The sequence below is a fragment of the Ictidomys tridecemlineatus genome, chromosome X (assembly GCF_052094955.1).
Source record: "Ictidomys tridecemlineatus isolate mIctTri1 chromosome X, mIctTri1.hap1, whole genome shotgun sequence".
NCBI classification, from domain to species: Eukaryota; Metazoa; Chordata; class Mammalia; order Rodentia; family Sciuridae; genus Ictidomys; species Ictidomys tridecemlineatus.
The window spans coordinates 85272634-85344722 of NC_135493.1; the positions used below are offsets into that span (position 1 = coordinate 85272634).

General features: G+C 38.7%; 3 protein-coding genes across 22 annotated transcripts; 1 reads left to right on the plus strand and 2 right to left on the minus strand.

Moving 5' to 3' along the window:
• Positions 1-16420: 16420 nt before the first annotated feature.
• LOC120883658 (uncharacterized) lies at positions 16421-52739 on the minus strand. 15 transcript variants are annotated; one of them, XM_078034815.1, is made up of 7 exons: positions 52619-52692; positions 52173-52318; positions 51279-51337; positions 43319-43395; positions 31811-31937; positions 31469-31561; positions 16421-19266 (listed from the first exon to the last, which is right to left on the minus strand). In XM_078034815.1, exons 4-7 carry the CDS (start codon positions 43364-43366, stop codon positions 17639-17641), a joined length of 1896 nt encoding a protein of 631 aa, XP_077890941.1. In that variant the 5' UTR covers positions 43367-43395; positions 51279-51337; positions 52173-52318; positions 52619-52692; the 3' UTR covers positions 16421-17638. The 15 variants fall into 15 exon arrangements, with proteins under 15 accessions (XP_077890941.1, XP_077890943.1, XP_040135409.1 ...); XM_078034817.1 differs by having other exon boundaries at positions 52583-52660; XM_040279475.2 differs by lacking the exon at positions 52173-52318 and having other exon boundaries at positions 52619-52637.
• A 4940-nt stretch (positions 52740-57679) lies between these two features.
• On the plus strand, positions 57680-60406 carry LOC110599505 (sperm acrosome-associated protein 5). Its single transcript, XM_021735504.3, has 4 exons — positions 57680-57906; positions 58323-58481; positions 60038-60116; positions 60217-60406. Exons 1-4 carry the CDS (start codon positions 57762-57764, stop codon positions 60314-60316), a joined length of 483 nt encoding a protein of 160 aa, XP_021591179.2. The 5' UTR covers positions 57680-57761; the 3' UTR covers positions 60317-60406.
• A 564-nt stretch (positions 60407-60970) lies between these two features.
• On the minus strand, positions 60971-70586 carry LOC101954588 (uncharacterized). 6 transcript variants are annotated; one of them, XM_078034822.1, is made up of 5 exons: positions 70039-70586; positions 69490-69548; positions 65078-65204; positions 64735-64827; positions 60971-64153 (listed from the first exon to the last, which is right to left on the minus strand). In XM_078034822.1, the coding sequence occupies exons 2-5, from the start codon at positions 69502-69504 to the stop codon at positions 62451-62453; spliced, it is 1938 nt and encodes a 645-aa protein (XP_077890948.1). In that variant the 5' UTR covers positions 69505-69548; positions 70039-70586; the 3' UTR covers positions 60971-62450. The 6 variants fall into 6 exon arrangements, with proteins under 6 accessions (XP_077890948.1, XP_013219876.2, XP_040135797.1 ...); XM_013364422.4 differs by having other exon boundaries at positions 60971-64156; positions 70039-70580; XM_040279863.2 differs by lacking the exon at positions 70039-70586 and adding an exon at positions 69913-70003 and having other exon boundaries at positions 60971-64156.
• Between the last annotated feature and the right edge of the window lie 1503 nt (positions 70587-72089).

Below are 72089 nucleotides of genomic sequence, written 5' to 3' on the forward strand. Positions count from 1 at the left end.
TGGACAGTCCACCCAGGAGGTAATGAGGCCTCATGGATTGTGGGAGCTCTGCAAGCCATAGGATCTGCACCAGTGAGGGAAATGCAGGCAGACTTCAGTCCAAAGCCTCCTGGAGTGGAGAGCTGTGCCCACTTTCCATACTTATTTTCAGAGTCATTTATTAGGGATGCTACTGTTCAAAGTTATGGTAGACAAGGATATAATGTCAGCCCTGTCTTCTGGTTTCCAGGTACTAGGTTCCCACCCCATTACTGGGTGGACACCTGATGAGAAGTACCATTGAAGCGGGACCAACATGGATTTCCTGGTTGGATTCAATAGGACTGCCACTTCCTTCAGTGTTCCAGAATTGACAGGAAGATGAACTTCCTGCCTTTGTCTCTTCTTACTCTTTAGTTGTGTTGTTACTGAAAACTCAGTCCTTGTCCCTGATGGCAATCCAATAACACAATTTTGAACAAAGGGAAAAAGAAATTTTATTTCTTTTCTAGCAAAGGAGAAACAAGGGGATTCCTGTCCCTGACGTTGTGATTCTCCCCATAAGGGGAACAGAGGTTTTTCATAAAGGTGATCCAAAGACTCCTGTTTCCTCCTGAATATTTGGGAGGAGAGATGATGTGAAATTCTTTACAAGTTTTACTTTCTTTTAAAATTCTTTTACAAACCTAAATACTTTTTAGAGTTTACCAAAACCTTTACTTAAGTTTTGTATTATATCCCATTCATTTTGAGAGCATAGTAATCTTTTTAGATGTACATGGACACAATATATTTGTTAATTTATTTTTATGTGGTGCTGAGGATAGAACCTCATACATGTGAGGCAAGTGCTCTACTGCTGAGCTCCATCTCCAGCCTGAGATCATAGTTATCTTTACAACTATATATATATATATATATATATATATATATATATATATATATATGCATATATATATATCTTTTGGAAAAATATCTATCCTTTGAACAAAAATTTGAAAAAGCTTAATTTTAGCCTACTTTGAAACCATCCTAATGTGGAGAAGGACAAGAGACAGAACTTTAATTCACATGAGGCTGACTGCTTGATAAATATTAATATTTTCCTCTTTTTTGGTATAGGGACTGAACTCAGGAGCACTTGACCACTGAGCCACGTTTCCAGCCCTATTTTTATTTTTATTTAGAGACACGGTCTCACTGATTTGCTTAGTGCCTTGCTTTTGCTGAGGCTGGCTTTGAACTCACGATCCTACCTTAGCCCCTCAAGCCTCTGTGATTACAGGTTTGCACAGTGCACCTGGCTGCCTCTTTGTTTTTAACAGTATCATTCTACAGAGTTCTCATGTATTGTTTCTTGAATATATAAATATCAGTTAACATACGACAACATTACATCTGATATATGAATCAAACAGAAAGGCTTAGAATGCTCTTAACTTCTTTTTGTGAAAACAGTAGCAAAATGTTCTCAAGTTCCACATTGTCAGCCTTTAAACAAATCAGGTTCTCCTTATTACCTTCCAAAAATTCTTTTAAATTCCCACTTCAGTGTAAAGAGTAACACAAAATTTATATACAATTTATTGACAAGTTACCTTTATCTAGTTACAAATCATTAAATGATATAAATGCTAACCAAATTTATTATTTCTATATAAAGCTGAAGGAAACTATTGCTACAGACAGTTTTAATTGGGAAGCACCAACTTGGTAAATTGCTTTCGTAAGCTTTACATTTTAAAAAGCTTGTATACATGAAAAACATGACTGTCTCTAACACACAAAAGAAGCCAGTGATGGTTAGTGTCACAATTACACAGATGTTTTACATTAACTTTGTTCAACTTTTAAAGTAAAATTTAGAATCTATAGTGTACAGTAACCATGGTCACAGGTCTCCATGGGTTAGCTATACTAGCAAAAATCAAAGGATAGATTTAAATCTCTCAAAACGTTTAGGAAACAATGTTAATTATCAGAAATATACTTAGTAAAAGCAACAGATATAAGACAGGTCTTCAAATGACAGCATGGTCCTTCCATATCATATACAACATATAAAAGAGCACTTATTGATTACCTTTCTGGTAAACCTACATTAACTTTCATTTTACAAATTTTTACATAACACTTAAACAAGGCTCAGACAAACATAGTTCTCAGATGTATACAAATCTCTAATCACATATATTTAAAGTATCAACTATATTGTTATATATAACCTGAAATAATTGTTGTTTGTTTAACAAGTTATAAAGTAATCATTTAAAAGACTTTAAAACAGGAACAAACCCTAATTTCTTTAAGACTTAATTTCCCTAAGTAATAAAACCTAACAGATACAGAAAATTATTTTCATAGATAAGAGCAGATCAATATTTCAGACTTTGCTTTGTATCAGTACATTAAAATTTGAATAACTTTGTAAACTTAACTAATTTAATCACATAATATATTTTTTAAATTTATTTAATTTTATTATTTTTTTTCTTTTTTTACCCCTATACAGATTGCAGAATCACATCAGTTACACTTCCATTGATTTACATATTGCCATACTAGTGTCTGTTGTATTCTGCTGCCTTTCCTATCCTCTACTATCCCCCCCTCCTCCCCTTCCCTCCCCTCTTCTCTCTCTACCCCCTCTACTGTAATTCATTTCTCCCCCTTGTATTTTTTTCCCTTTCCTCTCACTTCCTCTTGTATGTAATTTTGTATAACCCTCAGGGTCTCCTTCCATTTCCATGCAATTTCCCTTCTCTCTCCCTTTCCCTCCCACCTCTCATCCCTGTTTAATGTTAATCTTCTTCTCATGCTCTTCGTCCCTACTCTGTTCTTAGTTACTCTCCTTATATCAAAGAAGACATTTGGCATTTGTTTTTTAGGGATTGGCTAGCTTCACTTAGCATAATCTGCTCTAATGCCACCCATTTCCCTCCAAATTCTATGATTTTGTCATTTTTGAATGCAGAGTAATACTCCATTCACACAATATTTTTTTAAGATTTACCTTCCACAAACTTTTTTGCAACACACTTAGACATTCTATAGCTTGTTTATATCCTTAATTTTGTCTTCTCTTTAATCTTGGACAAGAATATTACTTTACCATACAAAACATTTTCTCATCCAGAAACTTTTCTTTTACCTTCTATCCAAACTTTTCTATACATATAACTTTCTTACATCTCCTTTCTAGTTTCAGACCTTTTCTTAAATTCATATGAATATTATCTGTGCATTTAATTTACAAAACAAATTTCATCCCAAGAGAGGGATCAGATAATCTACATATAGAAAAACTGTACCTCAATCTTCTTTTTTCCTCCTAGGTTGCATTCAAGGGGTTGGAGCACAGGATATTTTTGCACCTGACCTATCTCCCATATCATCACAATGCCATCAACTTTAAGTGAATTTCCCAAAATCAAGTGTACCCAGAGTCTCCTTTTAGGCCTTTTTCTTTTTTAATATTTTGTTTTACTTGTATTTGGACACAATGCCTTTATTTTATTTTTATGTGGTGCTAAGGATCGAACCCAGTGCCCCACATGTGCTAGGTGAGCACTCTACCACTGAGCTACAACCCCAGCCACTGGACCTTTTTCTTATACTAGGCACATTGATGTGTATTGGAAAAGGCCCTTTCCATCATTTTCTTTAGGTTTCCTTGAAGATCCCTTTGCAGAGGCTGCCAACGAAACAGGGTTGTCCTTAGTTTCTGGGTTGTTTTTTTTTTTTTTTCTTTTCTGGGTACAGTCGGGTATCTTGCCAGTTTCCCCAGGCATTTCATTTGATGGGATACTGTCTTAGCAAGAATTGCTCTGCCCCAGTGATAGATATTCCCTAGTCAAATAGGGTGTCCTGTTACATCTTAAAAGAGGAGACTATTCCTGTCCCTGGGTCATAAACTAAAAGGGCTAGAACCTACTGTCAAGTTCTTTATGGCCACCAGCTTCCACCTATTATGGGCAAAGGGGGATGGAAGGCAAGGCAGAGGCCAGGTTCTCTTTGGCCATTTTTCTACAGTTCTGGCAGTTTTCCTGGCATTTTTTCCATCCTACTGCTGGTGTCCTTGACCCACAGGGAGATGATCTGCAGCTGCCTGGAGTCAGTCTGAAAAATAGTGCTGAGAGTGCCAGCACTTGGTTGAAAGGATTTAAATCTTATTTAGCCCTTTCTTCTGGTGTACTTCTGTGCTTGTATATCAGATTCAGTGCCTTTTTTGCATCCTCAAATTAGTTTCTAGCTAGTCAACTCCTTATCATGCAACTGCAAAATGCCTACACCTACAGACCTTCTTCCATTTATTAACCTCTGACAAATCAACTCCAGCTGTAAGATTTTATAATAATTCAGGAATCCATTAAAAGGCCAGATTGTTAGTCAAACATCATTAATTTCTTAGACAGGCTTTTACCTACAGGTGGCCCAGACAACCAAGTTGTTTCCCAAGAGACTACCTATAGGATCAATGTTGTATTGCCCGGGTCTTAAAAGGCCAGTAACAGATACAATCAAAAAATACACAGAGGGACAGACAACCAGAGGGAATTCCCAAGCCCAAGGCCAACAAAAAGATGAGAACCTAGAACAGTCGGAAGAAATTAAGTTCCACTTAACTGTGACTCCTACACCATTGTTGCCACAGGTATCCCTACAAAGGAGAACCAGATGTGTGGAATCAAGATCTTAATGTGCACACTGGGAGACTTACCAGATGGCCAAGGGTCTCACAAATTTACTGTATTCAGTTTCCTTTTTCTCAAAGTAGACTGTCTGATATAGCAACCTATATAGTTCAGAGAGAGAAAGAGTTCCCCACAGTAAAAGGAGCTTTGGCAGCTGCTGAGACAGTCCCTCAGTCCCTCTCTTTAACAGGAAAAGCTTTTTTAGGTCGACCAGAGGCAAACTCACTTATCTCCTAACTCTATAGCAGTTGACTCTCAATAAGCTCACCAGCTACCTTGCATCCTCAGCATGGAAATGGGTTTGCTTGGAGTGACAGGCCTTTCCAGGAAAGCCAGAGCAGGAGCTGCTTTGGGTCCCATTTGTTACCAAATCCTCAGTCCTTGTCCTCAAAGCCAATCCAATAATGAGAACATGGTTTTGAAAAAAAAAAGGAATAAGAAATTTTTGTTTTGCCTATAAAGGAGAAACACAGGAGACTCCTATCCAAAGGCTGTGGTTCTGCCCATCAGGGGGAACAGGGAAGAGGTAGTCCAAAGGCATCCTGTTTCCTCTGAGATAAGAGAGGGGATGATTAGAAGGAATAGATCACTGAGGGGAAGATTAGCTAGAAGAGGGAAAAAATGTCTGATTTAGAGTAGCAAAGGCTTTATTCAAAGCATGAAGTGGACCATTGTTACATTGTCAACCCAAGGTTTGGACTCTTCACATCCCCCCGGGAAAGAGCTACAACAGTGATTATCCACAACAGTATAAATGAATGTCACTTTTGATGTTGCATATTAGCTACTTGTAAAGGCAGCTCCCCTCAATATGTGGCGGAATCTGATCTGGGCCCAATGCCTCTCTTTTCATCTTGTTTACCTGCCATAGTGGTCCCTAGGATAAGGATATCCTGTCCTCTCAGAGTTCCCCAAGTCAGTGACCCACTGAAGTTCCTCCCACTATAGTCTGTTTGAGGGTCAGTGTAGCCCACCCCTGGTCCAGAGGCATGTGTGGCTCTTCATTTTGTGTTCAGGCCCACAGGTCTCACAGTGTCCAGCACCTGCATAGTGGAGACCCCAGTGGTTGATTCACTTCCTTCCTTGGGCAGCTAGGCACCTCTGACCCCCAGAAGTTAGTGCTAGCAAGTTGGATTCACTCAAGTACTGGTAGTACCACTTGGTCAGGTTTGTAAGGCACAGAGGGAGGGAGACCACAAAAAATAGAGTGTAATGCCAGGTCCGGCTATTTCGAGGTGGGATTACATATTCTGAGTCCTACCACATGAAGCCTTCCAGGATCAATTAGCCAATTGATTGTCCTACTGGCTGGGTAGACCCCATTCTACTTCCTTGATCATCACCAAATCCCCTTCCTTGTCACATTGTGTAGTATGTTTGAGGATTTCAAATTGCTCAAAGAAAAGACTTGAGAACATGATGTTAGTGTGAAAGCTGTCATTTTGTCAGTGCTAGGACAGGTTGCATGAGAGAGCAAGCCCTCACAGCTGTGCCTCATGAGACAATGGCATGGGGCCACTACCCAGGAAGTAAAGGAGGGAATGGAAACTGCAGAGGAGAGGGGGGGTTAGAGAAGGGGTTAAAGTCTAGGTGATCAGTTGCTCAGCAGCAAGATGACAAATTTGTGTCAGCATTTTGGGGTCTTATGTAGCCCCAAGGGTTTGTGTTTTTTTTCTGTCGATGGCAGATGTTGGGCACAGTTTTGCAGGGTATGCAAAACAGACAAGCTCTAAATAGCTAAAACTAGTATTTGGGTATATTTAAACAGTTGCAAGTGTAAAGGCTGAGTTTGGCACCAGCAGATTTTGAGTTACTTGTTCCAGCCTGCCATTAAAATACAGGACCAGGGCTGGGGCTGGGGCTCAGTGGTAAATGCTTGCCTGGCACACGAGAGGCACTGGGTTTGATCCTTAGCACCACGTAAAAATAAGGTAAAGGTATTGTGTCCACCTATAACTAAAAAAATACATATTAAAAAATACAGGACCATCTTTGGCTTGTTAATCTAATAGTCTTTAATTTTTATAATGTGAAGAAGATACCAAGATTATTTTTTCCTGGTGGATATATATTCCAAAACACTGTCTTTCCCCCACTGAATTCTGGTCTTTGTGGTTAATCAACTGACAATCTTTGTGAGGATCTGTTTATAATTTTTTTTACTTTGTTCTGCTTATTTCCTTGTCTTTCCTGTGCCAGTACTTCACTGTCTTATTTAGGTCTTTACATTTACATTATTTACTAGCATTTGTAATTTTCTCTACAGAAGTGTTACACATATTTTAAGCTTGACCCTTAGTTTTTGACTTATTACATTTATTGATGCTATAGTAAGTAGCATTATTCTAAAGTTTCATTTTTTAGAGTCCCTGATATATATAAATACAGTTGTACATATAGTTTCATGTATTGACATTTTATCTAGTAATTTGCTAAGTTTACTTATAAATTCTAATAGGTCATCTGAAGAGACCTTAAATGTTTTTACATTCATAAAAACATCATCTGCAAATTATGACCCTTTTATTTTTTCTATCCTTTACACTTTATATTTTTCATAGTTTTTTTAAATTAATTTGTTGTGGATGTATATGATGGTGAGATTCACTGTGGTATATTCATATATGTTCATAGGAAAGTTACATCAAATTCATTCCCATGCCTTTCTTTTTCCCATCCCCCCTCCGTTTCCTTCATTCCCCTTTACCTACTTCACTGAATATGTTATATTTTTTTTCTTTCATTATTGTACTGGCTTTGCTCTTGATCTAAGGAGAGCCTTGCTCATTTGCCATTAACTGTGATATCTGCTGTAGGGTTTATGTAGAAGTCCTTTGTTAGACTACAAAAATCCTTCCCTGTTTTTAGTTTGCTAAGGTTTTAACATGAATAAAACATTCTTCCCATTCTCTTCATTCTGGTGGGTATGTGCTTTTTAAAAAACTATTATTTTAAGTTTAGTGTTTTTATGTCTCAGGAGAGAGAGGGCTAAGAATTGCTTGTAGCAAATATATTTTAGCTGAAAAACTTAGATGTATTCTTATTTCTTTAAAATCTTTCCTGTATGTGTAATAATGTTCCCATTCTAAAAATTCCTAATGCTGTTTTTTGTTTAATTAGATGCCTTTCATCTGTATATAATTTAACATATTCTACTTATTTTGTTCATGAAACCGTACATTTCTTTCAAAAATTTTTTTGTATGTGGGATGATGGGAATTCATTCCAGGAATTCCAGGGGTGCTTTACCACTGAGTTATATCCCCAGTCCTTTTTATTTATTTATTATTCATTTATTTATTTTTTAGTACTTGGAATTGAGCTCAGAGGGACTTCATCACTGAGTCACATCCCTAGCACTTTTTTTAATATTTATTTTTTTAATTGTAGTTGGACATAATACCACATTGCTGGTGGGACTGAAAATTGATGTAACCAATCTGGAAACCAGTATGGAAATTCCTTGGAAAACTGGGAAAGGAGCCACCATTTGACCCAACTATCTCACTCCTCAGTTTATACCCAAAGGACTTAAAAACAGCATACTACAGGGACACCGCCATATCAATGTTTATAGCAGCACAATTCACAATAGCTAAATTGTGGATGCAACCTAGATGCCCTTCAGTAGAAGAATGGATAAAGAAAATGTGGTATATATACACAATGGAATATTACTCAGCATTAAAAGCAAATAAAGGGACTGGCGTTATAGCTCAGCGGTAGAGCGCTCAGCGGTAGAGCGCTCACCTCGCATGTGCAAGACTTGGGTTTGATCCTCAGCACTATATATAAATAAATAAAAATAAAGTTTAAAAAAGTGAATAAAATCATGGCATTTGAGGTAAATGCATGGAGTTGGAGAATATAATGCTAACTGAAGTTAGCCAATCCCAAAAAAACTAATGCCGAATGTCTTTTCTAAGGATGCTGATTCATAATGGGGATGGGTGGGAGCATGAGAGGAACAGATGAGCTTTAAATAGGGCAAAGGAGGGGGAGGAGAAGGTGTACAAGGGGGTAGGAAAGACAGTGGAATGAGATGGACATCATTATCGTAAGTACATGCATGAAAACACAAATGGTGTGACTCTACTTTGTGTTCAACCAGAGACATGAAAAATTGTGCTCTATTTGTGTACTATGAATTGAATTGCATTCTGCTGTCATATATAACTAATAAGAATTAAAAAACTAAAATTATTTTTTAGTTGTAGTTGGACATAATACCTTTATTTATTTATTTGTTTGTTTAATGTGGTGCTTAGGATTGAACCCAGGGCCTTGCACATGCTAGGCGAGCACTCTACTGCTAAGCCACAACCCAGCCCCCCCCACCCCCGCTAGCTCTTTTTATTTTTCATTTTGAAACAGGGTCTTAATAAGTTGATTAGAACTTCACTAAGTTACTGAGGCTGGCCTCGAACTTGCCATCCTCCTGATGCAGTCGCTGGAATTACAGGTGTGTGCCACTGTGGCCAGCCCAATTTGATAATGTTTTTATTTATTACTACTTTTTACATTATTGAGACTTATTTTACCACCTTTATGTTAATAAATATTTGGTTTGTTTCTTTCTAAATTCCACTTGTAATTTATACAGTAAATATGTGCATTTTCCTTTTAATTTTTGCTACATTCTACTGTTTTCATATTTAATGTGTACTTATTGTTCACTTCTAATATGTTCATGACTTCAATATTTTTCTTTAATACAGTAATAATTTAAGAGTGCAGAATTTTTGTGTTTCTAATTTTATTGCATTGTGCCTAGACAAAATGTTCCTATGATCATTGGGGACTTTCTTTTTGACCTTCTATTTAGTCATGTATGTTTGTAAATATTCCTTTTGTATATGCATTATTGGATTTAAATATGTGCATGTTCACTTACATCCACATATCACATATATATCAAACTTAATAATTGTGTTATTCTGTGGAGAGCCACTCTGAATGATTTGCGTCTTCCGTCTTGGAGCGGAGAGGCTTTGATGGTCACTACATCTCGTAGTGACTTGGACATTGGCCAGGTCCCAGAAGTTTGAGGACAGTTTTCAGACATCACCCTACAGCCCAGCCCTTAGGTCTTACACTCACATGTCCTTTGTAACTCCGCCCCTTCTTACCTTTTTTGGATGGAACTTTCTAAGAAAGAGTGTCCTCCCAATAAAAGCCCACTTCCAAAGTTCTCTCTCTCCCTTCCCCCTCCAGCCTCTTGTGACTATCCCTCGCTCTCACATTTGGGGAGCTTGAGGCTGAGAGCAGAGCCGTCCTGAAGCTTGTTTAAAGGTAAAGTGTTTCTGTGTTTTATTTGGTGTCCTTGGAAATTCACATGAGCGACCTTAAGTTCAGCTGTCCTCCGTGGGCAGGGTCTGGGCAACATTATTCAAGTGAGTCATTGCACTTTATTCATTTGCTCTGAGAGGAGTGTTAATTTCTGTCTGTAATTGCAGATTCATCACTATTTTAACAGCTTTATGGCCTTTAAGTATTTTATTTCTTAGAAGTAGTTGGACACAATACCTTTATTTTATTTATTTTTATGTGGTGCTGAGGATTGAACCCAGGGCCTTGCATGTGCTAGGTGAGTGCTCTACCACTGAGCCACAACCACAGCCCCTGACCTTTAAATCTATGCTAGTGGGTGCATAAACATGCATTACCATCATGTCTTTTGATGAATGTTACCTTTTGTTAATATAAAATATCCTTTTTTGTGCTGCTTAATGTTTTTGTCTTCAAGCAACACAGTAGCCAAACTATGGAACCAGCCTAGGTGTCCATCAGTGGAAGAATAAACCACGAACGTGTTGTATATATACACAATGGAGTTTTACTCTGCCATAAAGAAAAATGAAATGATGGCATTTGCAGGAAGATGGATGGAACTAGAGACCATTATGTTAAGTGCAATAAATCAAACTCAGAATGTCAAGGGTCATGTTTTCTCTCATGCAGAAGCTAGAGAGGAAAAAGGAAGACAAATGTTGTCGTAGATATCCTAAAAGGGAGATTGGTAGAGGAAATGGACCAAGGGATAGGAGACAAGGAGGAAGAGAAGAAATGCTGAAGAGAGATATTAGCCAAATTATATTATTATATTGTGTGCATATATGAATATGTAACAACAAATCCCATCAATATGTATAACTATAATGGACCAATAAATAATGAGGAAAATGTTATGACAATTTCTCATTATTTTGTTAACATTTGCCTAAATTTTTAGTTTATTTTTTAAATTATTTTTCAATATTATTAATACTTTGAACAGTCCAAAATGTATAGAGAAAAATACTTGGGTATTGTTGTGAACTGCAAGTTTGCTTCACCTCCTTCCATTTATATGGAACCCCTGCCCCCTAATGGGATGGTGTTAGAGGGACATCCTAATGGTGGAGTCCTCATGATGGGATTAATATCTTTATAAGAAACGAAAAAGACTAGAACTGGTTCCTTCAGCCATGTGAAGACACAAGAAGATGCCATCTGCCAACCAATCTGCCATCGATAGCTTTCAGATCTGCTGGTGCCCTGATTTTAGACTTCCAAGTCTCCAGAACTGTGAGCAATAAATGTTTGTTGTTTAGGTCCCAAGCCTATGGTACAAGAGTCCTTTCCTTCTCTGCAGGGGATAAGTTCCAAGACTCCCCAGTGGATGCCTGAAACCACAAAATGTACTGAGGCATTTTAATTTGATGCCTTTTTACCCTTTAACTAAGTACTTTCATATACTGTGGCCATAGCTTTTGCAGTTTGAGATGTAACAGCAAAACTAGCAGATTTCTTTTTCCTTCTTCACAATTTCTGAGAGAAGATTCATTCTTTTTGTAATTTTTAGCAACCTCAACATACAATTATTTTCTTATTAAAGGAGCCACTTCTGTCACTTCAGATGGAGCCAGCATGTGTTGTTGCAGGATCAGTGGCATTGAAGGATGAGGGAGGAAGGTGGCTTTCAAAACCTAGACACAATTTCATCAAATTCCCTATTTAGGCCTGCCTTCCCCAGAGATTAGGTGGCTAATTCTCCATAGCACTTCTCCATACACAGTCCTCTGAGCAGGGTCCAGGTGCTACCACTCCTGTCAAATCAAGTCTTCAGTGTCATCCTCCAGTGTCACTTGTCCTGCAGCAACATGATGGCCCCACCCACAAGGTTAGCCTGGGTGCTGAGGAAAAGTTATATGGGAACTTCCTGTTTCTGAAGTACTAGCAATGATCAAGGATGGTAGATTCCTCTTTGTCGCCTCCCCAGTAGAATGATCAGACCTGGCCAACATGGAAGTGGGCAGCTATAGTGTAGTCCCTGAAGCTGCCCCTTTCTCAGCATCAGAGGCCCCTACCCTAAGCAGGTGACCTGAAATCTTGAAACTTATCTTCTTTCAGGTTGTTAAAATCCCATATCAGACCTGATCTTCATGTGTGAGAACGAGGAGCTTTGGATGCAGGGAGGAAAATCTCAAGTCACTTAGGTAAGTGGGCACTGTTAAGAGGAAGAAGTAGAAGATTTCAGTTGGTGAGTGGGAGGTCAGCTCTTTTGCCATGTCTTCCATTAAGGATGTGGGCCTCTGGTGGTTATTACATGAGATGAGAATTTCTCCCATAAAAGGACTTTTCCACAGCTGCTTTTCATGGCCTACTTTTGAGAACTAGCCCTGTCTCACTTCCTTTTCCTCAGGAACTGATTGCTGCCCGCTTCAGCTGGAATGAGCATTCTAGGATGCCCTCTCCTTCCCAGGCCTTTCAACTTTCCCTCTATCCAGTTGTCATCAACTCCCCTCCTTAGGCATTCAAACATTTATAGATGGATGCTTTTTCAATCTATGACTTCTGTTTCTACTACATCCTTGTTTCATCTTGAGAAAACCCCCAAACTATTTTTGCCTTGTGTTTTACAATCTGATACCACCTTCCCCAAATTTCAACTTCTTTCAAGGCTAACCTTTAAATGGCCCCATCATTTTCTTCTCTTTGTTCTTCCTTGTCAAAGGGATAGAGTATTTGTTCTGATTGTTGTTAGAGGAAAAACAATTTATATAGTTTGAGCTGTATTTAACAACCTTGATAAATTATTCTAATAATTTATCTATGGATCCTTTGGATTTGCTATGTATGTCCTATCTACAGAGATTGAAAGTTATTCATTCATTTCCAGCCATCGCTCCTTTTGCTTTTTCTTGCTTTATCACACTGCCTCACATGTTCAGTATTATGTTGAACAGATGTGGGCTTAACAAGCATGCTTGTCTCTTTCATAGTCACAGCAGTGAAGATTTTCCCATGTCACCATTAAGGTTTTTTAAAATATTTTTTAGTTATACATGGACACAATATCTTTATTTTGTTTATTTATTTTTATGTGGTGCTGAGGATCAAACCCAGTGTCTCTCACATGTGAGGTGAGTGCTCTACCTCTGAGCCACAACCCCAGCCCCACCATTAAGTTTTACTATAGTTTTTTGATTGTTTGCATTGGAGTTTGAACCCAGGGTGTTCTACCAGTGTGCTATATCCCCAGCCCTTTTTATTTTTTATTTTGAGACAGGGTCTCACTAAGTTGATGAAGCTGGCCCACAAATTGTGATCCCTCTGTCTCATCTTCCCAAGTAGCTAGGATTACAGGCATATGCCACCACACCTAGGCGTGACTACATTTTTTTAAAAAATACTCTTTATGTATGAAAGAGGAGCTTTGGATGAAGGGAAGAAAATATTAAGTTACTTAGGTGGCATATGTATTATGTATAATTGTAATGCACCAGTAAAAATATTTTTGGGGTGTAGTGAGGATTGAACTCAGGGGCACTGAACCACTGAACCCCATCCCAGCCCTATTTTGTATTTTATTTAGAGACAGGGTCTCACTGAGTTGCTTAGTGCCTCACTTTTTGCTGAGACTGGCTTTGAACTCATGATCCTCTAGCCTTAGCCTCCCGAGATGCTGGGATTACAGGTGTGCACCACCCCATGCCTGGCAAAACATAAAATATTTTTAAAACTGAAAAATACTACCACCAGACTAATTATGTTCCTAGTTTGCTAAATGTTTATATTGTGAATGGATTTCAAATTTTATGAAATCCCTTTTTTTCTTTATGGATCTTTACATTGACTATGTTATCAAATTTATTGTCATAAATCTTTTTTCATAATTCCAATATTATCCCTTTTTTGGAGGGCATACTAGGGATTGAACCTAGGAGTGCTTTACCACTGAGTTATATCCCCAGCCCTTCGTATGTTTGTGTGTGTAGTGCTAGGGATTGAACCCAGGGCCTTGTGCATGCGAGGCAAGCACTCTTATCAACTGAGCTATATTCCCAACCCTCCCCATCCCTTTTTAAGTTTTTATTTTATAACAGGATCTCACTCAGTTGCTTAGGGCCTCACAATTTTGCTGAGGCTGGCTTTGAACTTGCAATCATTCTTTCTCAGCCTCTTGAATCCCTTTAAATGTTTATACTATACTGAAGTCCACTGTATCAAGGACATTTGAAAATTTGTTTACTTTTTTTTTCCTGACTGGAATTTGGGATTTTATTAATCTCTTCAAAGAACTAGCTTTGATTTTTCTCTATTATTTATCTACTAGGGGGAATGAAAACAAATAAGATGAACTGGGTATGGTGGCACACACCTGTAATTCCAGCAACTCAGGAGGCTGAGGCAGGAGGATCATAAGTTTGAGGCCAGCCTCAGCAACTCAGCAAGACCCTCATAACTTAGCAACACCCTGTCTCAAAATAAAAGTGGCTGGAGTATATCTCAGTAGTAAAGCACCTTTATGTTCACAATACCCTCAGTACAAATAAACAAAAGAAAGAAAAGAAAATGAAACCAATATGTTGGAAGAGACTCATAAGAAGTGCTATACATAGGTAGTGTCACACCCATTTTGTCACTTACCTTAACTGCCTTTCACTCCACTATATCCACCACCCTCTCTCACACAGTGCCTCACACCACTCCACTTATTCCACTTTGTTTGCATCACCAACATTCATTCTGTCCACTCAGTCTTATCTCCAAAACATGACCCGTATGCACTGGAACTTGCTGTTCCTTCTCCAGTACCTCCCTCCACTGGGTATTCCCCCCCCCCCGGCCCCATTATTTCATATTGACCAAGACCAAGCCCCTCATTATACCCCATTCAACCACACTTGGCTTATTATCCTTCTCTCTCTCTTTCCCCTCATTTCAGCCCATTTATTCACATACTGCAGTCCATCCCCATCGCTTTCCCTCTAGGCCTGTGTCTCATTTACCTTGATTCATCAGTTATCGGGTTGTTATTTGTATCCCAGGAGGCAGGAATCCAATATTCATGGGAAATGGTGAGATCCAACTCTCCTCCATCTCTTTAGTAAAACCCCAGGAAGATACTCCACCATTAGGAAGATGCCTTTGTTTCCAGGGCCTTAGGGAATCTTCTAGCAGACTTCATCAGGCGCAAGCCAGTCAGCCCTATATTTCCTCTCCCTGCAAGGCACTGAATGGGTTATGTCTAACTTAGAGTTCAATGGGGAAAAAAATGTGGGGGAGTCCAAGGTTTATTTTCTTACAACATACTTCATGGGAAAAAGAAGACCAGGAGGGCATAGACTGTCTCAAGTCTAACTTATCCACCTATATTAACAAACTCAAACCTTGCCCATCCCCAGATTTTACATACCTTAGCTCGCCCACTTCCACCAAAGATGGCCCTTGTGAGTAACTACATTGTCATGAGGACACAACTACTGTAATTCACAAGCAGGACCTCTTGTTCTAGAGCAAACATCCTGTGATGTGGGTTTGGGTCATGGTCATTCAGACCGTGGGACTCAATCTATCTTTCACCCCAGGAAATATGTGCCATTAGCAGCAGTGTGACCATAGGAGCAGTTACACAACGTCTCTGTGGATTTTTTTTAAATTTTTTTTTAGTTGCAGATGGACAGCATGCCTTTATTTATTTTTATATGGTGCTGAGTATTGAACCCAGTGCCTCACGCATGCTAGGCAAGTACTCTGCCACTGAGCTACAGCCCAAGCCCTCTGTAGATCTTTTATACCTCTTGTTAAAGTAGTGTGTGTGTGTGTGTGTGTGTATATGTGTGTGTGTGTGTGTGTGTGTGTGTGTGTCAGGAATGGGGGTGCTTGTCTGTAATCCCAGCGGCTCAGGATGCTGAGGCAGGAGGGTCACAAGTTCAAAGCCAGCCTCAGCAAAAAGTGAGGCGCTAAGCTAAATAAAATAAAAAATAGGACTTGGGATGTGGCTCAGTGGTTGAGTGCCCCTCAGTTTTATCCCTGGTACCCCAAAATTTTAAAAAAGTATGTGTGGGAGGCAATTTAAATCATTTCAAGATATGGAAAGACTGTGGTGAGCATTAACACAGAACCTTTTCACAGATGTCACTGTGCATACTAAAGAAGAAATGTGTTCCAATCTCAATTACTTTAGGTTTAGGTAGTATGGTCTCAGCTGGCCTGAGAATCAATTATTTGGCACCCTCAGGAAAATAATGCTTATGTGCTTTAGGAATTTAATATTGTTCTGTCTGATTATTCTGTTTATCCACTCAAAACAACTGAATTTCACGGCTGGGAGCATAGATCAGTTAGAGCACTTGTCACATCATGCTTGTGGCCCTAGGTTTCACCTGCAATGTCACAAAAAGAAATTCCACATTGAGCTTATCGATATTAAATGTCAATAAGCTATGTCTTGACTCCAACTTCATTACAACAGAGCAAAATTATGCTTTTTAAAATTTTATTTGTTCATTGAAAAGGCAGTACATCCACATAATACAATTTTCTAAAACTATGAAAGGATACACAGCTATCTCCCTCCCAGTTCCCTGCCCTCAGCACCCACTGCCCCTTCCCCAAGGGAATCAAGGTTATCAGCATCTTGTATCTCTTTTCAGAAATGGTTTGTGTATATACAATTATGTACTTACCATTTTCCCTCTTTATATACACATCGTGACATACTATGCTGCACCTTGCTTTTCTTCCCTAATAATTTGGAGGTTACTCCACATCGGTACATAAATGATATCCAAGTTTCTTTATCATTTTTTTTCTACTTAGGAATCTGTTGTACAAATACATCACAATTTCAGGAAGCAGAATCTGGGGATTTCATTTGGACAGCTTCCAATATTTTCACAAACAGTGCATCAACAAACACCTCTGTGTGTTCATCATTTTGACAATCTTGAAGTTGAGTTGATGTCTTGGAAAACATTTGTGGTTTTGATTTTCTGTGAAATATTCTCTTTGAATGAAAAGTTTTTCCTGGACTTGCTATTCTCTGGAGGTTCATGTTGGGAAGATACCAGGAATATATTCTAGGAAGATTAATTTTTCTAACAAATGAGCTCCACACACACACATTTGTTAGTTCTTTCACTTTACTTTTCCCAAGTCACTAAACAGAAGATACTATGGGTTCTTCACAAGGAAAAGTCCCTTCTTTTCTCCAAGGTGCCCACAACTATTCCTCCTATCAGTACAGGCTACTTCCTGTAAATAAGGCTTGTCTGAGTATCTCCTTGTTGAGGCCCCTGCCTGTTTCTCCTCAGATGCCAAATAGTCTAGGAAGCCTCCTACCTGCTCATGAACTCTGTTACCATGGTTACAGCTGCCTGTGGTGCTGTACCTTGGAGTGTATCACGACCCTCTGCTAAGAGTCCTAACCAATGCTGCCTCTCATCTGTGGCCCTGCACTGGGTCTTGGTTTTCTCTGCCTCTGGAGGCCTCTGGTAGCAGTTGTCTCCTAATTTTATCACATATGGAGCTCACACTTTTGCTTCTTTTTCTCCTGTTGCTCTTGGGTGAAAACTGAGACGAAAAGAAGAAAGGCCATCTTTACTCCCTGTGTTTAAACCAGAAGTCAGAAGTACATTTAAAATATTAAATTAATACAACTTTCCTTTGGGGTACCTAACAGACACTCACTTTACTCCTTAGTGTGCCATGAGCTTTGACTTCCGGGTCTGGCCTCTTCCGTGGGCCTTTTTTCCTGTATGGGTTCTCTGATGTACAATAAGGTTAGATTTTTGGGTAAAGGCTTTCCCACACTCTGTACACTTATAGGGCTTCTCTCCAGTGTGAGTCCTTTGATGGACAGTGAATGTTGACTTTTCCCTGAAGGCTTTGCCGCACTCTGTGCATGCATAGGGTTTCTCTCCTGTGTGTGTTCGCTGATGGATTATGAGCTGGGACTTCTGGCTAAAAGCTTTCCAACATACAGGACATTCATAGGGTTTTTCTCCTGTATGAATTCTTTGATGTATAATGAGCTTTGACTTTTCTCGAAAGGCTTTGCCACACTCATTACATTTATAGGGTTTTTCTTCTGTATGAGTTCGTTGGTGTATAATAAGATAGGACTTCTGGGAAAATGCCTTTTCACATTCATTGCATTCATAGGGCTTTTCCCCTGTGTGACCTCTCTGATGTAGCATGAGATAGGACTTCTGGGAGAAGGCTTTCTCACATTCATTACACTCAAAGGGTTTCTCTCCAGAGTGAGTTCTCTGATGCACACCCAGATTTGACTTTTGGGTAAAGGTTTTTCCACACACGTCACATTCATAGGGCTTCTCTCCTGTATGTGTCCTCTGATGTACAATGAGGGTCGACTTCTCATTGAAAGACTTCCCACATTCAGTACATTTATGGGGCTTCTCTCCTGTGTGAGTTCTCTGGTGCGTAATGAGGGTGGACTTGTCACTGAATGTTTTCTTGCATTCATGGCATTCATGGGGTTTTTTCCCTGTGTGAGTGCTGTGGTGTATAATCAGATCAAGCTTCTGGATGAAAGATTCCCCACATTTAGTGCATTCATAGGTTTTCTCTCCTGTGTGGGTTTTCTGATGAACGATAAGGTTTGACTTCTGAGTGAAGGCTTTTCCACATTCATTGCATTCATAAGGTTTCTCTCCTGTATGAGTCCTGTAATGTATAATGACAGTTGACTTTTCTCTGAAGGCTTTCCCACACTCAGGACACTCAAAGGGTCTCTCTCCTGTATGAGTTCTGAGGTGTATAATTAGCTGAGATTTTTGGCTAAAAGCTTTTCCACATTCGGTGCATGCAAATGGTTTCTCCCCTGTATGAGTCCTCCAGTGGACAATGAGGTGTGACTTCTTGCTGAAGGTTTTCCGACATGCAGTACATTCAAATGGTTTCTCTCCATTTTTAATTCTCTGATGAAGACTAAGACCTTTCTTTCGCCTGAGGACTTTCCCGCATTCTTTATATCCATAGGGCTTCACTACAGGATTTGATTTCTCAAACTCGGTATGGAAGAATAATTTTGCACCCCCATTATCATGTTTCTTTTCCACAGCACTTCTAAATAAGTCTACATTATCTATCATATCATTTCCAAATGTTTCAAGTTTATGAGGTCTTTGTATTGGAATACCAAGACTTGTACTCAGATGAAGAGTATTTCCAAATTCATTACAGTCATGGCCATTCTTGGTAGTCATTATTTTCTTGTCAGGGAATCCAACTTGCATCAAGAGACATTGATCTTGGTCATCCTGATGCTGGCTCTCAATCTTTTCAACAACTTGGCAGACTTCTAGAAAGAAGTACAATAAATCATCTTGATACTCTGAAATTAGGGAATGGACCTTCTTTAGAAATACCCTGCTATATGACACTCTTACCTCATTTTAGCAAAGTCCCTAGCCTAGGAAAAAATCTTTTACTAAACTTCCACCTACTATCTTTTTTGTTGCCAATATCCATCTTAACCCTGACACCTCAGTTTCTTGCCTCAACTTTTACATCAGCTCTCGGGACATTATGGTCATGTGGACTGTACCTGACTTATCCTGTTTCCACCTAGGAAGAAATGCAACAGTGCAATTCCTAGACTCAAGTCTTACAACAACACCAAATTCACATTCTCAGTGAATGACAGAAAAATCTTGAATAATTAGCCTGAAAAAAAAGCAAAACTCTAAAAAATCATTGCCCAATTTGGGTTTGCCAGTATATCCATTCAAGCTTGTATTCACAGTCCTTCAACACAATTATCTCTACTCCTGTGTGAGCTACTGCCTCTTAAAATACTTACTATTAATGCCAAATCCTTTCTCATGTTCCATACCCACACAACCCTGCTGTCCTCCATATTTTGCTATATTCAGAATCTAGATAACTTTCAAGAGGCAATTCTGTCTTTTCAAAAATTTTACTCCGATTCTTCTATATAACATAAATTTTTAATAATTTCTAATGTATTTGGTTATCTGTACCACTCATTTAGGTAGTTAAAACTTCAAAGCCTTGCCTATATTTTCATATTTCATCAACTGCAAGATGCACAGTATTTCATATTTTAACGTGTCTAAACTCAGATAACCCAAGCTTGCAAGCAATAATTAATTACTGGCAATGTTTCTTTCTTAGTCATGTGTCTTAACATTAGTGGTATCTTGAAATCACTAAAATATTGTGATTTTTGCATACCTATATATTTTTAAATCATGTTTTGTAACTTACTTTTTTCTTTACACTTTTCCCAAAAAACATGAAAATTTTCAAGCATGGAAAAAAGCTGAAAGAGTACTATAACTGCTCATATTACTGCTCAGATTCTATAATGCTAACACTTTGTCATAATAGTCATGGATTTTAAAATGGTTCATGTAGCTGTGGTTCTCCTTCCTATGACTTCCTTTCTTTGGATAGCAAAGCACTAGTTTTTAGCCAGGGATTAATATAAAATCACAGAAGAGCCCTTTGTAAAATGTACTCACAAGGACCCAAGCTTCACCCAAGGTCTGCAGCATCTGAACCTCCTTATGCGTTCAGAAGCAGAATGCCATCATGGGCTTAAAACAGACTTTCTCTGAAGGGCTGGGGTTGTGGCTCAGTGGTGGAGCCCTTGGCTAGCATGCATGAGGCACTGGGTTCAATCTTCAGCACCACATAAAAATAAATAAATAAAAACAAAAGTGTTTAAAAAAACAGATTTCCTCTGAAATTAAAGGCAACTTCCTGATAACTTGTTTGTCTCTAAGATTCAAAACAGTCTCCTTTGATATTAAAGCTCCAAATTGTTATAACTTCTGAACTTCCTCATACATAAAATAAAAACTCCCTCCAGCTGATGTCAGATTCTCTGGCTAACTAAATCTGCAGATATATGTTTCCTGCCTTTTGTCCCACTTTGCCTCTTATAAAAGCTTTCCTTACCCTTGAGTTTTCTGAAAATGGAGATTTGAGATAGAAAATGTCTCTTCCTTCAATGTTGGCTATTTACTCGCCAGCATGACTCTAAGCATTTGTGGAGCAGTGAACTGACAACAAGGATCATCCCTTGAGCAACATAGCTCAAGCTTGCAGTGATCCATAAGGATCCATAAGGAGGAGGGAGCTCGACCACTCAAGACTTGCCAAACCTACAGTAAGAATTTCAAGGAAAATCCCAGAAGCCACCTAGAGACACTTTTATATCCTGGGATTCATGCCCCCCACAACCCCCCAACTCACATTCTCCCACATATCTTGCTATAGCCTCAAGCACTAAAAATTATTTGTTGGTAAGGGAAAAAAAGGTTAGTTTGGCAAATGCCAGGTTCCCATTGGTTGTCCTCATCAGGGTGCACACAGAGAACTTTATTTTCGCTCTTTGAGTCTTTGGACCTTGAGTGAGTCATTTTGTGTTGACGCTTAGATAAGCCATTTGGTTGCAGGGTATTGGTTGACAAGGTTAAATTTGAAAGATGAAAATTTCCCAGCAATTCTATTGGTTTGTTTGGAGAGCTCTTTTAGGTTGGGTTTTGATTTGGAAAAAGATTATAGCATTGCTTATATATCTAAAAATGCATGCTGAGTTAATGTAACTGTTTTATATATTGGTTACTTGGTGATTGGCTTAACAGGCTAACACTGATGTCTGCAGCAACATATTAATCTACTAAAATAGGGAATTCCATTTCAGAAGAGCATATGCAATTCCTGGGTTGGAAGGAATTATGGGCAGCTCTTTTGGAAGGTGCATATAACGAAGATCCTGATCACCTTGAGGGATGTGTAGAAGGGCATAGGCAGCCAGAGCAAGATGGTGAGTGAGAAGACTGGGGGCAGGGCCAGAACAAAAGAGCAGGAAGAGAGTCTTCCAATGAGATCAACTTCCTGCTTGACGAAAGTGCTCCTGGACACAAGTGGGGGATCCATTCAGACAGATACTTCTGTAATCATGTTCCTAAGCAGGAGATCCAAAAGAAAAAAATAAAGCAGACATGTGGACAGAGGGGGCAGTAATCAGAAATAGTGAGGGGTGCATGGATAGAGGAAGAGACAGGGAAAGGAGGAAATTCGAGAGACCATAAAAAGAACTGGCCAAAACTCCCCCACCAGATTCCCAGTTCTGGGGCCACTTTTCTTCAGAGAAGTCTATCTGTATCTCTGTCTCCTCTACTTCTTGCTTGCTTCTTCTGTGTCCTTTTCTTTGCTGAATGGAGACAATGAACCCAGCACCCCTAGACAGCAAGAACATCTATACCTTTAACGGCCCCATTCACCCCTAGGTGTTTAGGAGCTTTTTTCCAAGTACACTTTACTGACCCAAAACATTTCCCAAGCTCCTTGTATCATTCACCAGATAAGCCTCTATCAAAATCTATCCAAACCGGGCATGGTGGCACATGCCTGTAATCCCAGCAGCTGGAGAAGCTGAGGCAGGAGGATCACAAGTTCAAAGCCAGCCTCAGCAGAAGCAAGGTGCTAAACAACTCGATGAGACCCTGTCTCTAAATACAAAGTAGAGCTGGGGATGTGGCTCATTGGTCTAGTGCCCAGAATTCAATCCCTGGTACCCCCATCCAAAAAAAGATCCACTTTAATTTGAACTCATGAGTTTACTTTTTAAAATTCTGCATGCTTAAGTTATAAATTTTGTTTTGATTAAAGGTTTTTTAATTTTATCTAAGGGTCCCTCCACCCCAGTAAGAAATTGGTTATTCCAGTTTGTTGGTCTGAGTCTTTGAGATGTAAATTTTCTACCTGGCCTCAACTGAAAATGCAAAATTAAGATTTGCAGACTGCTTAAAGCTATATCAGATAACAGTCAGACTTTTAAAATGGCAAATATAAATTTTAAATTTTGAGATTTTCTTGTGTGCACCTGCTTATATATTATTTATTTGCATGGTACTGAAGTGGCTTATAGATAAGTAACATAATTTATAACCTATAAGTTACCCCAAATCCTTTTGATTCACACTTTAGTAAATCTGTGACAAGTTAATTTGAACTTATTGATAGTAAGGCTTTTGTTAAGATTTGGATATGAGTTGTCTTCCAAAAGGTCCTCTGTTAATGCAGGAATATTCATAGAAGAAATGTTTAGATTAGAATAGCTGTAACCTAATTTGAATGGACTAACTTCCTGGTAACCATGGGAAAGCGGGGCATGGCTGGAGTGGGTGCATTAGTTAGGGCATGCCCTGGAAGAGTTCATCTTCCCTTAAGCCCCTTCCTTTGCTCTCTCTGTATTCTGGCCATCATGAGAAGAGCAGTATTCCTCAACCAATCTCTTCAACCATGCCTCATCATGGTCCCAGAGCAATGGAGTCAGTCCACTATGAACTGAACCTCTGATACTATGAGCCAGGTATTTTGGTTATAGCAATGAAAACCTAACACACACAGAAGTACATACCAAAAACTGGGGTTGTTGCTGTAAGTAACATGACCATGTGATTCAAAAGCCTTTGGAACTTGTTTGTAGAATAAATTTAGAAACATTTGAAGATGCAGGCTTGAGAATGTTTACTCTAACATTATATATTAGTCATATGTAACTTGCTTTTGCTTTTTACAGAGGCTCACAGCTAAGAGCTTTTGAATGGACCAATTGCTTGGAAACTGTGGGCAGATGGTGTGTGGCTGGGATGGGGTGGTCAGTGGGGGTATGCCCTGGAAGAGTTTATCTTCCCTGAAGCCTCATCCCCTTGCTCTCTCTGCTTCCTAGCTGCCATGAGCCAAACAGCTTTCCTCTGGCTGGCCCCTTCTGCCATGACGTTCTGCCTCACATCGCCCAGATCATGGAGTGGACTGACCATGAAACTGTGAACCAAAATAAAAGTTGTTACTGACAAGTATTTAAGTCACAGTGACAAAAAGCTAACTAACATAGATGTCTTTAAAATCTGATAAATCATTTTTTTCTGGCCTCCTAATCAGTTGGGATATTTGTCTAAGGTTTTTTTTTAATCCTTTGTTTTGCTGTAAATCCATTAATGAAAGCTTTTCTAAGTAGAAGTGATGATTGACCAAAAATGTTTATGTGACCTAATGTCAACACTCCGACAAAAACTGGAAGAGCTTATCTGCTTCTTTGTAATAAATGAGCTATGCTATTTTCCTATCCTTTGCTTAGATTGAATTCTTTTAAAATGCAGATTTTTAAATAGTTTTCTTTTTATAAGGAAACCCTGAATTAAGAATTTGAAATCTTAGGGTTTTCATACCTCAGAAATTTTGTTTTCTTTTGCTAAATATGGAACCCCTTTATCTCTGTATGATATCCATGGTTTATCTAAAATATTGATCAATAGATTTGAAACTTCACAAGTGAACCTAAGCATTAAAAATATCTAGATAGAGTTTGAACAGAGACCTAAAAGGTTTAAAATTAAGCATAAATAATTTTAAATAAAAATATATTGACAGAATTCTTAAAATTAAGGAATTTAATTTTATTTGGTAACACATGACTTAAAATGCTAAGTATCTATGCATGGTTTCTAATTTCTGGAATAATATCATTTTATAAGGATAAATAAATCACGAGTATTTATAAATCATGGAATATTTGTTGTAAATTGATCATAAATTTTAGCAACGCTCCTTAAAAAGTTTCTTCCTAGTTGTAGATGAACAGGATGTCTTTATTTTAATTGTTTATTTTTATGCTGTGCTAAGGATTGAACCTAGAGCTTTACTCATACTAGGCAAGCACTCTTCCACAGCCCTTTAGCAGTAGTCTTAAAAATTAACTATTGGTCTGTCTGTACCTTCATTCAGTAACCTAAATGTTGTATACATTTCCATAATTTATTATATTATTTATATTGGATATGAAACATTTAATGTTTATCAGTTTTTAGACATTTGCTTTTAAAACCTGTTTGTCTCTTTTCAGTTTCTTTTTACAACTTCCTCCTAAAGATTCATGTTGATATCCAGGCCCTAAATTCAAGATTATTAAAAATAAAACTGATGTTAATTAGCCTTCAGTAAAAACAGACTAAAAGCCTGTTTACAATTCTCTGAACTAACATTAGTCTCTTCGCTAACCTAGAGTAAAAAAATGAATTTGTATGGTATTGCATATAGAACACCTCAGGTAATTTCCATTTGTGTTTCTGTATTTTCTGTACAAATTGCCGGGGTTTTATAGTTCTCATCAGCAAGATTTTTTTTTACTGCCTTCTTCAAAAGTGTCCCTCAAAGCTGTGAAGTGGATTTTACACCATATTTTATGTTGAAAATCTAGTTTGTATTATTAAATGTTTCAGAAATTTTTACTAAAAAGATATAACAATAAATGTAGATCTATATTTCTAATATGTCATCATACCTCTTTTCTTCAGGATCTCCATTATTTTGAATGTATTTTATTTTCTCCACTATTAATTATCTAAAGACACAGGATAATAATTTTACTTTTTAAGTCAGAATTTTAGCTTGGAAGATGTTTTAGGTTTGATGTGTATCTCTTCTATCAGTTACAAGATTTTTGAAACAATAAATAGCTGGATGAAGTGGCGCATGCCTGTAATCCCAATGGTTCATGAGACTGAAGCAGGAGGATTATGAGTTCAAAGCTAGCCTCAGCATCAAGCAAGGCCCTATGGCTGGGATGGGGTGGTCAATGGGGGACCCTATCTCTAAATAAAATGTAAAAAGGGCTGGGGATATACCTTAGTGGCTAAGCACCCCTGGGCTCATCCCTGGTACTCAAAACAAAACAAAAACAAAATGAATATTAGATTAAAATGTCTGCTATTTTTTCCAAAGTAATGTTCACTAGATGAAAACTTGTACTCTATTAGATAGTACCAGCAGTCAGAGCACACCTATTTTGTTACAAATGAGAATATTTGATATGAAAAATTTTTTAAAAATATTGTTCACTTTCTTGTTTGCTTGATTAATGTTTAAATTCTAGAGGAACTTCAAGTATTTCTTAGAATAATAGTCCACTCTTAGCAAAGTTTACAAAGAACTGGCTTAAAGAACAAATATCCAAATAATCTTGGATAATTTCCAAGGTTTTCAGCTGATTTTATTAGATTTCTGATTGCTTATAAGAAAAAAAAATTAAGTCTTATAAGAATTTGAGTTTAATCAAATCTCTTTTTCCTAGTTGAGTTTTTTGTTATTGCTGTTGTTTTGTTTTTCGTACCAGAAATTGAACCCAGGGGCATGTAACCACTGAGCCACATCCCCATCCCTTTTTATTATTTTTATTTTGAGACAATTTTGCTAATTTGCTTAGGGCCTCATTAAGTTGCTGAAGCTGGCTTTGAACTTGCCATCCTCCTGCCTCAGCCTCCTGAGCCACTGAGATTATAGGCATGCACCACTTTGCCTGGCTCCCAGTCTCTTCTTGCTTAAATGAACTAGTATTTTTATAATGATGGGATGTTATAAATCATGATATATTTACATGTTATAAATAAAACTAAATTATTTTGCTAAGTACTCTAATAACACCTTATAGATTGCCTGTAGTCATAGTGAGCCATGATCTCTAAAGTTGATAAGGGGCAATCCTGCTTTATTCATCCTTCATTTTAAGACAAATTTAAGGTTGAATATTTTGATACAGGGTAAGTATGACTTCTGATTATTTTAATTTTCAGTTGTACTGTTCACATTGTGAATTATTTTGCAAATAACATTTGAACATATATGTATTTTGAAATAATGACATGAATTCTTGTAGACTGTATTCAACATTCCTAGGGTTCTATGGAATGTATCTAAATTCTAGAGTTGTTATGAAATGTAATGTTAAATTTTACCTAGATAATGATTATCCTTTATTTAGATAAGAAAGACTATCTAATAGGCATTTTTCAGTGCAGATATGACTGAACTGCTTTTGTTTTTCTACAGACAAGTTGGTTTTCTTTGGAGAAAAAGTTTAGAACTAAAGAAATTGTGTTTATTAGTCCAAATTATATAAACTGGATTATTAATGTTTGGTATTTTTCCAGCCTAAGAGCTAATCTTTCCAAAAACCTTCCATTGCTTAAAATTGGCAAAAAGGGGTCTTGTGACACTGACTCATAAACTGTCATTTCCCCTCCTACATGAGACCACTCAGATCAAATGAGACAAGGCTCCTGCAGCGTAGGACAAAGATGCTTTGCAAGTAATCCACAATGTCTTCAGAGAAAATTTTTCAGAGATGGTGGCAGGGGGCGGGTAGATCACATGGAGCTACTTGTCAAACCCTACCAAAAATAAATGGGGGAGGTTATGGAAAGGGAGTTCTTACACTCTTATGTGAGCTAACACTAAAGCCCTTCCCCCAAGTAGAACTATTAAATATTTCAGACTATTTCAGAAATAAGCATCTAACTCCTTATGTTCAAGTCCCTTGATGTGATTTGCACACCAATCCAACAATGGACTGCCAGCCAGATAGCATGGAGCCCCAATTCTCTCAAGATTAAGGGGATGAACTTAATGGGAGATTTGAAATAGACTCCTTCTGAAATTAAGGGAAACTTCCTGATAACTTGCTTTGCCTGCAGGAATTCAAATAGCCTCCCCCTTTGGCAGGGTACTGGGGATTGAACTCAGGGGCACTCGACCACGGAGCAATATCCCCAGCCTTATTTTGTATTTTATTTAGAGACAGGGTCTCACTGAGTTGTTCAGCACCTTATTGTTGCTGAGGCTAGCTTTGAACTCTTGATCCTCCTACCTCAGCTTCCAGCACCTGGGATTGCAGGCATGTGCCACCACACCCAGCTGAAACAGCCCCCTGAAAATAGCTGTTAAAACAGCTACAAACTTTTTTAACTTCTGAACTTCCTCCCACAGAGAAAAGATGCCAAGGAAGTTGAGACTGACAGGTTCTATGGCTAACTAAATCTGCTTATATACATTTCCTGCCTTTTTCTTTGCCTCTTCTTATAAGAGCTTCCCTCGCCCTTGAGCTTTCTGAACATGGAGATTTGAGATGGGAAGTCTCCTCTAACTTCCTTGAGAGCTGGCCTATTTTCCTGCCAACTTAACTCTGCATGTTAAGCCTCGCTTCTTATCCCTGATAGTAATAAGCTCTCTAGTCAATGAACAAATCCTAGCTCAGACTTTCACTTAATGAGTGGCCTTAGGCAAGTGACCTAATCTATTTCTATCACTTTTCCACCTATTACAAATTGTAACAGTACGTACTCAAATGAATAATGGGAGGATCCAATTACATGTGAAATCTTACACTGCACAAAGGAACTGTTTTAAAAGTTTTACTCCAGCCGGGCACGGTGGCACATGCCTGTAATCCCAGCAGCTGGGGGGCTGAGGCAGGAGGATCCCAAGTTCAAAGCCAGCCTCAGCAAAAGCAAGGCACTAAGCAACTCAGTGAGACCCTGTCTCTAAATAAAATAGAAAACAGGGCTTGGGATGTGGGTCAGTGGTTGAGTGCCCTTGAGTTCAATCTCTGGTACCGAAAAAAAAAAATATATATATATATATATATATAAAGAGCCATTACATTACTATAAAAAGAAATAAGGAGTATCTTTATATATTTATCATGTTCCTGAATGTGTGAAAAAGAAGGTAGACAAAACTACATAGTATGCTACCATTTTTTTAAAGAGAGAGAGAGAAAAAAAAATTTTAATATTTATTTTTTAGTTTTCAGCAGACACAACATCTTTCTTTGTATGTGGTGCTGAGGATTGAGCCCAGGCTGCACACATGCCAGGCGAGCGCACTACTGCTTGAGCCACATCCCCAGCCCAGTATGCTACCATTTTTTAAGGAAAGAAATGAATATGAATGTATATTAATATATGCTCATATTGTTAAAAATGATGGAAGGATAACCCTTTAAATTTCACTAAAGGAAATGGAAGGAGGAAGGGAGGACGTAAGATGAAGAAAGAAGCTAGATTACTCTGAATATACTGTGTTTTCTAGATTTGACCTTGGAACTAAGTAAATATTTTTAAATGTTTTATAGAATCTTAAAGAAAAACAATATAAAATAATTCCTAATAACAGTAAACATCCTTTTTGTCTGCCTTTCCTAAAGACCAGACAGAAATGTCTTGATTCTCAGTTCATCAACATGAATTAATTTGACTCAGTATACACATACAACAGTCTCAGATTAATACTACAATATTAACCATCAGATATAAAATGAATAAATTAAAAACTTAAGTCCAGAATTTCATTTGGAAGTATCATTTTTGAATACATGAGGTATTTTTTTCTTTAAAAAAATCTTATAAATAGTTCTTAACTCTGTCAGTGAAAAGGCCTAGAAATGATTCCCTAACATCCATGCTGTGGTATTAAAAACTAAAAAGATCTAGGGCTCCCTAGAAGAAATGGTCAATTCCAAATCAGAGACAGGGAATATACAGAATGAGCCATGAACTTGTAGCACCAGAAAGGAAGGACAATACCAAAGGCTTGGGGGCCAAGTTGAAAGAGTTTCTACCAGCCAAACACAGGATAGTTTTGACTCCTAATAAGGATAATAAGGCAATTGATTAAGAAATAAAAAAATATTTAAATCCTTAAGTCTGAGAATGATACATTAAAAAGGGCAAATTTACCTTTGAATTAAGCTATAAAATCAACTCATTTCAAACTTTAAAAAAGTCACTTAGCCCATCTTTTCTGAATAATATGTAGCTCGTGGTATACAAATAATATATGCAGGGCAAAATCTCTATATAAGCATTCCATCAAGAAAATGACAGAATGAAAACATCACCATTTTGCAGCCATTAATGAACTAATGGGTCTGAGCAGTAATCACCAATAACTGGTAGTTACAGATAACCATGCATAACATGCCTCCTAGCAGAAATTTTTAAATCTTCCAAATATGATCCAGCTTCTAGATCTACCAACTGAAAGGAATAACTGGGGAGAGTAGATTATGTCAAATACCACCATGGGGTATTTAACAGAAAAATCCAGAATCCATAATACTAAAGAACAAATCACCTAGTTGCTTAAAACAACAAATGGAAAAAAGAGATGAAGGGGAATCTATAGGTAAGAGAATGAATAACTATAAGCACACCCAGCTCCTGGTGCAGATTTTTAAGTACCAATCCCATTAAGAGGAACAAAAGATCCTTGCAGAAGTTGCTGATTTCAGGACTAAAACAGAAAGGTGATGTAGAATGTGTATTTGTGCTAGAATGTAAGCAAGTGCTCCAAGAATGATAAGGACATGGGGAAAGGACAGGGGAACTACCCTGAAAAGAATTCTGCTAGCCAAACTGAACACAGTTTGAACACAAAAATGAATAATGACAGTAATGGATGGTAATAGTGAAAAAAATAAACATTAATAACTGCTTCAGGCAAGAATCATCAGTGAATATTAAAGCTAATGGGCAAAAGTTTTGAGGAAACATACTATTATCACAGGGTACAACAGTTCCATTGCTATGTATCTGCTCAAATGAGAACATACGTCACCACAAAAAAAAGTGCAAATAAATGTTATAAGCAAAAAGTAGAAACCACAAAAATGTTCAACAAATGAATAAATAATGTGGTCCATACATACAATGGAATATTATTCTTGTGTAAAAAATAAAGTGCTGGTTCATGCTGTAATGTGAATGAACCTTAAAAACAGGTCACATGAAAGAAACCAGACATAAAAGGCCATATTTTATATGATTCCATTTATATGAAATATCCAGAGTAGGCAAAACCATAGAGGCAGAAAGTAGATTAGAGGTTACCAGCAAATGGGGAAAAGAGGGAATGGAGAGTGAGTGTTAAGAATAGGGGTTTCATGGGCTGAGGATATAGCTCAGTTGGTAGAGCGCTTGCCTCACATGCACAAGGCCCTGGGGATCAATCCCCATGTACCACACATGAAAAAAGAAAGAAAAGGGGTTTTTTAGAGACAATGAAAATGTTCTAGCATTACTAGTGATGGTTGCACAATTCTGAATATACTAAAAACCACTGAACATTTGAAAAGGCTAAATTTTGTAATAGTGAATTATATCTTATTATTTTAACAAACAGATAATCAAGGAGCTCAGTGGTAAAGCACTTATCTAGCATGCACAAAGCCCTTGGTTCAAACCCTAAATACCAAAAAAAAAAAAAAAATCAAGATATTTTAGAATATCAAGTCTGACAGGAAATACCTAAGTCAAACAACAAGTATGAACTGGAGAATCCAATATGGAATTAGCATTAGTATCCAGGCCTGTGACTAATGTGGGCCTGGCAGATAAGTCAGTGATGCGTGAGTATCATAGAAAAGGTAGTGCCAGGGAGTGACAGCATTTAAAAGATACTTACATATAAAAGGAATTGTGCAGAAACTTGCTGGGGAGTACCAACTTAACAAGAGCAATGTGGCGTGTGGGGACAGGGTTAGGGCTATCAATCTTATATCTGTGGTGTTCCTATCCCCATCCAACAGCATCAAATGGTCACAATTTTATCCTAGGACATTCTTGGAAGCCCTTTCATGAGAATTTATAGGCTAGGGCCTCGTGTTCAGAGCCTTAGTCAATCCTATTTACCTGGAAAGCTCCAAATTGGAATTCTGTCTTCTGCTGGGCATAGCTCTTCCACCTCCAACTTGAGGATGAGGTCTGGTTTACAAACCTGTTGCCCTGTTAATGACAAATGACAGATAGCTTCTTGGTATAATTCTTCAGAGCCAAGACAAAAGAAGTTTCAGTTTGGTGACAGCACAAGGGAACCTGTTGCTTGACATAATGGTAATGTCAAACCATTTAACCTGGATTTTTAGTTCTCAAATACCTTTTCAGGAAAGAAAAGTGGGAAATTGAGAAACAAAATGTCCTCCATTTGATGCAGTAATCATAAACAGCAAAATTACCTGAGGAAGCCATTCTTACCCACGGAGACCAGGTTGCTGTAGGTCTCTAGCATCACATCTCGGTATAAGGTCCTCTGCAGAGGGTTCAGGTACTGCCACTCCTCCTGAGTGAAATCCACAGCCACATCCTCAAATTTCACTAGTCCCTGTAATGGCACATTCCTTTTATTCTAAAATGCTGACCACCAGGTGATAAGAACACAGGAGAACTTCTAACTGGGTTCCCCAGTCCTCATGATGACAATACACAATATCTATTTCATATCAAGTTAGTGACCTACTTTGTATGAAAATCACAAATCATGAGAGCAAAACTATTCCACTAAGAAATAGAGGGCTTTTTGTTTGTTTTTGTACTAGGGATTTGGCACCAGGAATGTAGCTTAACCACTGAGCTACATCCCCAGCCCCTTTTCTTTATTTTGAGATAGTCTCATTAAGTTGGTTAAGGCCTTGCTTAGCTAAGGCTGGCTGTGAACGTGAGATCCTCCTGCCTCAGCCTCCTGAGCCACTGAGATTACAGGCATGCACTACCACATCTGGCAATAGAGTATTTAAAATGATGCAATATTAGCACAAGGATAGACAGTCTGGTGGGAAAAAAAAAGAATCCAAACATGTACAGACAGCTGACTTATGACAGTTGGCATAGCAAAACAATGGAGAGAGTATGATCTTTTCTTTTTTTAATATTTAATTTTTTTAATTGTAAGTGGACACAACACCTTTATTTTATTTTTATGTGGTGTTGAGGATGGAACCCAGGGCCTCATGCATGCTAGCTGAGCACTCTACCTCTGAACAACAACCCCAGCCCAAGAGTATGATCTTTTCAATAAATGTAAATGGATTATTAGATGTCTATATGGGGTAAAATGAAATTTATCCCCTAATACATGCAGGTAAAATATAAATCTAATGTAAAAAGTGACACAATAAAGTGTCCATATAACTGTAGGGTCACCTAATCACCCCTCCCCTTTCTGTGTCTTGACTACTCTGTAACCCAGACAGCTGTAGGTATTTTCCTGCAAGTTTGAGCCCAAACTGGTGCCTTGAACATTCCCAGGCACTGATAAACTGGTTTATGTGGTGGCCCAAATCCTTAAATCCTCATGTCCCCCTCACTGCAGACAAATCAAGCTAGGTAGGACATCCCTGTCTCTCATTGTCATGATGCTGAAGCCCACTCTGTAAGTTTTAATAGATGCTCAGGAATGATCATCTGGCTTTTTAGTGCTTCTTTCATTACAATCCCAACAGGCCCCATAGCAAGACAATTGGGGCACTCCCTTTGTAGGAATTCCCCTGCTGCCTTTTTTTTTTGTGGTGCTGAACATTGAACCCCCTTCCTTGCACATGCTAAGCAAGCACTCTGCTACTGAGCCACATCCCAGCACATGCTGTCTCTTTGGGGGCAACATCAGACTGGATTCAGCAAAATAAAACAATAATATAGAAAATGTGTTCATAAGTCTAAATTGAAAAGCACTCATAAAAGGAGAGACTTGGAGTGTTACAAGATTGAAAGGGTAACAGTGAAAAGGCAAGCCATTAAGGGAGATCACCTGCAATATTCATGAAGAGAACAACCACTGTCCTATCTGTAAGAAATACACAACACAAAAGAGCAGACAAGAGAAGTGAGTAGGTACTTCCTTAAAAATGAGAACCAAGTGATCTATGAACAGAAGAAAATGTACTTGTCCTTGGCACTCAGATACATTGCAATGTATTCAATCTTATTAGCACTCGGGAAATGAAAATTTAAGCTACACTGAGACACCTGTATGTACTTGCCAGAAAAGGTATAATTAAGCAGACTAATGCACCATAATGTTGCATTGAAATGGGAATTCTCATGTCCCATTAGTAGGAATGTAACCTGGTATAATCACTTGAAAAACACATGGCATGATTTACTAAAGTTAATGATTTGTATACACTATGACCCAGAAGCTCCTTCCCTAGGTACTCACAGAAAATTGTGCACATGTGCTCTAGGAAACAAGTCCAGGGATACTCAAAGAAGCACTGTTTCTAATACTAATTCATGGAAAAAATCCAAATGTCCATTACCAGTAGAATGAGTAAACTGTGGCACAGTCATTCAATGAAATGCTGTATGGTGACCAAAAGTAATGAAATACACCTGCTTGTTGTAATGCAGGTTCACTCTTCACTTGTTACCAATTTGAATCATGTGCAATTGTTCACAAAAGTTATATGGAGTGGGATTATTCTTTAGATAGGCATCAGGGGACAACAGAATCCTAGGATTCATTGTGAGTTGGTACCCCAAGTCTCAGGAAAGCTGATCAGGGCAGATGGAGTTTTCTGAATATGCCTCACTTGCACCATAGTGAACTGACCTCAGAAAACAGCCAGTCCTGTGTTTTCTATGTTGGGGGCAAATGAACCATTGAAAGACATCCTGTTTCTAGGAGGGGACTGGATCAGGGTTCAGGTTATTCTGACTAGCTCCCCACTTATCTCAGATATTACATTCCCAGCACATTCTACAGTTATTCTTAAGAAATATAAATAAGAGTCAGTGTGATGGTGCACACCCATAATCCCAGTGGCTCAGAAGGCTGAGACAGGATAACTGCAAGTTGGAGGTCAGCCTCAGCAACATAGTGAGACCCTGCCTCAAAAAATATGAAAGGCTGGGGATGCGACTCAGTGGTTAAGTACCCCTGGGTTCAATTCCCAGTACAAGGGGAAAAAAAGAACTACAAATAACAAAGAGGTGAAAACTAGTCCATGGCCACCCAGAGGACCTTCCTGCACATATCCAACAAAGATTAATATAATAAATGTACTAATGAGAAAAAGAAGCCCCGAATATACTCCATATTTCTATTTATAAATTGTAAGAGAACAAATTAGGCTAGTTAATCCATGATGTTAGCAGTGAGGATAATAATTATTTCTACATATGGCAAAAATTTAGGGAAGGGAATGAGAAGGGTGCTGAGGTCCTAATTATGTTCTTTCTACATCTTAGCCTAGGTGGTAGCTACAGAGTGTGTTTTCATGCTTGTGATAATACATCCAACTGTATACTTAAAAACTGTGCACTTTATATGCACTTTATATCTTTATTCATAAGAATTATTTGCAGGGTTGGGGTTGTGGCTTAGTGGTAGAACACTGGCCCTGGGTTCAATCCTCAGCACCACATAAAAAATAAATAAATAAAGGTATTGTGTCCATCTACAACTAAAAATATTTTTTAAAAGAATTACTTGTAATAGAGCTGGGAATGTGACTCAGTGGTAGAGCATTTTGTCTAGCATGTCTGAGGTCCTGGGTTCAATCCCTAGCATCAGATACAAAAAATATTTTCAACAAAAAGAGGCAAATCAATGGGAAAATGGGACGACTTTCTATGTCAACAAATTATTCTGAAACAACCGGATATTCTTCTTTTTTAAAAAAATCTTTATTTTTGAGTTGTAGTTGGACACAATACCTTTATTTCACTTATTTACTTTTATGTGGTACTGAGGATTGAACCCAGATCTCACACATGCGAGGCGAGTGCTCTACCACTGAGCCACAATCCCAACCACCGGATATTCTTTAAAAACCTCAATAACTCCAACATAAAATTAACTCAAAGTGCATTATAGATGTCAATGTAAAAACTAAACCTATAATATTTCTTAGAAGAAAATACAAGAGAAATTCTTTTGAACCTTCAGTTAGCCAAAAATTTCTTAGATGTGACAACAAAATTCAAAAGACATTGTTAGAGATTGAAAAGTCAGAGAATGAAAGAAAGTATTTATAGATCAAACATCTGGCAAAAAACTTGTATTGAGAATACAAACAAGAACTATCAAAATGTGAGGGGAGGGCTGGGGTTGTGGCTCAGCAGTGGCACGCTCACCTAGCACGTGCGAGGCCCTAGGTTTGATCCTCAGCACCACATAAAAATAAGTAAACAAAATAAAGGTATTGTGTCCAACTACAACTAAAAAATAAATATTTTTTTAAAGTAAGGGGGGTTACTGGGGAATTTGTCAAATTACATTATGTGCATGTATAAATATGACACAATGAATCCCACCATTATGAATAATCATAATGCACCAATAAAATGGGGGAAAAACCTAAAAAGTGAAGCAAAAGCTAGATACCTCACCAAAGAAGAAATATAGTTAGCAAATAAATACATAAAAATTTTCTCAACACCATTAATCATAAGGGAACTGCAAATTAAAACAACCATGATACACCACTGTACACTTATTATAATGTGGGGGATGACAATACGTAGGACTGGTAAGGATATGGAGCAACCAGACTTCTACTGGCAGGAATGTAAAATGGCATAGCCCCTTTGGAAATGGTTTTCCAGTTGTTCATGAAGTTAAGCGTGTACTACTACATAATCTGGCAATCCCACTCCCAGGTATATTTACCTGGGTGAAATGAAAACTATATAAATCTCAAACCCTATAAAGGAACATATATATGTACACATGTATGTGTATATATACGTGTGTGTGTGTGTGTGTGTGTGTGTGTGTGTATAGATAGATAGATAGAGAGAGAGAGATTGAACTCAGGGCCTTGTGCATGCTAGGCAAGTGCTCTACCACTGAGCTATACCTGCTAGCCCCTAGCAGCTATATTTTTTATTTTCAATCACCAAAACATGGAAATAACCTAAATGTTTTTCAACCAATTGATAAACAGCCTGGATTACACACAATATAATATTACTCAGCAATAAAAATGAAAGAACTACCAGGCATGGTGGTACACACCTGTAATCCCAGCACCTCAGGAGGCTGAGGCAGGAGGATCCCATGTTTGAGGCTAGTCTGGGCAGCTTAGCAAAACCCTGCCCAAAATAAAAAATAAAAAGGGCTGGGGACATAGCTCAGTGGTAGAGTGCTCCTGGGTTCAATCTTCAGTACCACACACAAACACACAAAAGAACTAATAACAGTCAACACATGGATGAACCTCAATGTATTCTTCTACATCAAAGAAGCCAAACTCAAAATGACACTTTGAATGATTCCATTTATATATGGGGTAAAAGCAAAAGTGCAGAATGGAAATACATTATTGACTAGGAGACAGGGTGCAGGAAGGGGCTGACTACAAAGATGATACATTGGGAGGTGACAGAACTCTTCTGTCTTCAGTCTACCACTGATGGTGTTGGTAACATAACTATGGGTTTTTAAAAATTCATAGAACTGTATACTTTTTTAAAGGGCTCATTTTATTATACATAAGTCATACCTTAATTTTTTAATTTTAAAAATAAGGAACCTCCAGGTAATCTAGAATAACACCTCTGTATAAATCCAAATCTCTCTATATATCCTTCAAAAGACTATATAAATCAACCCAAAGAGTATATAAAATCACACATAATCAATACCTTTAGTATAACTTATAGTACAAAATAGAGACTACTACAGAGTTTTCATTGCCTATAAGTAAAAAAAAAAAATCAGAAAAACAAGTATCAAACCATTCCTGTAGTGTGAGGAGGATCTGAACAAAATGGAACAGAGGAAGGGAATGGAGAGATTTAAGAGTGAGCTGAAATTGTGCTTAGAGAAAATCCACTGTAAGTAGGAAAATGCAGAAAAGCTGGCCAGAGATATGAGAGTACCAGCTACAGAAAAGGTAGGTGGGACCCAAGGAGGCAGTCACAGAGCGTGCATCTAAGGGAGAAAAGGATAAAAAGGAATAAGGAAATATTATTCCGAGATTGGGTGGTGATCTAAAAAAAAAAAGAGAGAGGGAAATTTAGGTTCATGTAAGACAAAAAATGGCTAAAACAAAATCAGACCACACACAATCCTTCTCCACAGTGCCAAAAGAAAAAGTCATCCATTGGGGGTGCTGTACTCCATCTCACTGTGAAAACATAAGTGCTCTTGAACTAAAAATCTCAAGCAACCTCAACCCCTAAACCTGTCCTCAGAACAAATAGACGAAACAGTCTGCATCAATTCAAAGCTTCTTTAAGAACAAAGGAAAATGAGAAAACATTTCAGGTGACTGGGACTGGGGGGCAGCTTAGTAACAGAGCACTAGACTAGCATGTGTGAGGCCCAGAGCTGTCCCCAGTGCAACAAAACCAAAAAATTCAGGTGACAAAAAATTCACTCCACAATGAGAACACAGGGAGGCTAAGCAGCTTCAAGCTCTCATCCACTCACGGAAATATAAAAACAAAAAGAATCTATCAGAATCATCTTTGCCAGAACTCTGGAAAACAGCCAAAGATTTGTAGTAACCAAGCAAAGATGGAATAAAGAAAAAGGCAATTTGAAGACGGTAAAAAAGCTTTGTGGCACTTTTATTTGCCCTTCTCTTCCAATAACAGTGTGATGAAACAAGAAATTAGTAACAGAAATGGATAATTTCTGTTATAATTTCTGTTATAATTGAACACAACTTACCCCAGCAAAGACAGTAAGCTTAAGCAGCTCTGATTACATTCAAAGTAATCAAAGAACTAATCTCTAAAAGTTTCACATAGAAATTTTATTAAACCATCAAGGAGCAGACAATCCGAACACTACAAAAATTCTTCTGGGCTGGGTTGTGGCTCAGAGGTAGAGCACTTGCTTTGCATGTGTGAGGCACTGGGTTTGATCCTCACCACCACATAAAAATAAAATAAAGATATTGTACCCACCTATAACTAAAAAATAAATATTTTTTTTAAAAAAAATCTTCTTGAAGACACAAAATGAAAAACTTCCAAATTCTCTACATAAATCTGTTAGAGTAGGTAGATAGGTAGGTAGATGTGAGCAGGGGGTGGGGGAGGAAGAGGGACAACAAGGCTCATTCCATCTTAAGTGATGAAAATTCATTCCACCTTAGATAACAGAAACACTGTCCATAAACTCACTTCCCTCACAGTCAGATACTACCTTCTTAAATTAAAAGAATTGGGTGTAACCAGCTTAAGAAACTTTCCAACTTCTAAGCATGCACAGAGCACTGAGGCACTGTCATTTAAGTGACTCCAATTCATTGTAACTATTACATCAAAGCTTAAAACCCCCATCCCCTGTATTTTTCCCTTAGATATTGATGGGAAATTTTCAACATATTGAAACCAGTCATCTATCTATGGTTTGTTGAATCCACAGATATGAAATCCATGCATACCAAAGGCTGACTATATTCAGACACTGATATTCTGTTGCACTCTCGATGAGAAGGTGACCTTGTTAACATTTTTAGAAGGGAATTTGGCAATTCCTCAAAAATTGAATATTTTTTAGTCTGGTTATTTCACTGAAAATGATGCTCTTCAATTCTATCTGTTTTCCACAAATGGAAGTCAAAGGTTATATGTTTTATCCAAGATAGAAAGAAAAAAGCAGGAAATGGAGTTCATAAACATAGAAGGGAGAACAGTAGCATAGAGGAAGAGGACCAGGGGAGTGAGAAAGGGAGGGCAAGGGAGGTGCTGTGGAATGAAATTGATCAAAGTATGTTTTGTGTATGTATGAATATGCTATAATGAAACCCACTATTCTGCATAATTACCGTATATCACTAAAATTAAAACAATATCATTATTTCAGAAATGTCAGTTATAGAAATCTGTCCTACAGGAATGTCTCCTCAAGAATACAGGCATTATGGGGCTGGAGTTGTGGCTCAGGGGTAGAGCACTCACTTAGCATGCTTGAGGCACTGAGTTTGTTCCTCAGCACCATATAAAATGCAAAATAAAGATATTGTGTCTACTTAACACTAAAAAATAAATATTTTTTTAAAAAAAAAGAAAACAGGCATTATGGGGCTGGGGTTTGTGGCTCAGTAGTAGAGTGCTCACCTAGCATGCATGAGGCACTGGGTTTGATCCTCAGCACCATATAAAAATAAAATAAAGATAAAGTGTCCACCTAAAACTAAAAAAAAATAAATATTAAAAAAAGAATATAAGCATTTACAGATATTCATTCACTTCCTAACTTTCTAGATAGGATAAAATTGGAAGTAACACAAAATTAAGGTACATATTGAATATTAATTAATATAGGCTAAATGTCCTCCCAATTCATATACTGAAGCCTTAATCCCCAAGGTACTGACAGGGCCTTTAAAGGTAATTAAAATTAAGTGAGATCTTATAAGGGTAGGACCCTAATCCAACAGGACTAGTGTCCTTAAAAAGAAGAGGAAGAATCACCAGAAACCAGCAACTTCCCCCTCCCACTTTCTAGGTAAATACACAAACTAAAGGTCATGTCTTCACATGTTAATGCCAACCATTAGCAAGGCAAGGAGAAAGTCTTCACCAGAGAACAACCTTGCTGGCACCTTGATCTTAGACTTCCAGCCTTTAGAACTGTGAGAAAATAAGTTTCACTGGTTAAGCCATCCAGCCTGTCATATTCTGTTATGGCAGCCTGAAATGACTAATACAGGCTGAATACCCTTCTCCAAAATGCTTATGACAAGAAGTGCTTCAGATTTTAGATTTTTTTTTCAGATTTTAGAATATTTGAAATGATATCTTGGGGACAGGACCCTAGTTTAATCATGAAATATTTATGTTTCATAAATACCTTATATACCAGCCTGAAGGTGATTTTAAATAATAATGTTAGTTCATCTGCATTTTGACTGCAAATGAGGTCAGGTGTGGAATTTTCCATTTGTGGCATCAATGCTGCACTCAAAAAAGTTTTACATTCTAGAACATTTTCAGAGTTCAGATTTTTGGATTAGGGAAGAAAATGGTAATTTTCTAATCTGATGTGAAAAAAAAATCACTTTAGTTACTCATTCAAGAAGTGTTTGTAAATCATCACAATAAGTGAAAACCATAAACTGGTAATCTGTATATTACATGCTTACTTTGTTTCAAAAGAAAGAAAAAGGGCTGGGGATACAGCTCAGTGGTACAGTGCTGGCCTAACATGTGTGAGGGCCTAGGTTTGATCCCCAGTACCACAAAAAAAAATTTTAAAAGATATTAGATACCAATAATGACATAGACTCCTCTGTCCCTGTTCTTCCCCACTAAGTACAACTGGAAGCCCTGGAATTAACACAAGAGATGACCAAAAGAGGATCCTGAAAGGAGGAAAAAGGCAAGAACTCTGATTAGGGTCCTAAGGACTTAAAAATAATAGTAGAGGGGGCTGGGGTTGTGGCTCAGTGGCAGAGTACTCACCTAGCATGTGTGAGGTACTGGGTTCAATCCTCAGCACCACATAAAAAATAAATAAAATAAAGGTTAAAAAATAATAGCAGAGCATCTTACAACCCAACAACAGAGAGCCACACAGATGATGTCTCTCTAAACTCATAACCTCGCAACAGAAAGCAGCCTAGGTGGTCTCAGCCTGCCCCCAAATCAACAAGGGTCCCTCTAACAATACCAGACAAGCCTGGGACACCAGCAAAGAAGATTAGTCAGGAACTGGGAACTGTGCTGACAATAAGCAGGATGGAAAGTGGTCTTGTTCTCCACTGAGCCACAGAGACTTTCTAGGAGTCAGAAAGCACTGATGGGGGAATCCCCATATAACAATCACTCAGCCTGGAAAAGCTCTTCATCCCTGCTGGCCAAGAACTCCTTCTCCCTCCAGGAGATCAGGTACCATGCAAATTCAGCAAAGGGGAAACTGACACAAGAGGCACCATTTTAAAAATAAATTGGAACTACTCTAATCATAAGCACCTTTGATGCTGTTTCCAGTTTTCCACCTCCTCCAGGTTCTTCAAAGTAGTCAATTCAGATATCTACCTTATACAACCACCTGCTAGTGACCACTCCCTGTGGGACAGCTAGATACAACCTCCACATCCTACACAGACTGCACATATGCCACAGTGACCACCTCTCAGTTACAGTGCGACTGCGGGGAACCATGCCTGCTTGCTTTAAATGCCCTACTTAGAACTCTCCTGAAGAAAACTCACTTAGGTGATGTACTAGACCCTAGTAAAGGCTTCAGCTCACAGCTTATTCCCTCTTTCTTTTACCCCTCACCCTAGTTGAGCATGTTGTATCATAGATGGCTCATCCCTTCCTGAGAGGCATGCTGCACTCCTCTCTGGGGTCTGTAAGTAGTAAACCACTTCTGATAGACGGGAGGAGGAAGACGCGCCAGGCGCCCAGCCAGACCTTAGGAGGAAGATGCGCCAGGCGCCCAGCCAGACCGGAGGAGGAAGATGAAGTCCAGCCCAGCCCCGAGTAAACCACTTCTGATATTTTGTGGGTTTTGTCAAGTTGTCCTTTCTGAATCAACTGAGATACTTGAACATGACCACTTTCCCATTCTCCTAAGAGTGACTATCTTAGCAGAAATAAACTGGACATAGGACAGATAAGAACTACAGAGAATCTGTAGTATAAAGTTTCCTCTAAGAGGATCACCTGGTCACAGCACAAACACCAGGACTGGCATTAAGCCATCCACCAGCATAAAGAAAAATCCCAGGAAAGGCACACTGTAAACATCCAACACAATATTCCCCAGAACCCCCTCACTGGAGGGCCGGAGTTTATAAGCACTCTTGTAAGAGATCTCAAAACCAAATTAGAGAGCTAAGTATATAGTTCAGTAGGTAGAGTGCTTGCCTTGCATGCACAAGGCCCTGGGTTCAATCCCCAGCACCAAAAACAAAACAAATTTTTAAAAAAGCAAAAATACAATACCCCATGACATAATAAAAGTAAACATTTCCCACAGTTGCAAAGGACTCCCCAAACTCTTAGAATTTACTGTCCTTTGTAGCTAGTGAGATGACTCATAAGTGGCCCTAGAAAGCTTCATGACAGTCACCAGAAAAACTAAGCACATGTCAGGAGGGTTGAAACTTTCAGCCCCACCCTCAGATCTCTGGGAAGAAAAGATAAGCTAGAGATTCAGTTGGTCTCCAATGGCCAAAGATTTAATCTTTCATGTCTATGTAATAAAACTTCCATGAAAATTTCTGAATGATGGAGTTAGCAAAGCTTCTGAGTTGGTAAACACACTGAGTTGCTAGGAGAGTGGCACACCAGGAAGGAAGCTCTGTACCTCCTCCTAACTAGCTCTATATAACTCTTCCATTTGGTTCCTGAGTTGTATACTTTATAACAAACCAGTAATCATAATTATAGTGATTTCCTGAGTTTTGTGAATTGTTCTAGTAAATTACTAAACCTTTAGAGAATATTATATGGGAACCCCCAAATTTGTAGTTAGCTGAGCAGAAGGGTAGGTAGCCTAGGCACCCCACTTACGGTTGGCATCTAAGTTGGGGCAGTTTTATGGGACTAAGACCATAACTTATAGGGCCTACACTAATGCTGGTGTATACATATGAGTTTGGGGTAGACATAATTTAGCCCATAACACCTTAACAAGATTTAAAGCAGCTAACAAAAAATGCTTCAACAATTAAAATTTCTCCTGCAACAAATAAAAACAGGAAATCTCAACAAATAAATAGAAGTTACAAAAGAGAGAACCAAACAGAGATTATAGAGCTGAAAAATACAATAAACAAATTACAAACTCACTAAATAGGGTTGGGGGTGTAGCTCAGTGGGAGGGCACTTGCCTATCATTCACAGGCCCTGGGTTCAATCCCCAGCACCTGAAAAAAGTCAAAAAAAAAAACTGTTTAGTGAAGATGGAGATGAAAAAGGACAGAATCTGTGAATCTGAGGATGAATATCAATAGAATTTACTCAATCTATTTTTTTTTTTTTGGTAATGAGGATTGAGCCCAGGGACACTTAACCACTGTGTCACATCCCCAGCCTTTTTAATTTTTTTCTTTAATTTTGAGACAAGTTCTTACAAAGTTGCTTAGGGCCTCATTAAGTTGCCTAAGCTAGCCTTGAATTTGCAATCCTCCTGCCTCGGCCTCCCAAGCCACAGGGATTAGAGGCTAGTACCACCATGCCCAGCCAGTTTATTTTTTTTTAATATTTTTAGTTGTAGATGGACACAATACCTTTATTTTATTTATTTGCTTTTATGTGGTACTGAGGATTGAACCCAGTGCCTCACATATACTAGGCAAGCAAGCACTCTACCACTGAAACAGATTGAGCTAGGTGCAGTGGTACATACCTCCTATAATCTCAGTGACTCAGGAGGTTGAGGTAGAAGGATCTCTAGTTTAAGGCAGCCTCAGCATCTGAGTGAAACCCTGTCCCTAAATTTAAAAAAAAAATGAAAAGAACTGGGATGTAGCTTAATGGTAAAATGCCCCCATAGTTTAAACCTCAAGACCACAAAAAAATAAATAGAATGAAAAAAAAATGAGCAGAATCTCAGAGGCCCACAGGATTGTAACAAAATATCTAATATTCATATTATTGACATCCTAGAAGGAGACTAGAATGTGACTAGAAGGGTATTCAAAGCAATAATGACTGAAAACTTTCCAAATTTGACAAAAGTCATAAACCTACAGATTTAAGAAAATGAGAAAACCTATGGGTTTAGGAGAAATCCAAAGAAATCCTTGCCAACATATGTCCAAACTAAATTTCTGAAAACTAAGTACAAAGAAAAAGAATCTTGAAGACAGCCAGAGAAAAACAACCCTGTAGAGGTTAAAAAATGTGAATGATAGATTTCTCACAGGAAACCAAGGAGGTCAGAAAGAAATGGCTTAATACTTTTCAAGGGCTGGGGACATAGCTCAGTTGGTAGAGTGCTTGCCTTGCATGCACAAGGCCCTGGATTCAATCCCCAGTACCACAAAAAAAAAAAAGTATTTTGGGGGCTGGGGATGTGGCTCAAGTGGAAGCGCACTCGCCTGGCATGCGTGCGGCCCGGGTTCGATCCTCAGCACCACATACCAACAAAGATGTTGTGTCCGCCGAGAACTAAAAAATAAATATTAAAAAAAATTCTCTCTCTCTCTCTCTCCTTCCTCCTCTCTCTCTCTCTCTCTCTCTCTCTCTCTCTCTCTCTCTCTCTCTCTCTCTCTCTCTCTCTCTCCTCTCTCACTCTCTCTTTAAAAAAAATACTTTTCAAGTGCTGAAAACAAAAGCACAGTTAACCAGTTTTGTATCTGGCAAAGTTATCCTTCAGGAAATAAGAAGAAATCAAGACATACTCAGAAGAAGGAAAACAAAGAATTTGTCACTGACAGACCTATTTAAAAAAAAAAACTACCTATAACAGGCATGATAGCATGTGCCTATAATTCTAGCAATTGGGGAGGCCAAGGTAACTTACCAAAACCCTGTCTCAAAAAAATAAATAAATAAAAGAAGAAGAAACCTAAAGGAAGTTGTCCAAACATAAAAGAAGTGATAAAAGAATGAATTTCTGAGCATTAGGTAGGAAGAATAATAGAAAGAGCAGAAAGATTATTGATTAAATATAAATACATGCATAGGAGAAAGGGAATTAGAGGCAAAAATGGAGTGGTGGGGAATTAAATCAATCAACATTTTGCTATTCACATCCTTTTTATATTCTTCACTATTTTAGATTTTTGTAGAGTACATCTGTTCCATTGTCAATGAGAAATTTTATATTTCTTTTACAAAGAGAAGCAGAAGAGAAAATGCTTGGGATCAGTGACATTTCACAATGAAAATAGAATTTAAAAAGATTCCTAAGCACATGGCCAACCCACCCACTGCTTGCCACATCTGCCTGGCAGCTCAGAGATTGGCAACTGCAGAAGTAAGGAGAAGCTGAGGTAACAGCATAGTACAGTGCTGTCTGGTTGATCTGGAACATACAGGCATGTACACAGGGACAGTGGGCAGCAAAGTACAGCACAGCATTGGGGTATGTGGTCCCAAGTAAGATGAAGTAAGTACATTCCACACTGTCTCTCTTTCACTGAATACAAGCATAAAACCTGGACAGAATGCATTAAGTGGCAATCTGGTAATTCTGAAAAGTAAAAACAAAAACACAAAGTAGAGGAAAGAAGCCATATGTGCCATATGTGGTGATGTACATCTGTAATCCTAGAGACTCAGGAGGCGGAGGCAGGAGAATCACAAGTTCAAGGCCAGACTCGATTAAGGGAAAAGCCTAGACTTTGAAGTGCCACCAAATTCATTGCGAGTTTGCCACTGATTCTGTGGTTTTCCCTGGCCCAAGATAAAGTCAGCATGGAGCCAAGAAGATAGTAAAGATACAGAAAGAGCTCAAGAACCAGGCATGGTGGTGCACTCCTATAATCCCAGTGATTTGGGAGATTGAGGCAGGAGGATCACGAGTTCAAAGCCAGCCTCAGCAACTTAGCAAGGCTCTGAGGAACCCAGTGAGACCCTGTCTCAAAATAAAACATAAAAAGGGCTGGGGATGTGGCTCAGTAGTTAAGCACCCCTGGGTTCAACCTCTGGTAGAAAGAAAAGAAAAGAAAAGAAAAGGGAAAAGAAAAGAAAGCTCATGAAGCAACTCTCTAGATCAGCTTGAAGAGTGGTAAGGAAGCTCCTAATGCTCAAAGAGTGAGGGAAAAATCCATTTTTCTTTTTCCCTCCTTTCTCTCACACTCTAGGCAGCAGAAAATCCAGCAGTAGCAGCAGCAGAAAATCCAGCAGTTATAGCTACAACAGGACCTGCAGTACCAGTAGACTCTGGCCATCATCTAAAACCCAGACTCTGATTTGAAGCTCTTAGTCCCAAGAGAAACTTCATTATTTTTTGTCTTCTGTATCTGCAACTTGTGTCCATCCATGGGCATAGCTGGGGTAAGTGTGCAGTCTAGTAAAAAACAAAAAACAAAAACAAAAAACGTTTCTCTATAAGATGGACAAAAAGGGGGAAAACAGGGAACTAGAAAATTCACAGGAAATCATGGGGAGGAAGAATTCAGGAAAGAAACCCCATAACATCATATATCAACTCCTGGGCTCATTCTCAAACTGTGCATTTGTGGATCTACTCTAAAACAAAAAAGTAAACACTTTTGAGAACTGAACTAAGGGACAAGCCACTGCCTACATCCCAGAATGTCTGTTATGAGGTTTAAAAACTAAATAAACATGGAAACCACAAACTACAGAAGACTGATTAGAACTTGTAGCCTGAACTCAACTGGGTCAACTGCCTATGGCAAATCAAAATATCAACATTCTCCATATGACTTAAACAAACCCAGTGTCTCATAATATCACATAAAATATGTAGGACATATTCCAAAATTACATAGTACACAAGAAAATCTCAACAGTCATGAGAAAAAAAAAACAGATACCAACATCAAGCAGATACAAGTGTTGGAATCATTTGAGAAAGTCTTTAAAGCAGCTATTATAAAAAACACCCAGGCTGGGGATATAGCTCAATGGTTGAGCAGTTTCCTACCCTGCATGAGGCCCTGGGTTTGATCCCCAGTAACATACATACATACACACACACACACACACACACACACACACACACACACACATACACACACTACCCAAGAAGTTAGACCAACCTTCTGGGAACCACAAGAAAACTAGAAAGTCTCATCAAAGACACAGAAGATCTAAAGAAGAACCAAATGGAAATTTTGAAACTGAAAAAGATAATAACCAAAATAACCTCCTACTAGAAAGGGCTTAATAGCCCAATGGAGATAAGAGATAAAAGAGTGAATAAGCCTCAAAGTAATCAATACAATTTAACCAATCTGGAAAACAAAAATACTTAAAAAATGAATAGTGCTTCTAAGACCTGTGAGATAACACCAAATTTAGGTTATTAGAGTTCCAGAAGAAGAGAAAGGATAGTTCAGAAAAATACTTGAAAAAAAATTTTCTGACCACTTTCCATATTTGGCAAAGACCTGCATCTGTAGGTTCAAGAGGCTCAGCAATCCCCAAACAGAAAAAACCCACAAGAAATGCACAACCAGACACATCATCAAACTGCTAAAAACTAAGGACAAAGGACTACATATATAGTAACAGAAAGATAACAGGAAGACTAGACACTTGGAAGTTAAACATCATTCTTCCAGGCTGGGGTTGTGGCTTAGTGGTAGAGTACTCACCTGGCATGTGTGGGGCATTGGGTTTGATCCTCAGCACCACATTAAATAAATAAAGAAAGAAAGAAAGAAAGAAAGTTGTGTCCATCTACAACTCAATTTTTTTAAATTATTCTTCCAAATAACACATATAATCAAAGAGGAAGTATTATTGAAAATTTGAAAGTAATCTGAACTGAACAAAAATGAAAATATACAAAACTTTGTGGGACACAGTTAAAACACTGCTTAGACAAAATCTTACAGCATTAAATGCATGCATTGAGAAAAGTTTTAAACCAATAACGTAGCCAAGATATATGGGCTGAAGTTGTGGCTCAGCGGTAGAGTGCTCGCCTAGCATGGGTTCAATCCTCAGCACCACAAATGTAAAATAAAGATATTGTGTCCACTTAAAACTTAAAAAATAAATATTAAAAAATAGCCAAGATAATAGAATTAGCCTAGGTGTCTGCCAATAGATAAATGGATAAATCATAAATACATATATAAGTGTGTATATGTATGTGTGTGTATATATAGACATATAAGTATACACACATATGTATATATAGATACATAAAGTATAAAGGTATATAAAGTATATATTAATGCAAAATGGATCATAGAACAAAATATAAAACCAAAAACTAGTAAACTTACAGAATAGGAGAAAATCTTCATGACATCAAGTAAGGAAAAAGTATTCTTAGATCTGATACCAAAAGCACACTCCATATAATAAATAATTTATACACTGGACACTTTCAAAATAATAAAAAAAATCTTGCTCTGCAAATAACACTCTTAAGAGAATTGAAAGGACAGGCCACATATTTGGAGAAAAGACTTACAAACCATGGGACTGACAAAGGGCTTGAATAAGGAATATATAAAGAACTCTCAAACCTCAACAGTAAGAAAACAATCCAATTTTCAAAAGGACAAAACCTTTTGAACAGATACATTATCATAGAGGACATACAAAAAAGTAAATAAGCATATATAAAATGTTCAATATACTTGGCTATTAGGGAAATGCAAATTAAAACCATAATAAGATACTACTACATGCCTTCTAAAATGAATAAAACTTTTTTAAAATACTGAATGTACCAACTGCTGACACAAATGTGCCAACTGAAATTCTTGCATACTGCTTATGGAAATGAAAAATGGGTCAATGACTCCAGAAACCCCTTTGGCAGATTCTCAAAAGCTAAACATACACTTACTATATGACCCAGCAATTCATATTTACTCTAGAGAAATGAAAACATGTTTACACAAAATCTGAATGTTTAAGTAGCTCTACTTATAACTGCCCCAATCTGGAAATAGCCCAAATGTATTTCAAAAGATGAATGGATAAGTAAACCATAGAACATCTATACCATGAATTCAGCAATAATTAAAAAAAAAGAACAATTAATAACACACACAACAATTTGGGTGAATCTCCAGAGAACTGTGTTGAGTAAAAAGAAAAAAATGTTCAATCCCAAAATATTATGTACTATATGATTCCATTTAATTCTTTTTCTTTATTTTTATGTTACTAGGGATAGAACCCAAGGAAGTTTTACCACTGAGCTACATCCCCAGTCTTTTTCATTTTTTTTTTATTTTGAGACAGGGTCTCAATAAGTTGCTGAGGGTCTTGCTAAATTGACTTTGGCCTCAATCTCACAATTCTCCTGCCTCAGCTGCCAAGTTGCTGGAATTACAGGAATAAGCCACTGCACCTGGTTTGTATGATTCCATTTAAATCATGTTCTTGGAATAACAAAGCTTCTGAAATAGAAAACATACTAGTAGTTGCCAGGAGATTAAGAATGGGTGTGAGGAGAAAAGCTGTGAATGTAGCCTTGAGGGAGCCTTGAAGTAATGAACTATTCTGTGCCTGATCATATTTTTAAAATTTTTTTTAGCTGTTGATAAACCTTTATTTTATTTATTTTTAAGTGGTGCTGAGGATCGAACCCAGTGCCTCCCACATGCTAGGCAAGTGCTCTGCCACTAAACCACAACCCCAGCCCATGCCTAATCATATTAACATAATATCCTAATTGTGATATTATACTTGTTTTGAAATATGTTATCATTGGGGGAAATGGGAAAAGGTACACGGGACCTATCTATATTATTCTTCAAATTATATGTAAATCAATCACCTCAAAAGGAAAAGTTTAATTTTTAAAAAAAGGTTGCACTAAGCTGGGCATGGTGGCATACAACTTTCATCCCAGCTAATCCAGAAGATGATGGAAGACAATCATTTGAGTTTAGGTGTTCAAGACCAGCCTGGACAATATAGTGGTATCCACCTCAAAAAAAAAAAAAAAAAGGAAAGAAAGAAAGGTTACAGAGCATATGGCCCAATTTAAATAACTCTTGAAAAGACAAAACTATAGTGACACAGAATGGATCTGTTGTTGGCTAAGGTTATAGGCAGGGGGAGGATATGACTATAAATAAGTAGCATGAGGCAGTTTTATGATGAAGAAACTAGAACCTGTAGATTAGTTACACCAATCTGCACGTATTAACACTTATCAATTGACACAAATGCAAAATCATTTTTAAGTTAATTTAAAAGATAAAAAAATGAAAGAAAAAAGATGGTAGACTATGGCTATCTGTAGACTTTGTGTCTTGGCCAAAAGAGAACTGAAAGTCCAACTGAGAAAATTACTTCAGGAAAGTCATTTGAAAGACAGGCAGGTTCCTTTAAGAGATTTCACTCCTAATTTATAATATGACCATATCTCCAGCTCACTTAGAAATGGGAAATATCTACAGGAAATCAGGAACGTTATTTATCACCAGGTTGTGGTTAAAGATAATTCCACATGACAACTGAACCAAAAAATGCCCTGAAAAGCAATTCCAGGAAACCCTGGCTTCTCCTGAGGCCTTTCTATGCTCTCTCCTGATGAATAAGGTGAATCAAGGAACTGGTTATATTTCCCTTTGGCTGCCCGAAGACTCAAAGAGAAACCAGCAGCTCAACATTAATACAGATGGCCCCTGACTAAACATGGTCTGACTTGTGATTTTTCAACTTTACAGTGATGCTAAATCAATACATAATCAGTAGAAACCATACTTAGAATTTTTAATTTTAATAATTTCCTAGGCTAACAATATATAAAACAATACTCTCTTCTGATGCTGAGCAGCAGCAGTGAGCCATAATTCCTAGTCATGTGATCAAAAGGAGAAGCAACGAATACTCCACAGTGTACCATGTTGCCAAGCTATGACGCTGAGTAGATTAGAAGTATTAAATGAATTTTCAGCTTTATTATGAGTTTATCAGGATGTAACCCCATCACAAGTCAAGGGACATGTCTGTATCTGTTACCCTGAAGTCCTCCAAGTATGTACATTCTAATTAGCCTTGATCTTCTGTCTCTCATCTTCCCTGATCCTAGTCCTCATTCACAAATAATTTTCTATTTCATGGTAAAGATTCCTATAAATCTCATCACATCTATGGTTAAAAAGAGAAAGGAACAAACAGATAACATACTTACCTGGGGTTTGGCCATTTCCTGCTGTTCTTGGGAAAAGGCAGAGATGTGTGAAAACTGAGCTGGAACAAGTAGAGAAGGGTAGAGCATATGAGGACCCCATTAGGCTTGGAGTAGCAGAATTATCCTCCTAGAAATCCCCTCACATAAGCTAGCAATGAAGCTGCTCTGTGGAAGAGTATATGGTTTTAATAATGACTAGTATATTTTTGACTTTTTGTGTGAACATTGAGCACAAAGGCTTTTATTACATATAATAAATTGTACCCCAACCCAGAACTTGTATTCACTTAATGAGATAATTTATCATAATGTGTAATTTCTCTGTAAGTAACTTCATCTGGGCATTGAGTTTAATAATGCCAAACTTAAAACAATCCCATGTGACCCATAAGAGAATAATAAGTAAATATTAGCAACAAAATTCTACACAGTTATTTAAAATGTTATATGGAAGTATACACTTTTCTGTGTATGTTGTGGTAGACATATCTCAAAAGTTTAAAAGAATGTTATAGAAGAAATCTAAAACTGAATTACAATAAATTTCTAAATAAAAATAGATTATACAACTGCTGAAACCTATCTTAAAACTATAAAAGTTTAAAAAGGCATACACATATATGTTTAAGAACGGACATAAATGTGATGGGGGGGCAAATCAGTTCTTTTTTTCCTTTCCTCTATTTCCCAATTAATCTGTAATTCAAAAGTATTATTTATTAAATGTCACAAAAAAACACTGAACTTTATAACTATTATCCAAATGACATTTTACCCCTAGCCCCCTCAGATCCTGCAGCACCAGGCCCCGCCCACCCCTCCCAGCCCCCAAACTGTGGAGAAGGCCCGCTGTTAGGTAAGTCTTCTCAGGTGGCTCTTCTTCCTTCTCCTCACCTCACTGGGATAGTCTTGCCCAGGACCCGAAAAGAGGCCTTCAGGTGCAGGTCACTTCTCCTGGCGCTTTCACACCAGACCCCTACTCAGGGTTTGGGCGAGGGGAGAGGGACAGAGGGAGAGGCAGGGCGCACCTAACGAGGGGCCTGAGGGATACGCAAGAACCCTAAGTATAGGTCACTATGCTGGAAAATGTGTAAATGTCAAAGTTTAATAGGCTCCACTCTATCCTAACTAGCCCCATAACTTTGTCCACCAATGAGCCCCCAGACCCTCATACACTGACTTCTCAGTTCCCCATCACTCAACCTATAAACCCCCATATCAATGACCCTCAGAAACCTCCCTTCACTCGTCCCCCAGAATCCCCCATCACTTAGCCCAAGACCCCCAGCAAACGTCCGCTCAACCTCACTGTCTTTCTCGTCAACTGATTTTCTGCTTACTGTTGAAGAGACCGTTACAAGAACTGGCCCCGACAAGCACTTCCGCTTCTGAACCAGCTCTCCAGCACCGTAGCCTATAAAATCTACAGCGACCGGTTCTGCGCATGCTCAGTAATGCCTTTGAGACCACATCTGCCAATAGTCAACATGGGGCCGCGAAGGTGTTGGGGTCACAGCGCAAGCGCAGAGGAAAGGCGGCTGTACAGGTGACGTCACCGTTCCAAGGCGAGATATTTATGCCTACAGCGTCTCTTCTCCAGGTTCGCTGTGCAGAGGTGTTTACTTTGTTCTGCGGAGGCCAGCATTCTAAGATTTCAGACACCAATACACTTATGGAAGGGCAGGGAGGATAAGTGCCCAATTAAGGAAAAGATTCTAGCGGTCGGGAATTTTTGTCTTGAATTCAAAGGTCAGCAACGGTGTTGCCGGTGTAATTGCAGGATACCGGGCGGAATGTTCTGCGTACACAAAGACTAAGAGGGTAGGGAAAAGCCACTGGCTCCATCCAGTGGCTAGGGCTGGAGTTTACGTATTAACTTTTGAAGAAGATAGGAAAGTACACAGACCACAAGCTGAAGAATAAACAGTGTTGTGGGACGCAAACAAACACACGCCGTTGGTGAATGGGCTGTATTAGTGACTGACAGGTTCCTTTCTCTGAATGGGCAGAGGCATCGTTAATGCGTTGGGAGCTAGGAATAGGGTTTATAATCTCATTCTCTAGATAATGGGGAAACTGTTAAGAGGGATCGGATTTTTAAAAGACCAATATGAAGCAAATGTCTTGTATTTTAAGGCTAAAATTACACGTGTATATTTCATTCATTTGTTTTTTGCCCTATTAGAATGTGACCTCCGCAGGGATATGCCTAAACACCTCTTCTGTACCCAATAGTGTTCTAGATATTGGGAATGAAGCCAGGAAAAAAATAATAACATGATGTGGACACCTTGAGTTCAAACCCCCACCCACCAGCTGTGTGATATAAGGCACGACTGTTTACTTCCCTGTACTGTGTCCTCATCTATAAAATAAGGATAATGACAGTGCCTATCTCATTAGGGTTGAGGTGACAAATGAGTTGATATTGTAAAGGGTTTAAAACAACACCTGGCACATAGCAAATGCTATGTCGGTGTTTATTATTATTATATAAATAAAATCAAATGTGTATATATATAAACTTCTTAATAAGAAAAATAAAATAAGATGATTCGCAAACTGCTTTGTGAGCAGACTGTAAAGAGCAATGGTGGAAACAGTGAGATCAATGAGGAGGCTCCTAGCAATAGGCATAGGAAATGACTAACTCATTATCTCTTGCATGGTGGGCACTGTGTGACGTGCATGACATGAACTCAATTATCACAACAGTCCCATGGCCCCCACTTGTGAGATAAGGCAAAGGTCACACAAATTCTCAAAGTCAGATTTATAACCTCCACCTAGTAATATTATTCTTTTGTTTATTCAATATTTTGTTTATTCAATATTTCATAGAAGGTATCTGAGGAGCTTCACTCTAAAATCAGTAAAACCAGCCTGGAAATGAAGCTTCCTAGCAAACAAGGCAAAGAGGAAGCAGGAGTAAAACTCAGATTTCTTGTTCTCTGAAGTATCAGCACCTCCAGTATAAACATTGTCCACTCTTTAACACATTCAGGGGTGGAAAATAGGAAGGGCTGAACCTTTAGGATCATCATAGTTTGGACTCTTTCAGCCTTGCACTTTTATCCCTTACCACCTTGCACTCATGAGAGTGTATACACACACACACACACACACACACACACACACACACCTATGAAAGCAGGGAAATCCTTTGGGGTTGGTGGAAATTGAGATGTGCTGATTGTGGGCTCCAGAAATGTTTATGAGCCAGTGATATTGCCCCTCAGAAACTTTCCCAAGGTCCACAGTACACATCCATAAGCTATGTGAAGCCAGATTTCCTGCTGCAGAGCCAGAACTCCCACTCTCTATTCAGGGCATCCTCTACCATCAGTCCCTACAGGTGCAACCTCCTCATACAGTAGTCTAGGCAGCAGGTGGCCAAGTGAAAGGGTATGGGAGATTGACAGGTAAGTGGTCCCACTACAGGTTCTGTGTGGTGTGGCACCCTCACCCAAAGATAAGGGAAAAGGCCCCCCACCTGGCTGTTGAGCTCTTAAGATATATCTTATCAAAACCATGAAAGTGTTGCCAATTTTTAAATTTTTTTTGTAGTTGTAGATGGACAGAATACCTTTATTTTATTTGTTTATGTGGTGCTAAGGCTCGAACCCACTACCTCACATATGCTAGGCATGCACTCTGCCTCTGAGCTACAGCTACAGCCTGCTATTGCCAATATTTAATAGTTGTTTAGGACCAAAAGGAAGCAGTGAAGTTGGCAGAACAATAGCACAGAAGGAGTCATGTCTCTGGTGACATTGAAGTCAACACATTAGCATTGAACTGCCTTGCCTCCAAGAAAGTAATCCCCTTACCTCCTCTTGAAGTCAAGGACATTTTTAGTGGTGTTGATTCGTGCAGCCAAATCTAATCCTGAACAATATATCAGACTTTTCTGTTCAGCCAACGTGAGTCAGTAAACAGGATACATGGCACTGGTGAGCCAATATGAATAATGGCGAATGAAAGTCAAATTGGGAGTGAATTGGGTCAAGGAGAGAGGCAAAGTGTAATGGAATGAAAGTGAATGAGCAGCAGAGAAGAGTGCATGAGGAGAGATGTGCATGGGCAGAGTAAAGGAATGACCATGCACTAGATTTTGAATTACATTGATATTATGGATGAGACTGAATATGTGATGAAAAAGTGAAACACAATCTAATTAAAGAAAGGTAATAGTGGATGTAGACTGAGTGAATGGGGCAAAGAAAGTTGGTAAATGTGAATAGAATTGATAGAAATGCTAAGGATTAGAGTGTGACTAATGGTTTATGAGACACAATATGATTGGAGAAGTGAATTTAGAGGGAAAGTAGGAGAGAATTGGGGTAATGTGGAACTCAGAGAGAAGAAGAAATGGAAAAAACAAGAGTGATTAGAGTCCAGTTTGAACAGAGATACTATAAGGGAGAAGGAAAGTGACTAGAGGTGAGTGGGGCAGGCTGAAATTGGATAGGTGTAATGCAGGGTAGTGACCTGGATCCCAGTATGAATCAACAGATGTGAATATACATGAATGGTGGGCAGAATGAGAAGGATTGGAAGTAAAGAGCAGAAGGTAAGTAAATGTGGATATTGTGAGGCAAAAAGAGAGGAGATAAGGGCCAGGTTGTGGCTCAGTGGTAGAGTGCTTGCCTATTGCCTAGCATGTATGAGGCACTGGGTTCAATCCTCAGCACCACATAAAAATAAATAAATAAATAATAAAGGTATCGTGTCCATCTGCAACTAAAAAAATTTCTTTAAAAAAGAAGAGGAAATAAAAGTCACATAGTCCACCCAGGATAAGTAATCAGTGTAACATCAGGCCCAATATGGGCAAAAAAGTGGTGAATTCAAGGCAAAGTATGACTGAATAGGGTTACTGGGGCAGAGAAGGAGTAACTAGACATGAATCAGGAGCAGAAGTGAGAAGAGGGTAATAGGGGTTACATTGGAAATGAATTTAAATGAATGAGGCATTTAGGAAAAATGAAAGTAAGGGGAGCTAATGAAGAGGAAATTGAAAAACAATGGAGATGACTGAGCATAGAGTGAGTTCATATGGGTAACATGAGCTAGTGTTTGGGAATAATACATCACAGAGTTCCAGGAAAGGGGGCCGATGGGGGCAGCATCTTGGAGAATACAGGTAAGGAAAGGGCAGAAAAGGATTGAGTGAGTGGAGGAGATAATGAGGCCGGGAGTCAATGAACAAAGCTGAAGGATGGGGCACCGAAGTGAACAGGAGTCAGTTGGTGCAGTGCCAGGAGTAGAGGTGAAAGTAGGAAATGAGTCTGAGTGAGAGTGAATGGAAGTGAAGAAAGAATGTGATTTGAGAACATTTGGACAATGAAAAATAAATGGGTCAGGGAATTGTGGTAAAAGGAAGCCCAGTGTGAGTGAACATAATTAGATGAGAGTATAAGTGAACTGGGAAATAAAAGATAGACCAAGAGTGAAGGTGAAAAATCAGTTGAATGTGAGTATGTGTGTGTAAGATATCATTTTTAATATGTGATGTGGGACAGAGTGTGATTATAATTGGAGAAGATTCTAGTAAGTTAAGATGGATCCACACAGTGAATACAGAGAGGTATAGGAAGTGCCAAAGATGAGAGTTATGGTTTGAATGTGTCCCCTCCAAAATTCAGGTGTTAGAAACTTAATCCCCAAGGCAACAGTGTTGGAAAGGAGGTCATTTGAGGAGGTGTTTAGGTCATAAGGGCTTTGCCCTCATGAATGAATTAATGCAGCTCTGAAAAGGGCTTTCAGGAACTCTTTCTGGAGACTACAGCAAGAAAACCATCACAAAATATCATTGCCTTGATCTTAGAGTTTCCCAGCTGACAGAATTGTGAATTTCTATTCTTTTTAAATTCTCCAGTCTCAGGTATTATGTTATAGCAGCACAAACAGACTAAGATAATGAGTAAATGGAGGTAATGGGGGCAGACCATATTCTGTAGAGGATGAGAAATCATAGGTGGTAATAGGCACAGCGTGATGAATACCACTGATCAGTCAGCAGACTGGGAAATAGTGGTGAATGGGACTAGAATGAATGGAAATGGAGGTAACCAAGTTCTAACACATAGGTGTTGAAAGTAGAGTGGTACAGCATTAAGAAATTTAGGGGAATGTGGGTCCAGTGTGAGGCTTAGTATTCAAGTTAGACTGTCTGTATTTGGTGTGTTGCCAACCTTTCTCTCCCTGCATCTTTCTGACACCACTGGGTTTCTCTGTCTTTTTGTCTCCTTCCGTCTCTGTCAGTATCTTTATTTTTCTTTGTGTGTCTCTTGGTCTCTAGGAGAATTGGCATTGGGGAAAGTAGTGAGGTGCCCAGACCTCTAGCTTCTATGTTCCAGAATATATCACTTAGACCAGTCAGTGCTCATAGAGCTCAGAGTTCCAGAATGCCCCTAGTTCTGAACACCACAGGGTGAATCTGGAGCAAGGCATCAGCTACAAGGGCTTGCGGGTGTCATAATGTTGGCTTGGGGCACTGTGTTAGTGATCTGGGCCACACTGATCATTGCCAGTGTGGATGCCAAGATTTATGAACGTTGCGAGCTGGCAAAGAAGCTGGAGAAGGCAGGCCTTGATGGCTACAGAGGCTACCAAATTGGAGACTGTGAGACTCTATTTGCCCCAAGTCCCTTCCATACCCCAAGCCATTAACCACACTCAGACCCAGGCTTCTCTTATCATTTTTCACCTCTCTGAGTCAGGGCCTGACCTCTAGATACTTTCTAACTGTGATGAGTGGTTTAACTCAACTCTAATTCATCAACTCAGTCTCTACCATCAACACCATTATTACTGACCATATCATCACCACTGTTATCACCATGAATACCATCACTACCACCATCACTGATATCTCACCCAGAATCATTAGCATCAACACCCCACCACCAAACCAAGATCATCAGTCTCACAACTAAGATGACAATCATCCCTATTGTCACACCCATCCTAGCCATTCTTATTCCTGGACCCTATGTCTGCCTCCTACTTCTTATCTCTCTCTTTCTCTCTCTGTCCCAGGGTTGTGCATGGCACACTACGAGAGCGGCTTTGACACCTCTTTCGTGGATCACAATCCCGATGGCAGTAGTGAATATGGCATTTTCCAGCTGAACTCTGCCTGGTGGTGTGACAACGGTGTCACACCCACCCAGAACCTCTGCCATATGGATTGTCATGGTAAGGCAAAAGTATGAATACAAGATCCCTAGTGCCTGGCCCTACATGCCACACACAAAAAGGCAAGATTATCTAAACTGTAATCTCCTACAAATGTAGAAAAATTATGGGGAAAGGAAGAAAGTTGCCTGTGTTGTTTGAGACACCATCCTAAATCCTTAACCAGACTGCAATGACATGTTGCCTAGGTCTAGAGAATGCAGAGCCCTTGAATCTGACCCAGAGTGGAGGCTATAGTTTTTTGAGACTCAGGAAACAGACAATTCAGTGTCATGTGAAATAGATGGGGAGACTGTTCTGATTTGGAGTTGAGGTTGTATAGGCCCCAAGGGAAGAAGCAGATGATTGGAAGTAGGAACAAAAACAAACTACCAGGGCTGAGGATGTAGCTCCGTTGGTAGAGTGGTTGCCTCACATGCACAAGGTCCTGAGTTCAATCCCCAGCACTGCAAAAAAAAAAAAAAAAAAACAAAAAAAAAAAAACTACCTATGTGTAGAAATGAGAGAACTTTCCAGATGAGAGTGTTGTGATGGTCAGGACAAAATAGAATAGCAATGAAGTTGTTTGAAGATTGTCCTGAATGATGGATGAAGTTGTCCAAGACAGGCCAAAATGGAGACTAACTTATTTGGAGCCAACCCAAATGAAGGTTTAGATTGTATAAGTCCAGTCAACATAGCAGAAGAGGTCACCAATGACTGGCCAGATTGAAGGTTGAGATGGTCCAGGACTGGCCACCATAGAGCTTGAGGTTGTCTAAGAGTAAATGAATAATGAATTTTTTAAAAGCTGAATAAAATTAAGGTTAAGGTTGCTCAGTGTGACATCATGGAAATTGCAATAATCCAGGATAACTAAAAGGAAGGTTGAAGTTATTTATAACTAGTCAAAATGGTAATTGAGATTGTTTAGGATGGTCAACATGGCAGTTGAAATCATTAACAACTAGCCAAATGACAGTTAAAAGTCATCCTGGTCCAGCCAACATGGAAGTTGAGATTATCTAGGACAAGGTACTATGGTCGCTGTGGTTGAACAGAACTAGCCAGTATGGAGGTTGGGGTCATTCATAACCAGTCAAAATAGGAATTGGATGTATCTAGGACCTGAAAACATACTGTTTGAAGTCACTAGGAATGACCAACATGACAGTTAATTATCTTCCCAATCAGCTGGTTCAGGTGATGCTAGACCAGCCAGTATTACAGTTGAGAACATTGTTAACTGAATATAATGACAGTTGAAGTCATCCAGATTTGGCCAATGTGGAATTTGAGGGAGTCTGGGATGAGCCAATAATGGTGACTGAGGTTACTCATAACCTGCCAATGTGATACTTAAAGCCAACCAGAGTTAAGGTTGTACAGAACCAGTCAACAGGGCACTTGAGGTAATTTATAACCAGCTAACAAAAGAGTGGAGGTCATCCACAATAAGCCAATGTAGTGGTTGATGTAATTCAGGCCCCAAGGAATCTAGAAACCCTGGGCCCTCCAATATGCTGTCACCCTCTGCCAAGTGCACCAGATCATCATGTTCCTCTCTCACCCCCTAGACCTGCTCAACCGCCATATTCTGGATGACATCTTGTGTGCCAAGCGGGTTGTGAGTGCACCAGGAAGTATGAAGGCCTGGTAAGTTCTTGGGATGGTCTGGACCCTGGACAGCCAGAGATAGGGGTATTGCCTCATCAAGTTATCCACTTCATCTTTCCTCCCTCCCTTCATCTCCCAGGGATTCTTGGACCCGGCATTGCTCTGGCCATGATTTATCTGAATGGCTCAAGGGGTGTGAAATATATGTAAAAGAGAACCCAAGGAAACTTGAATCATAACTGGAATTCACAGGGATAGAGATTATCCTTTCCTGTCTTTTTTTTTCTTTTGTGGATTTAATAAAGATGATATCTACAAGCAGTGCAAAAGCCTTTGCCTGATTCTTCATTTTTCCAATCCCTGAAGGTACCACCTTTCAGTCACTTCCCCCATATCTTCACAACTGTAATCAAGAGACACCAGATGACTTGGGGTAGGAGAAAGGACAGTGTAGTGATTAAGAGCATAGGTGCGCCTTGAATCAAATACCATCTCTACCACTTACTGAATGTATTGCCTTAAACGAGGCACTTAATTTCTCTGTGCCTCAGTCTTCTGATCTGGAAAATGAGGATGATAATGGAATTAGTGACCCTATGAGGTTATTGGGAGGATTAAGTGAATTAACATATGTAAAGCATATAAAGTGCTTGGTGCAAAAGACAGTTATAGGGGCTGTGGTTGTGGCTCAGCAGTAGAGAGCTCGCCTAGCACATGCGAGGCCCTGGGTTCAATCCTCAGCACCACATAAAAAATAAATAAATAAAGGTATTGTGTCCAACTACAACTAAAAAAAATAAATAGATATTTTAAAAAGACAATTACAGGTATAGAGATAGAGCCAGGATGAAAGTATATGAAAGTTGGCTTCCCCAAAGAAGTATCAGTCTCAGTTGAGGTCACTACAGAATCTTTATTTTCGACAGATACAGTCTCATCAGGGGAGAACGGGATTAAACTCAGTTTACACAGGAAGCTCAGTGGGAACTGGGAGTTTAAAATATTCACATTCCCCCACATGTCATCATTCTAATTCTCAGCCCCCCATCATCTCTTTCAAAATCAAAACCTAAATTGCAAATGACACACTGGGAATTTAAGAAGGAATTCAATGAGTGCATATGTAATAATTTCTTTTTACACAATGCCCAGGGTTCAGTCTGTGTCTTCAGCAGAGCATTTAGGAATTTGAACTTACCATTCTTTTCTTTTCATTGGCCAGCCCCACTGGAAGCAGCCACTCCCACGAAGAAGCAGTTAATCATGTCCTTTGTATTCTTTGGTTGAGGGTGGATTCTCAACTACTCAAAGCCTTGCTTTCAATATTCACTACATCCAGAGCAGATGATCATTGAAACAGCTAGTGGCCACTGCATGCCAAAGAAAACTCAAGCTCCCTTCCTTTAAAGGATTTCCCCTGTGCTCAGCCCCAAACAACATAGATAACCAAAGTTCACATTTCCCTGGGTGTCCATAAAAGGTGCTTTTACTCTGGGTACTGACTTCTGAATGTGATAGTTATTCATCAAAAGCAGCAGAAATAAACACCGGTGAATTTGAGTCAAAAACGGATCTTCTAAAAACCTGTCGTGCAGCTTATAGTCTTTTGGGGAAGGCTATAGGATGAGTCTCAGAGAAGAGGAAGATCCACACAGAGAAACATAGCCAAAAATCTTACCCAACAGGGTGTGGTGAAAATGCAAGCATTATCAACTGTTGCTACTTCTGGAAACTGGATTTGATGCTGTAGTGTTGTTTTCTTTACATTGTTCTGCTTAAATGTCCTTTCTAATATCTGAACATTTATAGTATATTCTTCATTGTTTTTCCTTTTGTGGTTATCTTTAATTATGTAATTTCATATCATTTGGTGAACTCTGTTTTTCTTGGAGATAACATTTATTACCCATGATGAAAGATGACAAAATGAGTGTTCTTAATAATAGCTTTTCTTAATTTTTTGTGAGAGTTGGATATTAAATTTGGAAACATGTTTCCCTTATTTCATTTCCAAGGGACTATGATTATTGAAATTAATTAAATTGGGCTTCCCTTGATATCTTTGCCCAGATTTATGGTGAGGTTTGGCTTCCTAATGACATCTCTCATAGATTCAAAACTTTAAAAGATTTTAATGTTGAACAACCTTTTTGGTGTAAAGTCATTCAATATACATCCATGATATAAGCATGAAAGGCCCAGTTTTTTGCTTCAGAACCTTGGCCCTTGCTATTTCTTCTGCCTGGAATGCTCTTCCCCCAGTATGGCTGGTGCTTTGTTTTCAGATCTAAGATCAAATGTCATGTCCTCAGAAAAGCCATCCCTGATCACCCTAAAGCAGGATTCCCCCACCTCACTTTTTCTTTGACTTTCCTACAAAGGATTTTCCATTTTCAGTTCTTTGGTCTCTTCTGTCTCAGAGTTCTCTAATCCTTGCTGATCTTTGACTTCTAGAAGATTTCTCTCATATTCAGGACAGTCATAGGGCTTCTCTCCTATGTGAGTTCTCTGATGTACAGTGAGTTTAGACTTTTCTCTGAAGGCTCTATTACACTTATCACATTTATAGGGTTTCTCTCCTGTATGAGTTCGTTGATGTATAATGAGATATGATTTTTGGGAGAAAGCTTTGTCACATACATTACACTCGTAGGGTTTCTCCCCTGTGTGAACTCTCTGGTGAATAATAAGATATGATTTCTGGAAGAATGCTTTATCACATTCATTACATTCATAGGATTTCTCAAATTTTTCTCCTGTATGAGCTCTCTGATGTAGCATAAGATATGACTTCCGGGAGAAGACTTTTCCACATACAGTACATCCATCAGTTTTTTCTCCTGTATGAATTCTCTGATGAGCACTGAGGCTCAGCTTAAGGGTGAATGCTCTTCCACAGTCTGAACACACATAAGGTTTCTCTCCTGTATGGATTCTTTGATGTCTACGCAGTGTTGATTTCTCTCTGAAAGATTTGCCACATTCATTACATTCAAAAGGTTTCTCACCTGTGTGTGTCCTCTGATGTACACTGAGGTGTGCCTTTTGATTGAAGGCTCTCCCACATTCTAAACATTCATAGGGTTTCTCTCCTGTGTGAGTTCTCTGATGTATGATGAGCTTTGTCTTCTCTCGGAAGGCTTTGCCACACTCATTGCATAAATACGGCTTCTCTCCTGTATGAGTTCTTTGATGTATATTCAGTGTTGATTTCTCTCTGAAGTATTTGCCACAATCACTGCATTCAAAAGGTTTCTCTCCTGTGTGTGTTCTCTGATGAACACTGAGGTGCGCCTTCTGGTTGAAGGTTTTCTCACATTCTGAACATTTATAGGGTTTCTCTCCTTTGTGAGTTCGTCGATGTATGATGAGCTTTGTCTTTTCTTGGAAAGCTTTGCCACACTCAGTGCATACATACGGTTTTTCACCTGTATGAGTTCTTTGATGTATATGCAGGGTTGATTCCTCTCTGAAGGATTTGCCACATTCATTACACTCAAAAAGTTTGTCTCCTGTGTGCATGGTCTGATGTATACTGAGGTGTGCAGTCTTGTTGAATACCTCTCTGCATTCTGTATATTCATAAGGTTTCTCTCCTATGTGAGTGATCTGATGAACAATAAGGAGTGAATTCGTGCTGAGGGGTATTCTACACTCAGGACATTCATAGGTTGGTTCTGCAACTTGAGTCAGATTATGCTGAACAAAGTTAAGACTATGACCTTTCTCATATGTATTATAGTCAAGGGGTATCATTCCATTATTTTTTTCATGCCTGCCATGAATTAATAATTTCCCACATCGATTACATTCGTAACATTTCTGAGCTGTCAAGCTCAGACTATTAGGACTGAGTAAGCCAAAATTATCTTTAAAACTTTTTCCATATGAGTCAGTTATATAGGGTGTGTGTCCTGAAGAAACTACCCATGTGCTCTGAGGAAGTGGGTTTACAAAGCCATCAAATTCATGAGCTCTTTCCTTAGACACATTTTTCTCATCAATGGATATAGCTTGCCTCAGGTGTCTGTTTTGGTTTTCCTGGTAGTTCTCCAGCTGGTCTTCAGCTTGCTCATCTTCTAGAAAGAATAATAAACCATACTCTGTGAATACACCTTTGAAAGATGCAGGCCTCTGATAGGGTTGAATTTTAATTTCTTTTAAGTCTAGATACCAGTCAGAAAGAAATTCCAAGTATATGTCTGTGCTACACTCAGAGCTCAAGGAGTAAAAAAAAAAGAAAAACAAGTTGATCCAATAGACATTGAGACAGAAGTAACAATAAGTGACAAGATTGTTTAAGAAAATAGCTTAAAACTGGGAAGAGAATGTAAAAATAGGCTAGGGAGTCATGAATAGGAAAATGGATATTGGAAGGTGGCAGATCCAGGATTTGGGGGAAAAAAGACTCTAATTGCAAAGGGCTTTTCAGAAAGGCTAAAAACAATTGAGGTTATTGAGAGAAGCAGAAGGACAAAGCTAGAGTATAATCCAGCTCCTTGCCATCTTATTCCAAGATTATTTTGAGACAATATCTCACAAGACTAATAATATGGAATAAGCAACAATAGTGTGTATTCTTTAGGAAGATATTTCAGAGCATTCAAAAGTGGTCAGCATTCAGAGATCCTAAAGAGTATCATCTCTCACTTCTTACCTGTACAACTTGAACTTGGGATTTCTCTCTTTATGATCTCAAGAACTCCATTCTCCAAAGAGGCAATCACATCTGGTTTGGTAATAGGATACCCTGTAATGGGAAATGATACAAGATTTGGGAGCCTCTGTGTGGCTTTCAGGGCTTCAAAAAATTAAGAAAGTACATTTTAATGAGGGTAAATTTCACATGGGAGATGAAAATACAAACGCCTTGATCAGTTTAAAGGGAATAAGAACCTTTAACCCCTACCACTTGAGTTCAAAGAATTGAAGTACTTCATTCAGAGATGGAAAGTTATTCTGCTAGGGACACTGTGATTACTAAGGGAAGCCATCCTCACCCAGAGAAACAAGATGGCTATAATTCTCTAGCATCACATCTCTGTATAGGGTCCTCTGAGTGGGGTCCAGTCGATTCCATTCTTCCTGGGTGAAGTCCACAGCCACATCCTCGAATGACACTGATCCCTGTAATTGCATACTTTTGTTCAATCAGTTTGATAAAAATTAAAGTGATGGTACTTTCCCAAAATATCAGTAAATCTATTTTAAATATTTTTTAATTGACACATATTAATTGCACATATTTATGGGGTATAGTGTGATATATCAATATATGTATACAATATGTACTGATCAGACCAGGATGATTGGAGTGATGGTTTTTTAAGGTAAGGGGAATATTCTTCAGAGACAAGCTACTGTTTAAAATTTAATCATTTCAAAAAAGACTTCTTGGGGGCTGACCATGTAGGTCAGCGGTAAAACATTTGCCTAGTATTTGAAAAGACCTGAATTCAATCCCTAGCACTGCCAAAAAAAAAAATCTTATACAAGATATCTGCAATACCTAAGGACTTTTATACTATATGGACTATAAACAACTCCTATTAATCAGTAAGACAACAGAAAAACTAGAGAAAAAAAATTTTGAATAGATACTTCACAAAAGAGGCTCTCCCAATGGTCAAAACACAAATGAAAAGGTGGTCAATATCATCAGTCATCAGAGAAATGCAAACTTAAACCACAAGGAGATACAAATGTATACAAACAGAATGGATAAAGTAAAGACCAACAAACCAAATGGTGGCAGGGATGTACAGCAACTGAAACTCTAATACATTGTTGGTGGGAGTAAAGTGGTATAGCCACTTTGGAAAACAACTTGATAGAATATAGTAAAGCTACTAATTAGAACAAATAAAAAAGTTTAAAAAAGAAGAAAAAGATGTAGTAAAGCTAAAAATAACCCTAGCCTAGGACCTAGCAACCTGACTCTCAAATATATATATCCAGTGGAAATGCATATATGTTCACCAAGACATGTATAAAAATATTCACACAAGTATTATTTGTAAGTATCTAAAATATTATTTATAGAATCCAAAATGGTCATATCCATTAGCAGTATAATAGATGAACAATTGTGATCTATTTATACAATGGAATAGTACACAGTAACAGAAAGAGAACACACTACTGATAAAACAACAAGGGTTAAATCTTAAAAATATTATAATGGGATTGGGGTATACCTCAGTGTAAGAAACACTTGCCTAGCATGTGTAAGGCCCTGGGTTTGATCCTTTGAACTACAAAAACAAAACAATAAATTTTTAAAAATTACGATGAGTGAAAGAAGCTGGGCCCAAAAGAGTAATAATGTATGATTCCATTTATATAACATCCAAGAACAGGTCAAAATAATCTAGAGTGATACAAATCAGCAAGTGATTACCAGTAAGTCAAGAGACCATGTTTGGAAGTAGAATGGAGGCTAATGGGAGGCCTGTCATTCCTTCCTTTTTGTTACAGGTACTGGTTCCACAGGGGTTTTCAATTTGCAGACTTTTTTTAAAAAATTGTATGATATATATCTCCTCTAAATATTGTGCTTTAATAAATCTACCACAAAAGATTTTTTCTGGGTCATATTTCCATAAAATGTTTTAAAAATAGTAAGACAGGGCCAGGGATATGTAGCTCTGTGATAGAGGTTTTTCCTAGCATGCATGAGACCCTGGGTTTGATCCACAGCACTGTAAAAAATAAAAATAAAAAATATAAGACAAAGGTGCTAAGGTTGTAGCTCAGTGGTAGAGTGCATGCCTAGCACGTTTGAAGTACTGGGTTTGATCCTCAGCACCACATAAAAATAAATTAAAATAAAGGTATAATTTTTTTAAAAAATGTAAGACAAAGATTCAAAAACTCCAAAGGAAAAAGAGCAGTGTATATAAAGGAATAATTCACAGAAGAAATGTAAAAAGGAGAAAAAATTATGAAAATATGCTCAAAAACATTGATAATTAAATAACATAAATGAAAAAATAGAGACTTTCAACTGTCAAATGGCAAGGCTTAAAATTATGACAAGAGAATTCAAAAGGGTATTTTCATTCATTGTTAGTAGAGGTATCAACTTGTACTAACATTTCAAAAGGCAACTTGGCAATGTCTATGCAAGTTCAAAACGTGCCCACCTTTTGAACCAGACATTCTAGAAATGGTCATCACTGAATACAAAGATAGATGACAAGAGAGATCACTGCCACACTGAAACAGAAATTACACAGAAGTCCTTCAATATGGAGCTGATTAATAAATCATGGTACATGCATTCAAGAGAAAAATGCAGCTGTTAAGAATATCTCTGTGACCTGGGGTGATAGCTCAGTGGTACAGCACTTGCCTAGCATGCACAAGGCCCTGGGTTCTATCCCCAGCACTGCAAAAAACACAAAACAACAACACAAAAACATCCTCTACCAACAAGGCACTATCCCAGCTGTAGCAGTAATCAGCTGTGCCAGTGATCAACTGTGCAATCCCATGCCACTTGTTTATCCACTCTGGTACTCAGTTCCCCATCTGTAGGATGTGAATAATAATGGTACCTACTTCATACAGTTATTGTGAATTAAAGATGGCCATGCATATAAAGTGCTTAGTACAGTATCATGCATAGTGTAAGCTCACTACAAATTGGCTCTTGTTTTAAGATATTTTAGAGATGAGATCCAAGTCTAAACACAAAATCCATTTATGTTTCATATAATACCCTATAATCATACCCTGGATGCAATTTTATGCAATATTTTTACTGTGCCTGCATTTTGACTGTGACCCATCACACAAGAAGATCAGGTGTGGAATTTTCCACTTGTGACATTATACCTCTAACACAAAAAGTTTCATATTTTAGAGCTTTGTGGATTTCAGATTTTCAGATTAGGGATGTTCAACTTGCATTATATCATTCTGTAAAGGGAAAGCAGAAAGTTGCAAAACAGTATTACCTAATGAGCAAATTGCAGCAAAAGAATATATGTGCCAGGTGCAGTGGCACAAGCCTATAATCTCAGCAACTCAGGAGACTAAGGCAGGAAGATTGAAAGTTTGAGGCCAACCTCAGCAAATTAATGAGACCCTGTCTCAAAATAAAAATTAAAAAGGGCTGGGGATGTAGTTCAGTGGTAAAGTGCCACTGGGTTCAATCCCCAGTACCAAAACTAAATAACAAAAAGAAGACATACCTTAACTATATGTTTTAAATGTATGTAAATATAAAGAACAAGGACAAGGAAGAGAGGGGGGTATATAGGCACAAATTAACCAAATTCATCATAGAATTGTTATCTGAAATGAATGGTGATATGAGATCCTGAGATAGTTCCCCTTTTGGAATTGTACATTCCTCAAGAGTTTGAATTTTGGGTGCCATTCCTATCTCACTTCTGTAGGAAGAGGGGGAAAATGACAAAATTATTTCAGATTTTCAGACTTTTAAAGAAGGGCAGAAAGGAAAGAACTGAAAATGGTCAGGGACATTATGATTTCTGAGCCTAAAAAGGGAAAGGGCAAGGATTCTCAGGCTGTACTGAAATCACAGATGAGAGAAAATGTATTCAAAAAGAATTTGAAGGGCATGAGGTTTATTGATTGTTCTTAACCATCAAAGTTTTAATCCAGTGTTGATCCAGAACATAAGAGAGTTCATTGTGCACAGATGGCTTTGGTTTCCTGAAAAATTGCATTCCTTACTTCTGTTCTGACAGGACATATTTGGCTAACATGAGGATATATTCTAAGTCACAGCAGAGCAATCCCAACCCTGTATTTATCAAAAGATTGCTAATGGGGACTTGGATGATTGATCAGAGAACTATCTGATCAACGTCAGGAAAACTTTACTTCTCAGGAAGTAGCTCACTTTCTCTGATGGGTGAGATAAATAAAGCAAGTGCATTTACTTCCCTCTGTGTTGTGGCTTTTAGGAAGCTAGAAAGGTAACTGTAGCTTAACATAAATGTGTAGAATCCTATGATCTATGCATACACATTTCAAACTTGCCTTGGACTTGCTCTACTTCTCTAACCCTAACTGTATATTTTTATACATATCCATTTTATGGTATAAATATTAATACAATAATTAACATCAAGCTCATATATAATGCATACTATGTATATACCAGGAATTGTTCTAAACACATGTTAATTCAATTGATCTTCACAACAACCATACAAGGTAAGTATTATTATTGTTATTGTTAGCATCATCATCACCCCCATTTTATACTTAGGAAAACTAAGGCACAGAGAGGTTAAATGGCTTGCCTAAGCTCATAAAGCTGTTAAGAGGAGTTTAATCTCAAAGTCTTTAGTCTTAACCACTGTACAATAGTGCTTCCTTGCTTTTAAGTATCCTAACAAGGGGAGGGGGAGGGGAGAAGCAAGTAAGAACTTACCCGGAACTTAGTCATGTCTGACTGTTGTGGAGAGAAGGCAAAGGCCTAAAAAGGCAGAGCTGTTGAGAGGGAGGAGAAGAAAAGAAAAGAGTTGCAGATGGCAAGGAACACCCAGATTGAAAGTTCACCAAATCACCAGAACAGAAATATACAAATGCCAGCTGGTAAAATGGCCACGAAATTGCTAAGAAAAAAAAAAGGGAAAGGACATTTGTTTTCCCCCACGGATCCCCATCACTCAACAACACATCCCTATCATGGATCTCATAGGCCATCCAATACTCACTACCACAAATTCCCCATCGCTGACCCGAGACCCTCATTACACATTTCACAGTACCCCCCCCAACATTTACACTACAGTTCTCATCACTCATTATACAGATCCCCTCATCTCACACCCCAAATACACCCATCATTCACCCCACAGTCCCTCCGTCACCGACTCCACAGACTCCATCACTCATTCCACAGACTCCCATCACACCGTTTACAGCTCCCTCCCCAGACACTCATCTCTCATCTCAGAGCCCCTCCCCAAGTACTCACCGACTAAATCGCGGCTTTAGGGAGTCCACACTCGCTGGTGTCACTCCGCCTGCAGACTATCAGCCCTTTCACTTCCGCTCTGAGTGAACTCTGCCCTCCTTCATCCCCTGCTCTGATCTTAAAATTCGAATTCTTATTCTGGTAAAGTCCCCTTGATGTTTCTAAAATCAGTCATAACTTCCTCCGACAGCCACTTTTTAGTCTTTTACCCCGCCTTGGTTACTGTCAGTCACTATACTTGCTCATGCGCAGTAGCTTTTCCTGAAGCCATCGGCGCTAGTAGCCAAAATTATTTTGGTTACCACAATGATCATTATTTGGCTGGCAAAAAAAAATGGCCGCGCCAGTGAGCCGGTTTGCCAAGGGAGCAGACATCTTTACAACGTTTATCGTTCCGTACAGCGGGGAAAATGATCCTCTTAAAGTTTGGAAGAGACGGAATTTCAGGAGGAATATGGAAACCTGGCGATAAGAGTGGGGCCCTTTGTGCAAAAGCAGGCTAATGATGAGTGAATCATATGCATGTTTTTTACAAATTTAGAGCTGAGAACCACAGCCCCCGCCGCTACTGCGCCTCCGCGGGGAGATACCACTGCTAAAAAGGAGTAGGGCTTGAAATAGTACAGTTCTCCCTGGGAAATATTGCCGGTCAGAAGAGAATCGAAGAAGAGAACGATACATTCCTCTGCAGTGTGAAAATGCGGAGTAAGTGTGGAGGAGACTTCTAGAGGAAGTAACGCTAGGGGAAATAGGTACTGTTGGGCTAGCTATGAAGAAGACACGAGTTGGTATAGTCCTCTGTGGAAGATACCAAAGTGCAAATGCGGGGAAGACCAGCGGTGGTACAATTCTGGTCCCAGGAAAAAAAAGACTTTTGAAGAAAGTGACACCGATAAACACGGGTACAGGGAGAGATAGAGACAGAAGCGTAGGGAGAGATGAGACTGGGCAAGAAGGGATATTAATCGGAGACTAGAGGAGAATTCACACAGCCCTGACAGTAACCCCGCCCTGCCCACATTCCTGGGAACCTGCCACAGAGATTTGAGAAGGCCGAGATGCCAAGGTCCCACTCCTATCAGACTCTGCTCTGAATCTCTTTGAGGTGTGGAGGAACGAACAGGAGACGGAAAGTGCTCAGGTTCTGGACTTCCAAACACCCTACGCCATGAGTCACACTCTATCACTTGATGATGTGAAAGACAAAATGCACAGGACAACTAAGGAGATGCTTCTTTTCAGGCTATTGCAATTGGGAAAACTTTCATTAATAAGAAACATCCCTAAGACAAGGAAGGGGACCAGGAGTTTATAGAGGAAATTCAACAAAGGAGTCATTCTTGAGTCATGAGAGAGTATGGACACAAGTCTTTTCTCAGAATGTGCAAAAACACTGGGAACTACATGGAATTCTGTCCTCTCCCAAAATTTTTATGTTGAAACTCTAAACCTAATGTAGTGGTATTTGGAGATGAGGCATTTAGAAAGTGATTAGGGTTACATGAGGTCATGAGGGTAAAACACAGATCCCATAGAATCAGTGCCCTAATAAGAAGAGACACTCAAGTGCTTGTTCACTCTCCATGTGCACAAAAAAGAAGTCACGTGAGTATAATGCTAGAAGGCAGTTGTCTGCAAGCCAGAAAGAGATCCTTCACAGAAATAAAAGCAGCAGATTTTTTTAATATTTATTTTTCAGCGGACACAACATCTTTGTTGGTATGTGGTGCTGAGAATCAAACCCAGGCCGCACGCATGCCAGGTGAGCGCGCTACCGCTTGAGCCACATCCCCAGCCCCAGCAGCAGGCATCTTGATCTTGGATTTCCCAGCCTCCAGAACTGTGAGGAATGAATTTCTTGATGTTTAAACCAACCAATCTAGTAGTTTGCTATGGCAGCCAGAGCTGACTAAGACAGGCACCTATGCAGATAGCCTTTTGCAGAACCCAAGAGTGGGGTTGTCGGGTTCATTACCATTACTGGTTTCCAGGAACACAGGCTCACTCAGATATAAATAACACTGTCACTTCCATTTCAGCTTACTCTGCTC

Excerpts from the sequence above, each read along its gene's own strand:
- LOC101954588 (XM_013364422.4), bottom strand. Across the intron at positions 64,828-65,077 it reads TAGCCATCTTGTTTCTCTGG|GGTATCCTATTACCAAACCA; the intron begins GTGAGGATGGCT and ends TTCCCATTACAG. Across the intron at positions 64,157-64,734 it reads CCCAAGTTCAAGTTGTACAG|AAGATGAGCAAGCTGAAGAC; the intron begins GTAAGAAGTGAG and ends TATTCTTTCTAG.
- LOC110599505 (XM_021735504.3), top strand. The coding sequence starts at position 57,762 with ATGTTGGCTTGGGGCACTGTGTTAGTGATCTGGGCCACACTGATCATT. Across the intron at positions 57,907-58,322 it reads AGGCTACCAAATTGGAGACT|GGTTGTGCATGGCACACTAC; the intron begins GTGAGACTCTAT and ends TCTCTGTCCCAG. Across the intron at positions 58,482-60,037 it reads CTGCCATATGGATTGTCATG|ACCTGCTCAACCGCCATATT; the intron begins GTAAGGCAAAAG and ends CTCACCCCCTAG.
- LOC120883658 (XM_040279769.2), bottom strand. The coding sequence starts at position 52,724 with ATGCGCAGAACCGGTCGCTGTAGATTTTATAGGCTACGGTGCTGGAGA. Across the intron at positions 31,938-51,278 it reads AGGAAATGGCCAAACCCCAG|GGACTAGTGAAATTTGAGGA; the intron begins GTAAGTATGTTA and ends GTGCCATTACAG. Across the intron at positions 31,562-31,810 it reads CAGCAACCTGGTCTCCGTGG|GGCAACAGGTTTGTAAACCA; the intron begins GTAAGAATGGCT and ends TGTCATTAACAG.